The sequence below is a fragment of the Miscanthus floridulus genome, chromosome 2, assembly GCF_019320115.1.
Source record: "Miscanthus floridulus cultivar M001 chromosome 2, ASM1932011v1, whole genome shotgun sequence".
NCBI classification, from domain to species: Eukaryota; Viridiplantae; Streptophyta; class Magnoliopsida; order Poales; family Poaceae; genus Miscanthus; species Miscanthus floridulus.
In genome coordinates, this window is record NC_089581.1 from 29,453,381 (window position 1) to 29,525,469 (window position 72,089).

Consider the following 72,089-nt stretch of genomic DNA (forward strand, 5'->3'; position numbering starts at 1 on the left):
AGAAAACAAACAGCGAGCCTAGAGGCTCATTGAACAATTTGCCTTGACGAAAGCACAACGAGAATACGCAAAAATCAAGCCGCGCAAATGATGCAATCAGATCGCCCCGTCAGCAAGCGCACCAAGAAAAACCAAAAGCCAAAAGACAATTAAACCGAACAAAGGACTTGCCGTACCACAAAAGCATAGATCCGTATTGAAGTGCAACACCAAACTCGTGCAGTAAATGTAGCAACCTACCACAACAACCAAAATTAACAATCCCAAGCTCTCAAAACCCTATAAATGAGATGCTCGGGGCTCCACAGATACCAGATCAAGTTTTCAACTTTAAGCCAAAACACTAGGATAGCCACCAACAGCCCTCAGAGCGGGTGCAAGAGCGCATCAGGGGCTTCACACATGGGGATAGCAAGTGGACTCGAGAGTGCATTGGGGGTCTCAGCTTTCGCCGGTAGAGCGAGGACACTCGCATGGGATAAAAGGTTGTATAGGCACAAGGAAATCAATAGCGAAGTGTAGATGTCGCGAGAAAATACATAAAGCCCAAGCCACATAATGTCCAAAAGTTGTAAGCGCTCAGTTATTGCTACACGTAGAGTTGGAGGATGGCTCAACAGGATGAGGATGTGTCACCATGACAAGCAGGCATGGAGGGATGTCGCAAGAAAAAACATATCATCCCTTCATTAGGCGAAATCACACCACAAAACTCGGCGCCTCCAAGAGTCTGCATCCTTGCAGCAGCTGTGAGCTAGGAATAGCGACACCACAGCGCCGCACATCAATTTAGCTAATTCACCTAGCAATTTTGCTAATTTGCTCGAGCGAATCAATCAAACAAGCAAGATGTTGAGAACCAAGAAGCAGAAGGAAAGATACTGATTGTGCATATCTGCCAACACACTCGGCACCAACCGTAAATATAAAAAACCTTTTTGATATTTCAAATATGGAAGAAGCAATAATTTAGTAACGGCTTAGGAAACCCTCGCCCTGTAAGGTTGGGGGGACATAGTCTTTTCGCTAAGAAACGCGTCGAGGGGCTGGCATAGAAGTCTCTCGCGCGCTCACCTATTCGCCTATCCCCTCGCCTTAAAAGGTTGGGGGGACAACATGTTTTTTGCTTTCAAACGCACCGAGGGGCTGGCACAGAAGTCTCTCATGCACTCGCCTATTCGCCTATCCCCTCGCCCCAAAAGCTTGGGGGATGGTATGTTTTTGCTTTCAAACGCGCCGAGGGGTTGGCACAGACTTCTCTCGTGCACTCGCCTATTCGCCTAATCCCCTCACCTCGTAAGGTTGGGGGGGGCAATGTCTTTTCTCCTAGAAGCACACCAAGGGTTAGGCACAGAAGTATCTCACGCGCTCGCCTATTTGCCTATCTCCTCACACTAAAAGGTTGGGGGGACGACGTGTTTTTTTGCTTTCAAACGCACCGAGGGTGTTGACAGTAGTTATCATCCATCATAAACCATCAACTTAACTTGATTAAATGTATAAACAAGATCATCAACATAGATTTAGGGGTTTAAACTGATAATTTCTATAAGTTTTTGTGAATCTGTGTTTTCGGCAGGGTTTATCCAGAAAACTGTCAAGAGGTTTCGAATCGTCAAATAAAAACACGCTTATCCGCAGCAAAAACTGCCCCATAAGGTTCTAGAAGACTCGGAAAGACACCACACCGAAACGGAGGCCGAGGCGCTGACATGTGGGGCCGACCGGCCCTACCTGTAAGTCAGCCGGCCCCCTGTCCCCACCTGGTAGTCCCTCCTTCGTACGTTGGTTCTCCACCGCCTTAAGGATTGCATCTACACCGTTCTTTTAAGTCGGTTTGATTCGAGGGCTTAGGATTGACGCTCTGGCCTATATAACCAGCCCCTGCCCCCCCTCTAGAGCTTGCTACCATAAGTTAAGATCAGACCAAAAATTAGGGTTTTTAGAGAGAAAAGAATAGAGCTCCAATTCTTTAAGTTTCTAGTATAGGCTAGCTAGCAAGGTTCAAGTAGAGTGTGGGCTATTGCTTAGGATTCCAGATCAGCCATCTAGAGACTGGTATAGCCATTGTATCTCTAAATTTATGACTTTGTGCTACTTCAATATTATGTTGCTATTTATTATGTTCCTAGTTTACTCTAGTTATATGCTTGATATAGTTATGATTGATGATGAATTTATGCATATGTTCGCAAAGCTCTTAGCTCAGTACTCGAGTGAGTTAAGTGGTCAACACTATATAAGCATGGCGCTTAGATATTGTTTGCCTGCGGATGCATTCTGCACTCGGGGTCATGTGGTAGATCGTGGATGTGACACTCCGGTTGAGTCATTTGTAGTCCACTCCCCGTTTGTAGAGCAAGTAGAACGCCGTTGTAAAGGGAGACAAGCTCTATTCTTGATCTTCCTTAGTAATGTTCCTTATACATAGATCTAAAGTTAGTTATACTATAGATGAGAGTGTATATACCTGGGTGTACAAAAGGCTTAGTAAATAAGGAATGACTTAGGAATCTTTTGCTCTTAACGAATCTCCTGCTTAGCCGTACTACATTTTATGAGTCTCTATTTCTATCTCTGGAATACCATTATTACCTTACACTTATTATTTATTTATCATTTGACTTACTCCTATCGTAGCATAAGAGTGGTTTATCATAAGTATATATATTTGTCAATATCTCTATACCAACACAACTCCATAGCCCCTCCCTATGGATAAAATATAAATAATGATACCTGGCATACTCTTAGGTGAAATGCTACTATAGTATATTATCTGTGCGCTTACGGATACTTTATAGTATATATATATATAATTTTCATCTAAGTTTTCAAGTGTCATTTATAATTACCAACAACGTATTTCTGGCATCATGTTAGGGATGACAACTTAGTAAAGAGTGATGCTAAGAAATGTCAACAGAGGGTCTGGCACAGAAGTCTCTCGCGTACTCGCCTATTCGCCTAATCCCCTCGCCCCATAAGGTTGGGGGTGGGGGACGACGTCTTTTCGCCTAGAAACGTGCTGAGGGGCTGGCACAGAAGTCATACACGCTCGCCTATTCGCCTATCCCCACGCCCTAAAAGGTTTGGGGGACAGCGTGCTTTTTGCTTTCAAATTCGATGAGGGGCTAGCAAAGAAGTCACTCGAGCGTCCATCATTTTGCCATCCCCTCGTCCTAAAAGGTTAGGGGGACGGCGTGTTTTTGGCTTTCAAATTTGCTGAGGGGCTAGTAAGGAAGTCACTCGAGCGCTCGTCGCTTTGCCCACCCCATCGCCCTAAAAAGTCGGAGGGACGACGTGCCTTTCGCTTAGAGGTAGGATGAAGGGTTCACAGTAAATCACACGCAAGGCCAGAAGCGGTCCTCCTACAAAACAACCAGGCAGCAAAACGCACGAAAGTCAAATCATCACCAGAACGCTCGGAAGAATTTCCACAACAAGCGCGAATGCACCACCACAAATAAAACATCATCCGAACAACAATCTAAACGTTGCCCCTAGCAGGGCGAAAAAAGAAATTATATCTACGATTCTCCAAATCCAACGTCATCTCCTCGGCTGGCTCCTCTCTGGGGTCCTTCAAACCAGATGACGATGCCACTCCACGGTTTCGCCGGGACTGTTCACGACGGGCCCTTTGATCATAAAAAACGGCCGGATCAAAATCCAAATGGAAAAACCTATTAAAGGCCGCTTCCTTCCTAAGCATTAGACAAAATCGCGACCTCAAGAAGCCAGCCATGCTAAAAGTCAGAAATTTTTCCCGATGCGGAAACCACGAAGCACCCCATCATAAAAATCGCCGCAGCGAATCATTAACGTATAAACATCCAATAGCGGCGCAGGCCCCGCATCAGGAACTTGCGCACCGAAACCAACATAGTTTAAAAACATGTACATACAACTGTCATCCTCCTACCAAACCAAAACAATGACTCCTAATTTTCTACCCCTTCTTGGTTGACGTGTTCGCCCGGAGTGCCGATAGCCTCTTCGCCGGGAGTACCGGCAGTTTCCTCGCCGGGTGTACCAGTCGCCCCAGCATCGGGAGTAGATGAGGCATTCGCTCCGCTCGAGCCGCTCCCCGCTGCTCCTTCCTTAGCATTCCAGGCAGCAATAAACTTCTTCACTTTCGCCATGATGGCAGCACATTCCTCCGGAGTATGCAGAACATTCCGACGATTAAGAACATTTTCGCAATACATTACGAAGAAACAACGTCTTCGACAAAGAAACCCACCTTGCCGCGGGTCATGGCGGCTCTGAGAAGAGCAAGGTCCCTTCCGCCCGGACGCCAAAAACCATCAAAGAATCGCTTGGCGGCCTCATGGGCGGAGTCCGGAGCATTCTAATAAGAAAGGGGATCCTTGATCTCAACCCCTCCGACATGGTCACAGCCGCACTCCGTCAGAGCCTAAGCGAAGGCATGGAGAGATATCATGGATGCATACTCCCTGCCGACGGCCATGTGATCGCTTAGAGTGGCCAGCTCATCAGCCAGCCACCCCATGAAATTAACGATGGGTGCGTCGCGAGGTAGCTCCGTCTCGTCGTCAACACTCTGGATCATCTCCTTGTAAATTGTGGCCACCTTCTGAGCATCGGCCACAATTTTTCTTCGCTCCTCTTGCTTTCGATGGCGGTAAGCGTCAAAATCTTCACGCATCTTTTCAATCTGCTCTTTAGTAGTCTTACGCGTGGCCTCGGTCTCCTCGGCTTGCTTCTTCGCCGTCTCCAGCTCTCACTCAAGGGCTCGAATTCGGTCATCTTTATTCGCTAGCTCCCTTTGAAGACCCAGACGATATGACTACCCTTGTTGTTTGAGCCCCCGAGCTAGGAGCATGTCCTGCGGCACAACAGACGAAACATCAAGCAACCATCCAAAGAAATTAAGCAAAAAGAACAGGCGAAAGCACAAAAAGCGTAAGAGCATCTCCAAGAGTTCCATGCTTTTTTCTCCTAAAAACTTGTAGTTTGGAAACTCCTAAAAAGATTTGGAGAGGAAAAAAGAAGGTCATCTCCAAGAGTTTCTAATAAATGGTATCTAAAAAATCAAATTTAAGGCCCACATGAATTATGTTGCGGCTTTTTTTTCTTTTCCATCACGGGAAACTACAGGACGCGCCCCTCGTGTGCTCCGACTCCGACATGGCCGGCTTGTCACCATCGACGCCGTCGACATATCCGCTGGACGCCAGGATACTTCATGGACTATGGCAAACCGCTCGTGAAGAGTGAGCTCAAACTCTCCCTAAATCCTCCTCCTTGCGCCGAACTCCCACCGGAGCCTCCTCCGATGGCTCGTCATCCTGCGCCTCGGCCGTCTCCCTGTCCTTTCTCGGGCTCAACAGCGTGATAGCCATCTACCACTCGAGACACGATCCCCGGTCCATACTATTTGTAACCGTCTCTTTCTTCTGCGTCGTCTTTGTCTTCCACTTGCTTCTTGTGTTCGAGAGACTGCCCCCGGAATCGCCCAGGAGGTTGCAGGTGAAGGCGGCAGTATGGGCCCTCACCACCACCCTGAGTCCCTGACAGTCATGTTTTCCGGCAGAGTTGCCCCGTTGATGCCCGCGCCTGTCGCCGCCGTCGTGTGGTCGATGACCGCGGTGACCATCCTTGCGGGCTTCTACTTGTTCTTCGTATGCCCGGACGCCGCCTCCACCACCGCCGACGAGAAGGCGGCCTGCAAGGTTGGCGAAGGCCCGTAGATAGTTTCTGTGTGGACTCCCTCGGAGATTAAGGATACGCGCGAGGCTGCGGTGCGTAAAATTACGCGGATGAGGAGAATTTTTTCCAACTCCTAAAATATTAGGAGATTGTATTAGGAGTTGTTGGAGATGGATTTTTTATGAATTTTTTTAAAAACTTAGGATTAGGAGGAGGTTTAGAAAACTCTTGAGATGCTCTAAGAACTTACACTAACGGCGTGAAAGCTTACAGCTTCGTCAAGAGACGAATCATATTGTTTTAGGAGGTCCCTCTCCACCGCCGGAGCAGTGAAGGAACCGGCACAGGCGTCGACGAAGTCTACCGCGACCTTGCCGGGCAGCAGGCTAAAGAACGAGCAATGCGATAAGTTTCTTCTTTCGCATAGCTGATTTCGCCAGACGAGCTCGACCCCGAGTACACCCACATCTCGCCATAGTCCTCAGGCCACGAGCGAAGCCGCAATTCCCCATGACCGAACAGCTGCCCACGAACTAAGCTGTCACTTAACTGAATAGACTCCGCATAGAATCAGGACTTACCCTGCTGTTGGGGGGCGGAAATGTCAGGGGCGGTGGAAACAAGACGGGAAGGAAGGGTCGTTTCCCCAGTAGACTGTTTCGGCCTCTTCTTCCCAGCATCCACAGGCGGGTCGACAGCCCTGCGGGAGTTTGTATTATGTTTCCTCCCAAAAAGATCACCCACCGGCATTGCATCAGCCACGCCGAAGGTGTCCGCTACATCGGCAACTTTCCCCCTGCTGCCCATCTCGCCGGAACTACTAGTGGCCTGCAGCACCAAAAAGGTAAACCAAGCATATCAACAAACGAAATGTAAAGTACTGCCAGCCCAAAACCCAAATGAAAAGAGAGATATCAAGAAAAGGCTAATCTACCATCTCGGTCCAGACTTGATCGAAATGCCGAGTCTGTCCAAGTACCACCTTTTTGCTATTTCCCACCATGCCCGCCATCTCCCTCCCAATCCGAACATCGGCAGGCTCAGCAGAACCTCGACCCTGCCCACAGCATTTTCTCTTACACGACTCCAACACAGCAGTGTTCGTTCCCCACCCTGCAGTTTTCTTGCTCCTTCCACCCCTTCGACCCCGAGCCCCACGACCATCCGAGGCGTCCTCTTCAACGGGTAGCCTCATCGAAGGGCCTTCTCGATTGGCATAACAAAGGCCTATGCCGTCGAATACCTGATTCAAGCACCTCTTTCCGCCCAAACATTGGCACCTTCCCTTGTGTTCCTTATCTCCATAAAATCCAATAATCTGTTTAGCCTCGTGCTCTATCTCCTACAACTAAAAAAGAACAAAGTGTGGATACTTTTTGGTGCGACAATTTAACTTCGCCTCGTCGTCTTGCCCTCCCCCGTGCGACAAAATTTCGCGTCGTCGCTCTGCCCGTCTATGTGAATTTTTATTTTTGCCTCCCCCTCGCCCCCAACGCCGCCTCCCACCCCCACGAGTCCCCCACTCCCTCGACGCCTCCTCTCGCACGCGCGCGACTCCTCCTCCTCGATGTCTCCCCCACGGACGAGGCACCAGCCCACCAGGCGAGGGAGCCGCCCATCAGGCGAGGGCGCTGGCCAAGGACGCCAGGCCACCTGCCTCCGACACGACAATAAAGGCCTCCCGCTGCCGGCCACTAGGGCGCAGGGCCGCGCGCGCTCTCTCTCGTGGCGACCGCAGCCCTACGCTAGGTGCCCAAGTTTTCGCCTTCGCCGGTGATGAGCATCCAACATGTACGCCCATCCCTTCCCTGCTCTCTCTTCTGTGTGAAGCCGAGGACCCAAACCCTAACCTAAGCTATTTGGTGTACTTAGATCTGATCTAATATCAAGTCTACGAAATTCGATTTTCTACAAAAGTTATCAAGTGTGCATATGTCCACCGTGTCCTTTTACCGGATCCGGCCCTATTGTTGGTCTTGGTTTTGTTGATTTGCTCTGTAGTGATGGAGGGTTTAGGGATGAACTACCTTGCGAATCCAACAGAAGCAATTGGATAGTTTGGTAGATCTACTAGCAGAGGCAAGCAGGTACTGTTGCTATGCACCTTTCGCTCAGTTTATAATAGCAAAATTGCTGGTAATTTTGTCTTGTCATGATTGACATAATGATTTGTACCTATACCTCCAGCTAAACTATGTACTGACTACTGAATTAGTTCTGGCATCTCAATAATATCTACAGTTTAATTATTCGTCCATAGAAACAGACCATGTTTTCTATATATTATGATTTGTGAATATATAAATTGTTTAATTATTTGTTCATCCATGACTCAAGGTCCTATGTCTTCTTTGAATATGATGAAATGCCTAACACATGCCATTTTTATATTACTTGTCTTATAGAATAGCAAATAAAGAATCTTGTGCACGTGCTCAAGGGACTATCTCTGGTTGTCTTCATCCTCTCTCAAACACGATTCAAGTACCTGACAATTATGTTGGTATTAAATAACATATGATCTACTCAGCATGTATAATTGGTGTTTGTTGTTTTTTCCTTTGCAGGAAGGAGCGGTTCCTCTCGCTCGTGGTGCTGGTGCCACATAGGAGGTGTCCTTGGAACCCCTCACCCCAGCGTCGCTGTTTCAGCCTACCACACAGTTCCAGTAACTGCAGCACCCACACTTTCATGACGATCAGCATGGTCCGTTCGAAACCCGCCTGTCCGTGCGCACACTAGCTAGGTGAGAAGTTGTTCTGAGTCGTGAGTTATCATTTGGATGAATTACATGATGTGCTTCTTATTACGTAGCATATGTATCTCTTTGAATTTCTAGAGTGTGCACGTGATTGCAAACTTAAATGCAATACTTGGCGTGATTTGGCTATATGTGCCGAAATCCAATAGAATTAAGGTATCTTTCAATTTTGAACCACAGATGGTTGCATATGATCTCTTAGAGGGGAGGGAAGCTTATGTAGTACTGGATGGGAGTGTTCGTTGAAATCCCCCTTAATTTCACATTACAAAGATAAGACAAGTGGACATGAACAAAAACTTAGGCAGGGGAAATTCAATTTCTGCAAGCTGGAGCAATTGCATTTGCTACTGTTTCTCTATGACACATGTCCATATTTCTATTTCTTCCAGCCTTCTAGATGTCCTCTCTTATGCTGAAGATAACAACAATAGGTATATATTAAGGAAACCAGTCCATCATATTATTTCTTGTTGGACTGCATGTTTTTTTTGTTGACATGAACAACATTGGAATTTACAAGGAGTCAAGTGCAATAGTATGTTTGTTTATATTACCTCTACCATGATGTCAGCATGCCATTGATTATTATCCTTGTTCTATGCTCCTCAAAGCGAAGTGATTTATTATAATACAACTTGCAGCCTGATTGGTACGGTATTCACCTTCTTATTAGGCTCTGGAAGAGCGAGGTCGAGAAAAATATCTCTTTGTTGAGAGTGTTGATCTTTAGTGATGGAGAAGTAGAACCAAATCAAGAGTAGGTCATCCAGAATCTGCCTTCCTTGGGTTGGGGAGTACGTTAGCTCTCCTTTAATCTTCTTCATGGGCGTGGGTGTACCCAGTGCAGAGAACTCCCGCTCTGTGCGGGGTCTAGGGAAGGGTGTCATTGGCAAGCTTTACCCCCGCCTATGCAATGAGAGGAGACTCTGACTCGAACCCGGGACCTTCCGGTCACAGGCGGTAAGACTTCTTCGTGACCTTTTAAAATTTAATGATGTGTTTAACTGTTTTTTTATCGTGTGTAGGCCTGATTATTACCTCTGTGGTTACAGGTAAGGAAAGATCTAGTTCACTGCTAGTGCATTTTGCTTAGGCAGAAGGCTGATGAAACATACTGTTGCATGTAGTATATTGAAAATCATCAAGAGCTTTTAGATTTCCTTGCTGGTTGGTAAGGCTTCTGGGTCCACGTTCGAGGACTTTATTTTGTTCGGATATCTTCTTTTTAATTTTTGCCTACAATCTCTATAAAGACCAGTAATTGAATAGTTGCCACCATCGAAGGATTGAATTTCGTAGCAGAGTCACCATGAGTGTCATTTTCTCAGGTGTCCCTTGCACTAGAACCCCTACAAGAACACTTCGAACACTAGGCTATGTCATTACTCTCATGTTCTCATTACAATGAGTAAAAAAATCAGTACTAATATGGGATACAGTGTAAAACCAATTTTGTTGTTAAGAGTTAGTAACAATGATTTGTTTTTATTTTTTTTCTTAGCAGGAGCAAGCAATGCTTATGTGGCAAATGCAATGTTTGTTTTCAGGTTCGTCTTGAAATCTTTTGGCCATGTAGATTTCTTTTCCAGTGAGCTTTTGTCAGAACAATAAATTTTGTTAGATCAGTCTGTCAGTTGTGTCCTGCTTGTCGCTATTCAGTGTAAAGTTTCTATTAACAGTGAGTTTTTTTCCGGAAATAGATTAGCAAATATACTACAGGATTCTAATGCAGAGATCCTTGTTTTCCTCTGGTAGGTAGGACGTTTCAACTACATTCGCTTCTCTACAAAGTATGGTCTTACATGTAAATTCAGTTGTATGTCAATATCTTTCAATTTATAAAGTGTTTGAGCTGTTGGTTGAAAATTCTTTGGCGTCAAAGCCAAATGTTTGGTTGACAAGATTTGATTTGCTCATATAGATTAGTTATCGTGTCGAGACATTATTGGAATCTTTTTTAGATTATTATTGTTGGAACGGATGAATCAATTTTTGTCACCATCACTATTTATGTGTAAATGTTGTTTTTTAACTTTAGGCAGCGAGGGGACTATCATTTCAACAACCTCTTAGCTTGGATTGTTCTGAAGATTAAAGAGGATGTAAGGCACTCAATTCTATACCATCTCTTTGATTGCCTCCCTAAATTCGAGTTGGTTTTAACTAATTCAAAAACTATGAATACTGCATATTGTTTTGCCATATTTCATCTAAAAAAACAAAATAATTAAAACTAACAGAGAATTTCCAGTTAAAATTTTTTTAGAGATGTTTTGTTTTTAGAATGAGCAAATCCGAAAAGGTGGAATCAGGCTATCAGAGACTATATGTTAACTAAGATGGTTTTTTCCTTGGGTTGCCCAGAATTGTTGCAATTTTACAGGATGAATCAATGGTTGCCATTCATACAGTGATGCTTGATGCTTAGCACAACCAGCTGCCAAAGCAACTATGAAAAAAATAATCGAATGTAGAATAAGTTCTTGTGCTCAATAAATTTTGCTGCTTGCTGGTAGATCAGTAACGGCCACATGTGAATATGCTAGGATGGATGTTTGGTTTGGATGGCACGATGATGACTTCGCCGACATTTGCGATATTCTTGACAGTAGTGCTCCAGTACTGCTTAAACTACTAATGTCCTAAAGCCAACCATCGAAATATATTGGCATTGACTCTCAAAGGTAAGTTGTGGTTCAAGTTCAGTTTTCTCCACTAATATATGTCTGAAGCAACCATGCTTGGTAAATATTTTTCAGTTTTCCTCTGATCTGAATATGAACTAAACATAGCGTTTATTGTACAACTGCCTTATAGTTTGCCTTTTTATTTACATATTATATAATAATAATAATAATAATATTGCTCTGTTTCTTCTAATGCCCAATTCTTTGTAGAATCTAATTACTTTGATCTCCGGCATCCTGAAGATAGGGAGCTGCTTGTTGATCCTAAGTTGATGTTCGTTGGGAACAAACTAGGAAGGTCCACAAGGGGAAGTAACGATACTTTTGAGGCATGCATACTCGCACCTAATTTTTCACATGTATGTGGCTACCTTATTGGACTGAATTTCAAGTATCTGCATTAGTTGTTGTTTTAGTTTATTTTCATTTGTCTTTTAGTATGTTTAAGTCATATTCAGTAGTCCTGTATTTCTTGTATCTCTGAATATGTATGGTGATCAAATTGTAGCGATAGGTTCTTAACCGTGGAAAAACTACTGAAGAAAAAGCAACACTTGAAGCCTATTTCAGTGGAGAAGTAAATATAATGTGTAAAGTGAAACATGAGAATCTTGTCATGGTACTTCCTGGTCTGAATGACATGTTTGTGTGACTACATAGATTGTCATTTTTTGGGACCTTCTCACAACTATTTATGCACTCATGCAGTTCATCGGAGCTGGGAAGGGATCATTGATAGTGATTGTTATTGAGCTACTACCAGGAATGTCACTGAAAACTTATCTGAACAGCATTTGGCCTAGCCAACTAGATACATACATCACACACTGCAATTAACTGTGCAATGGACTATTTACATGCCAGTGGCATAATATATAGAAACTTGAAACCTAGTAAGGATGCTCTTCTGGCATTGTACACTATGAACCTGTGATCCTTTAGCACGGATAAGTTTCTTTTATGTTGGCAAAATAGAAGTTACATTGTATAGCATGCTGATATTTTGTTCCCATTTTCTTTAGTATTATTGAATCATTTTGATAGTTGGATTTGTTCCCAGTTTCAAATGCGTATTGACAGTTGAGTGGTGGAGATGGACCTGAGTACAAGGCACAACTTAAGCTAAGAACTAGACATGCAAAATAGACTCCACGAGTCGGCACATGCACACTCATAAAACTAGAAGTACGCTGTGGCGAGGGACGGCGAAATCTGATAGCTAGAGGGTACATGGTGGCTGGTATCTTTTTAATCTTTCAACAAACTACAGATTAATTTTGTCAAAAAGAAATTTAGAGGTTAGAATATATATTTTTTGGAATTGTAAATAGTAGGGATGCAATATAATCGGTTGTGCGATCCGTGTGTTTTTAGTATAAAAGTTTTGTTGTCCCGTAGCAACGCACGGGCACGCTACCTAGTGTAATTCATAAAGCTGAAATCTGTCGAAAAAGCATCCGAGGGAGCAATGTCAAGGATCGGGCAAACATATCCATCCCTTTGCTCAAACTCAGAGAACCGTGTCTCGTTGCTCAAAGGAGGGCTGTCGCAGGCAATCCACTCCTCAACCAAGTCCTAGTTAATTTGCCAATGAGAGGTCAAGCCGAAAGCATCTGCAGCCACGACATTAGCTTTGCCGCCTGTCTGGAACTCCGCTAGACGAAGGCCTTCCATTGGAACCATATGAGAAACCATAATATGTGCTTTTGGGAGGTCGTTTGACATAGCCTCAACGATGTCCTCGTCAGAGCACACACGATGATAGAACCAATAGTTCGTCCATCGTGGCCACTTGTTGCGATAGGCCGAAACTATGCTCACTGTGCTTTGGGTCTTCTTCGACCCAAAATTATAAGACCCATAATGGGCAATCATCTCGGACTTCGTCGTTTTGTCTTTTATCACCTTTTTGTGCATCCGAGTCTCATAATACCGAGCGAAGGTATCAACACTCAGAGTGCACCCGACCATTTTAAGAGCTATAGCGAAAACCCCCAGTCAGGCGAAGGCGTTCGGCGTCAACTGATGGATCTGCAGCCTGAAACGTTGCAATATCTCGCCAACAAAATCCTCGCAAGGGAATCGTAGCCCAGCCTCAAAGAAATCGTGAAACACAACGGCTTCGTACGCCTCCGGACTAGGCACCTCCTCTTTCCTGGGAGCTCGACACAAACTGCGAAACGAAGCCTTGAGCAGCCCGCGCTCCACGTATTCATCAAGTGTTTCATCCGTCACCCGAGATCGGCCTAGCCGGTAGGTGGTGGGCATGGGCTTCGGTTGTCCTAGTGCACCAGATGGTGCAGGACCAGGGGTCTCAGCCTCTTCGCCCTCCTCCAAGATTTCCACATCCGTGCTGGTACCATCGGCTGCCTGATTGGGTGAAAGACCATCATCGCCCACAGCGGCACCCAATGCCAAACCAACACTCCCCTCGCTCAGTAGATCAACCACCACTTTCTTCCCTCGACCAAGCGAACTAGTGCGCGATTCAGAGCTAGAACCGCCAGATGAGCTCACGCTGGACAAGTTGTCGCCCGACGTCGACTCACTTTACATCTATCCAAATGCAGTACAAACAAAAAGGTCCAAGCGAAAATAGTAAAGAAGCAAAAGAAGAAAAAAAGAAAATAATAAGCCGCACAAGCATGTCCGAAATGAGATAAATAAAAAGAAGAAATAGAACTCAACTGTGCAAACCGTGCGAAGAGTGGAGCCCTGAAGGGTGCAAATAGGAGCCCAACCCAAACTAGGTGAAAGACGAAGGCCGAAGGGGTGTCTTCCGCTAGAAACCGGAGAAGGAAGGGAGCGCATGGCTCCTACCAGCGGGGGGGGAGGGGGGGAGGAGGGGCTTATATAGGCACCAACAGGCGGCTCGCGCCTCGAGGGAGCGTCACAATGGTTTGCATAACCATCGCAATGCTTCATTTCCCGCGAAACGTAACCATGGCACGCAAACCAAAAAACAGAAACAGTTAACTGCAAAAAAACAAATAAAAAAATGGGAAATAAAAAATAAACAATCAGCCAATCAAAAATCAAAACAAGTCAAATTCAAACCAGGATGACTTCTTGGTCCCACCAAATTTGTCATCCGCGCAAAAGGCGGAGGCTTTTCGAGCAATGTAAGGGGCTAATGTTGGGGGCAGCCCCACTCTGCGGGCATCCCTAGGCTCTGACGCCGTCCCCCAACGTGCAGCCAGCATTTCGCTACGGCGAAATGACAAGAAGTGGGCCGACAGGGAGGACCCGGGGGCGGCGACCATGTTTTCCTCGGACGGTCCGGCCGCCCCCCGTTCGCCCAGAGCCACCATCACTTTGCCGCGATGAAATGTCATCGCAAGTCAGTTACGAGGTCTGCCCACTTCTTTAGGTCAAAAGGGGCAAATGAGCGGGGCATCATTTCGCCATGGCAAATAGTGGTCCAAGGAATGCCGCCATAGGAACCACCACAACGCGCCAAGCTGCGCACGTGCTTTTGGCCCGATGAATAGTTGTTTCAACTCGGCGAGAGTTGCTCAGCGAAGAGTTGGCGGAGGTGACAAAGTGGTCTGGACCATTCGCCCAGGTGGATAGTTAACGCTAGTCCAAATGGCTGATCTTGCAGGTTTTCACTTGGAGAGGAGTTCGTCGGGTGACAAGACGCCGACAGCGCCAGTCCGTCGGGCCTGCTCAATCGGCGGAGCGGCGGCCCGGTGCGGGACCAGGCGGCAACCTGAGGGACGGCGTTTTCCAGGGCGAGCAACATCCCCAAAAGGCCGAACAAGTCCAGGGTAGGCAAGAATATACCCCGAATATGTAGTGGTTGTAGGGGTATTATTGTCCATAAAAAGCCTACGGGCGTGTATAAATAGCCCCCGAGGCTGGGGATTGTAAAGAGGAGAGACTAATGAAATAATAGATGAACTATTTGCGTTTCGCTCACTTGACTTCGTTCCGCTATTCGTCCTACTGATTCGCTCACGTGACGACCCGGTGTTCAAAGACTAAGGCCCATAACAACACTATGATTCTAATGTCACCCCTTTTTGGAAATGGGTTATCTGGGAGGCTAAGGCTGCTAAGATAGGTTACAAGTGGATAGTAGGAGACGATAGGAAATTATGTTTTGGGGAAGATTTTTTGGTTTGGTAACTCTAGTCTAGCCATCCAGTTATGGCCTATCTACATTGTTGCTAATGAAGTTAACAAAACCATCTCTAAACTTTGGGATGGGGAGACTCTAAAGCTGACGTTTAGGAGGTCTTTCTCCCCTAAAATGGTGAATCTCTGGTTTGATTTAGAAGCTATAGCGGAATCTATTTCCTTTCATGAAGAATGTGATACCATGTGTTGGGAATAAGAATCTAGAGGTTCTTGCTCTGTCCAATCTTGCTATGCCATAGTTTCCTATAGAGGCATTATATATATACCCCTGTGTACACAGTTCCTATGTGGAAGATCTGTATACCTCCTAGGGTGCGCATTTTTCTTTGGCTCGTAGGTAATAATCGTCTTCTAACTAGAGACAATTTAGCAAAGAGAAGATTGGTAAATGACAGTTCTTTGTTTTGGTCTGAAGCGGAAATAATACATCATATCTTCTTTGATTGCTGTGTAGCCTCTAATATTTGGAAAGTTATATCTCATGTTTGAGCTGTGATTGGAGCAAACTATGAATCTGTGGTAAAATGGTGGATTTGTGGCAAGAAACATTTCCTTAGAAATGTTTTTTGTGCAACCTTGCTTTGGGTCTTATGGAAAATTCAAAGTACTTTATATTTTTAGGGAGAATATTGGAGGGCTCCTTAGGTTGGTGCTTTCAGCTACAACAAGAACACTAAGAAGATGGCACCCCCTTCTTCAAGCAACATGAATGGGAAGAGCTGGAGTTGCACATTAGTGTAGTGGAGTCAAGAACAAGAGAACTATTGAGGATAACTTGGGAGGTGTCACAACGCGTAACAAGCTCAATGGGGACTAAATACCTAACAACGTACTGAGCTGCACTTCCAATAGCTGCAACAAGATCTGAAGAGGGGCTTAAACCTTTATTTATATATAGCTTTTCAGGTGGTTAGTAGTTTAGATCTAGACTCTTTTGGCAGGCGCCCTCGAATACGCTGTATTGAATCTTGTTTGGGCTTCATTTCGTGAGGAATAAAGACGAGGAAAACTATTCACTAAAAATATATAGAGAAACTCTATAAGAGAACATTTTATGGTGATTATATGTTTAGGGTATCGGTGAACCTTCGGTCAGGGTGTCTTTCTGCCCAGACGCTCCTTGACGGGTCTATGTGCTACCGCTACCGGCCCAATAGGGCTGCCTGCTATCTACGTCTCCTCATCTCTCTCAAAAATATCTTCCCACTCCGCTCGCTCATCGCGTGCTTTCACCGCACCGTGCGACCATCCGCTCGCCCCAATCCGCATCGCCACCGTAGCCATCTCCTCGCGTGTGCCCCCATCCTATGCAGCGTCGTGCCACTCTTCCCCGCGGCCATAGCCATCTCCCCCCGTGCACACCCATCATGCATCATGCCGCCCACTCTTCCTCGCTGTCCCACTCTACCTCTCTGCCGCGACCATCCACCGCTGCGCCCCACTGCGCGCTCACCTGTCATGGGCACGACGTGCACCGCGCCGCCACCACCCTGATGCCACCAGGTGAAGGTCGTCGCCGGCCGGGACATCGTCTCCTGCGGTTCGCCGAAGACACCACGACAGGAAGAAGCACATGTTGCAAGCGTATGTTTTAAGTGTTTCAGATGTTTCAGAGGTATGTTGCAAATGTTACAAATGGATGTTGCAAAAGTAGATCGGGATGTTGCACATGTTGCAATGGTTATACACGTATATTACAAGCGTTATTCAAAATGTTTCATTTGTTTTTGAAACATATGTTGCAAGTGTTTTATCTGGATGTTGCATATGTTTCACACAGATGTTTCAAATATTGTTCGAAATGTTTCATCCATTTCAGACGCTTGTTGCAAGTGTTTTTATCTGTATGTTGCATATGTTTTACACAGATGTTGCACGAGTTTGTTCTAAATGTTTCATCTGTTCCAGACGTATGTTGCAACAAGTTTTTTTTTTCATATTTCAAGCGTTGAATGGGACGGCCAGAGTCACACGGCGCACATCCGTGGGCAGGGGTGTGAGCGCGATACAGAGCAGGCGCCGGTGGTCCCCACGTGCATGATATGGAGCAGGGCGAGGCGGTCCCCACTGCACGCGGGAAGCGGAGCGGAAACGTGCAGTCCCTGTGTGCAAGCTGGTGGTGCAGGCAGGGCGAGGCATATGAGCGATGCGGGCGTGTGAAACGAGGGAGCGTTGCGATTTGAAAATTTCAAGTGTTAAACTGCAACGACACTTGAGTTTTTATATATTAGTATAGTATAGAAACTAGACCATATTTGAAACGGACGTATGAAATTAAAATATTAACTGTATATATGCTAGCCAACGGCCAAATAGATTATGATTATGAAGTGCTACACCATCCACCATCTTTCTTTAGCTCCAGCACCTGCTAGGAAAAGCCGTAGAATTTACTGTATTTGGGAAGAGCACGGCCAATAGATTGTGATATCTCCGCAGATGTCCCGTAAGTTGTATTTTTTTTCTAGAAACAAAAACTTGTGCCTCATCGCTCATTAAGTCATTATGCGCAGGTGCAACTTCTACCAAGCATGATCAGTCGCTGCCATGGCTTAATTTGGGTGATGGAGTCGTATTAACTGTGATGCTGCCTCCCAACAACATTGTCACTGTCTTGTCACTGAAATTAAACGGGTGCAGCAAACTGCAAACGAGTGCCTCCGATCCATATATACGCACACGCGTCAGCCCACATTCCCGCAGTCCGCAGAGCCAACAAGGCAAACTACACGGGAGATCTCCGCACACGCCAGCTAGTAGCAGCTGGTAATGGCGGCGCAGGAGGAGGCGAAGGCGGCGGCGACACGGCGTCGGAGGAGGGGCCACCCACTGCTGCGGGGGTCCAGGCGCGAGAGGTACACGCACGGGCTGCACCCGGCGCAGATGGAGGCGCTCCGAGCCATGTGCGGCGCGCTCATCCCGTCCCTGCCGGTGACCGAACGGCTCCACGGCGACAGCGATGACGGCGGCCGCAAGGACCTCGAGCGGTTCTACCTCGCCTCTGCAGCCGACGGTACCATCCCCGAAGAGGTGAGCTACCAGCTCACATCGGCGCCGATCGAATCTATCGCCGATGATCCATGCGTGGCTGCGTTGTGGTCCCTTCATCTATCTTTCATTCGCAAATCATTCAAATCCTGCACGAGTGAGGGAGAGGCCACGTGACCTCTTGTCGTATCGTACCCTGCCCTTTTGTCGTCGCTCCCCGGCTCCCCGCAGTCGCCATGGCTGTTTGGTTGCTTATTTATTTCTTTGCTTTTTGACGAAATGAAATCAAAGGTCGCGGAGCTGGTCACTCGATGCGTTTGGGAGGCGGTGGTGCTGGTGAACGTCGTGCTCTGGATCCTGAGCACCAAGGTGGGCACGCTGGCTCTCTGTGGGCGACTGCATCTCCGGCAAGTTCCCCTACGTCCGCAAGTTCGCCGACATTCCAGTGGAGCGGCGAGAGGAAGCGTTGTCGCAGTGGAGCAAGGCGCGGTGTCTGTTCCCCCTCAAAATCACCTTCGTCATCATCAAGATCCTCTCGCACTACGCATTCTTCACGACGGTATGTTCAGCTTGCCTGGTCCCATGCATTTTCTGCCTTGTATATATAATAATGCTTGAGAAGGTTTGTATATAATCCTTACCAACACATGCACATATATTTACCCTTTGAGCACACCCAGAATATAGACCTGACAGATCTTGAGAGGTATGTCGTTGTCAACGATACTGTATCATAGTAGTATTTACATTTGTGTCCCTCTGTTTCCTCTAGTTTTTTTTACAACAAATAATAATCAACAGAGTAAAAAGATGATTATTATTTTTTATACCAAATTTACTTGGCGGTTAGAATATTTTCTAATTTACTTGGTGGTTGAATTTTTTTTCTTGTCGCTTTGGCAAATTACTCGTGGTCTTAGTTTCCTTGGCAGCCAGCCTCTAAAGAAATCATCCTTGAGTGCCAAAACCGTGAAGGAAATCAATTTCCCTTATCCTCTATCCTTGACGTAATTTGCTTAACGGTTTATAGTTAAGTATTATTTCCTTGGTGACTTTTGACACTCAAGATAATTTAGGATTTTGATAGTGTTTGAGGTAAGATGACTGTAAAGCCCTTGGAGGTTCCAAATAGTCAGAAGGACACCCTCAGTAGTTGAGTCAATTTGCTAGCTCATATCAATTTTAAAAAATAAAAATAGAAGAGCCTAACATATTAGTATAGAAAAACGTATAAGCATAAACACATGAAACATAGAAAAATGTTCGAACTTACCTCTTTATGAGGAGCTACCTAGTTGGTTTTTGTAATTCTCTCTCTTTTTTTCACGGAATAAAATATGCTATGAGCTAGCAATTTTAACTATACTGTAGGAGCTGTCTTAAGGTGATGTTAACCCGGAACAAAAATCTACGTACGAATCATATTATATATCAAATCGCCACTTGGAAACAATAAACAATAGCACAGCATGGAAAGTTTTTACGGAGGGTACTAGAGCTGAGAGAGGGCCTTCTAGAAATCTGTGCGAGCCTAGCAAGTTCGGAGTCGCCGGTGCTTTCTTCTCTTTCCTTCCTGGCCAATCAAATCTCAGCTATGCTGAACGATTTAAAAATCATTAGGGACGCCCTAAGTACCGCCTTATAAATGCACCAAAACACATCTGTAAAGTTTCGCCATTGAGAACCGGAAACAGTTGGTGAAATTGAGGGATTAAATGTAGGCCAGCTCGGTGAGAGGGACGTTTACTGACTTGTGGAGTGGCTGGGATTCATGCGACGGCACTCGGGGTGTGTTCGGCTGGTCCGGTTGTGGAGGAATTTGGATGGTTTGGAAGAATTTTGTAGGAATTTATGAGAGGAAAATACTGTTTCGGATGAAAAAAGAAGCGGATTAAGCCGAGTTTAAGCCTGAAAAGCTACATTCATGTTTGATACGTTGCTGCGGATCGTGCTCAGCTCCCACTTGTTTGGGTTGGTCATGCCTACACATATCCTAAGGACTTGTTTAAATGTTATCGGATTCACCTCAATCCATATGTGTTGGTTGGATTGATGCGAATTCGACTACGTACAGATAAAACCTAAACGTGATTCTGGAATCCTAGGATTAGGAGTGTACCTTGGAATAATGGCCCAACGAAACTTTGGTGGTGCATGAAGGCCTTAAGCTTGGTGCATGCTACGGAAATGTTTGGTAGCTGGGCATTGTCCTGCAATTGCCTTACGGCCAGACGAGACAAGCCATTCGGCCTGTTTGCTCAGGTTTATTTGGTTGATAAGCTATGACTGAAAGTACCGTTGACTGATTTGGTGTGAGAGAAAAATATTGTTCGTTAATTAAAAAAGTACGATTTATAAGCCAAACAAGTCCAAATGAACAGGGTGATTGTTTGTGTTTGCCAGTTACCACACAGGACAAATCCAACTATTTATCCTAGTACTACCATAGTTGTGTCCCTTTTACTACAATAAGAATTATTGTGCCCTTTAAAATATAACTGTTATTTACAACTGAACACAGTAACAACCCGTGTGCTGTGGATTTATCAAAGAATACTTGTTATAACAAGTATTTGACTGCAAAGAAGTCAGTGACAGGAGGCATCATCAGAAGTTTTCAGATATATTTAATTTACTAAATACCGAATTAATTAAAATAATGGCGTGCCTCTCCTAGGTGCTATTAATTTCAAGCCAAGCAAGAGACCTATCGCCTTCCATAGAAACGCTTTTTACCTCGCACGTCATGCAAGCGTCCATGGCTTAACAAATTCTTTTTTTTTTTTGACGTTGAGCATTCATCTTCCCCGTGCACGGTCTTCTAGCAGCTTAATATGGAGATGCATCTTTGTAACGAGTATGAAAACGGTACGGATATTTTCCGACCGTATTCGAAACCGAATCCGTTTGGAGGGGTTGAGATCTGTCCGTATCCGAGTCCGGATATCCAACATCCGATACCGTATCCGTATCCGAATACTCAAATCGCATATTTATGATGTCGATATCCAATCGTATCATATCCGACATAGTTGACACTATCCGTATTCAAATCCGAATCCGGACAGAAATATGAAAACAAATGTAATATCGGTGATATCCGTCCGTATCCGATCCGTTTTCATCACGAGTAACGAGCATGTCTACCTCCTTAACTGTAGCATACACGGATTTCCAAAGAGAATTTTTGATCTTTTTGCCGTTCCGTGATAGTCCTAGAATACCTCAGCTATCACGGGCGTCTATATTACAGATGATTACAGAGTCATACAACCTCAAAGTGCACAAATAATATATTACAATAATTTAGATACAGCTAGCAACAAGCTGAACACCGTTATTCTTTCGTGGAAGCGAAGCTTGGCGATCTCCTATCCAGAGGCATCTTTGAGTGTAGAACGAAACCAACTACTACTCTCAGCATCACTGCAAGTCAAGAAATCTGCACACCGCTAGATGTGTGCAGGCCATGGTCAGCACCGATGAACTTTACTGGAAAATAGAAAATAAAGGGATCTGGCTATCCTAATAGTTTGGCTACGGTTTGCATCCTTAGCGTGTGCAGAAAGCATCAAAAGTAGTGTATAAACTTCTCTAATCCCACACCACAATCTCATTCTCACAATCCACTCATCATCGTCACGTCATCACTCCTCATCATCATAAGTCATCACTCATCATCCCTCACAACACCCTCAATCTCTTAGTCTAGTCGATGAGGCAACCTCCGCACGCCCTGTCTAATCGGCCTCAAGCCGTACCTTAGCTTCAAGGGGAGAAAAATAAAGCATAAGAGAAGCTAGTGAGCTGAACCTTGCACATAGGTAAGTGGTCATATCCGAGACCGCGGCTATACGTATAGATTTTCCCCCACATGAACACCGTCGACGTATCACCGTCAAACGATGAACACCGCCACCGCAAACTAGGCCGACTAACGCCAGTTCTACCCACCAGCTGGGGTGAAGATATATAGACGACACTATATAAGCTGGGATCGTATCGTTGAGGTAGCACGGAGTAACCTCCGCCCTCCTAACACTAATTGCACAGGGCCACAGACCGCGTGCCTACTATCTCCCACAGAGACTGATGGTCGCCTGCACTAGTTTGGGCAACGGACCGCACCCAAGTAAGCATGTGGTGTGCACAAAAATAACCCGTGATTTATGGCTGCAACCTACTCAGTCCTTAATTTGGCCAGAGTGAGCACCTTCCATGAATCCGTGTGCCCTCAGAGCACTAGATTCACCCCACAGAGGTGATCTATCCATCCCCAAACTCCTCATCCCAAAGTCCCTCGAGGACCGTCGTCCCTTTAGGACCTGTGTTCCCACCACAGGAACCACACTAGGTGCACTCCGTACACCTCGACAATCCTATCACTCTGGCCAGTATCTCTAAGAATCAGGTCAAGGGCAAGGAAGACCTCCAGAACTCCTCACATCACCACCACCCACTCGAGATTCACCGCTCCCGTCGTGTATCAAACCACACCACATGGGGGTGCCTCGCGGCGAAACCCCATCCACCATCCACATCATCCAAACATCCATCACACATCACATACACAAGGAATATATGTAATTATGATGGAGTAAAATGCAAGCAAGCAGACAGGCATATGTTAGTGCGAGCGTGGAGCTGGGTAATCAGGGTTAAGTGGTTTCAATCATGACAAGCAAGGCTCAGGCAATAGCATGCATCACATATTCTAGCAAGGAACAAATGTAAAGCGCTAGCAGATATACTTTGCAATGCCTAATAGGATTCTCTAAGTAAAAGGTGCTGCCATGACACCTGCGATGTCGAGGTAGTAGTAGTACAAGTCTCCGTCACTCGATGTAGTCGATCGGTGCGGACCTCCACTTCTAGGGTCAGCTCCACTTCATGGGTCCTCCTCCAGAGCTGACACACGTCCAATCGATAATCCTATAAGCTACAGATTATCACAAAAAGCCAAAAGAATGAAGAAGAACCAAATTCACTCATACATTGTTGTGGGCTTATGGCTTGACCGAAGCTTTGGTCACTTCAGGGGTTCGATGGGAGGCTAGGGAACATGGTAGGTGCAAGGTGTCTTCGAGTATAGGCTAGGTGCCATGGTGAGACTAGGTTCGACATGGGCACATGGTTGACAGGGCCCTTATGTTGGCGTCCGGTTCTCATGGCTACAGGGGTTGGGCTGTCGAAGTTATGTCAAGCTAGGGTTCAGGTAAAAGCGAGGCGGACAAGTGGAGGTCTGTCTATGCCAATGGTTGGGATTAGGTTGGTCCTCGCATTACCACACTCGAAAGCCGAGGTGGTTGCTCGAGCTATAGGTCAGGGCTCTACTCAGTCATGCTATGGCCGAGTCATGGTGGTGCATGTGTAGGTTGGTGGCAGGGCATCATGTGCCCAATTGCCATGTCGGCTGGTTAGTCGAGATCATAAGTGAGTACTCGGCTGCCGCACAACAAGGGCGTAGGCCTCGGTTGATAGGCAGCTAAGGGGGGTGCTAGGGCTAGGCGGGCGTGCTGGCAACTATGCTTTGCAATGGCAAAGCCCTTTGGCTCATCTCCGACACGCGGGGCTATCGAGACATGTGGGATCGGTGTTGGCACAGCAATGCTACGGGTTTGGCAGCCGTGCGTGCGTTGCGACGGTGCTAAGGTGCGCTAGAGGCTTTTCACGAATAGGGCTAGGTCCTAGGGATGCGTCTAGGCAGGACAGGGTTCATGGGGCCAGCTGAGGCTTGCTTTGGCCATCTGTAGCCAGCAGCAGCCTACTGTGGCTAGCTACTAGCGTGCTACGGCCAACTGCGGCTAGCCAGGGGCGGCTGCAGCCCGCCAGCAGCGGTTATTGCCGGCCATAGACTAGCTGTAGGCGGACAGAGGTGGCTGCACAGTCTAGTGAGGCAGCTAGGGCATGGTGGTGGTTGGCCATGGCACGGATCCGGTGAAGATAGGGCTCAAGGCGTCGGCTTTGGGATGTAGGAGATAGATCCAATGGTGAAGACGTGGTCTTGGGCGCAACAGGAGTCACTTGAAGCTCCGAGCATCAAAGAAGGTGGCTAGGGCGAGGCAGGGCACTTGGGGTCAAGGTGAGGACATCGGCATTCGTTGGGGCACGTCGAGGTCGGCTTTGTGCTCGTGCAATGACATGGGATGCTCACAACGCGCGCATTCGCGGCTAGGCGAAGGTGCGCGGCTAGGCGAGGCGGTGGCTAGGAGCCGTGAACAACAAGGCGGGAAAAAGGTGGGGCCTTTGGCACGTGTAAGGTCAGGGCGGTCTATGTGCATGCGCGCTCATGCCGTGGCTCATCCAAGGGCGTGGCGTGGAGCGCACACGTGATGGTGGTGTCTTGGCCGAGCGAGGTTCAAACCATGGCGGACACCAGTGTGGTGGCTGCGCTCGACCGTGCTCGTGTGCGTGCAATGCTCAGGTGCCTGGTCACGACTGTGAGTAGTCTACGACGGCAGTGGTGTGTCGAGGCTCATGCAGCGGCGTGCGAAAGCACGGCTGCGCGTCACCACGTCCAAGTGCGCGTGCGTGATGGCGCTCTGGCTATTCGGCGATCGTGTGGGCTATGGCGAGGGCACGGGCTCCAGTTCTTGGCGAGGTCACGGCTCAGACGGTTGTGGTGGTTCTGACGTCCATGAACGGCGCAGTCATGTCCAAGCTGCGGCTTCACGGACCTAGGTCGAGGGTGTTCGTGACCGCGTTGTCGTGTGCGCGGTCGTGGCCATGAAGGGCTGCGATGGACCAATGGGTGGCAAGTGTGCGTGTGCCTTGGTGCTCCGATGATGGCTTCGGCCATGGGCATGGTGCAGCGTGCACGCGCGTCGATGATGTCCGACGGAACAAGCGACGCGAGCTCACGATGACCGCGTCCGCGTTCATCAAAAAGAGGAGGTGTGGCGGCACGAAGGCCGAGCAGGCAGTCAAGAAAAACAACAGCGAGTAGGCGCCTAACAGGGACGTGCAGCTCACGCGTGTGTGCTACTACGCTCGCGGCTTCGGCGATGGGAAAAGGTGCAATTTTTGGGCCGCGCCGACGCGATGGTACCAGCGCGGCGCGTCCGTGACATGGGCGTGGCCTGCGCAAGCGCGCAAGTGCTAGGGCGGTGCCATGAGCTTCGGTCCGGGTGTTCGTTGGAAGCTCAGAAAGAGCTCTGCGGTGAGTCTTGCCACGGCAAGCACGAGCGCTAAACCGTGCACGCACCGGTGGTGAGGGTTTCTGGGCCATGTCCGCGGCGTTCTGCGGCCAACGGCTAAGGGCTGTAGATGGTGACCATGAAGGCGAGGCTAGGGCTCGAGCATGTGCGAGGTCACGGTCATGGTGAGGTCGCGGTGGCGTCGTGTCTCCATGATGGACTCACGCGACGACTAGCGGTTGAGACATCTCGGCCGCATGAGGCTCGACGCGACGAGCATGGGTGGTCGTGCCCGTGCGTACCAGTGTGACATGTGGCAGGGGCTCCCACTGGCCATGACTGATGAAACCAGGGCAAGGCGAAGGGCGGCGAGTAGAGCAGAGCCGAGACCACGGCGTGTGTGGTGGCGCCGGGTCTCGGGCGTGTGCAAGATTCAAGTGGAGTTAAGACACACCCTTATGCCTCCCAAGTTGGAAGCCGAGGGCCGACTTAGCATAGGTTAAACAGGAGTGGTCTAGGTATCATGGTCGGCTCTGAGAGTTCGATGATGACCATGGCTAGGCCGTGGCGTTCTCAGTGCACTCGGGTTCGTGGTGGCCGCAAGAGTGCAAGGCTAGGTCTCGCACAAGTGGTAGTGGGTGGCGTTGGTGCCTAAATGGTTGTGCCGCAAGGTCATGCTAAGGTGCTCGACCGTGCAGTGAGAACAGGCTCATGCCGATGCCAACCGAGCGTGAGGCTATCTCCAACAACAACACCCAAAATACAAGACCCATTCGTCCTTTGGGTAGCGCTACAGGCAAAAGGTTCAATACCTATTCGGCATCTTCTTCAACGAAAGACTCAAAAGAGAATCCTTTCTGCAAATATGTTTCCAAGAGAGAGAATGTCCATATTTGGGTTGTGCCTCTCAGGTAATCCAAAATAGGTCTCTCGTATAGGTAATATGTTGGAGGTTGATTTTGGATCTTTTACTATCTATTTTGGATTTGGGTGTCCATACGAGTTTTTTGTTGGAGACGATCTGAGTGCCACAATTGGACATAGCAAGTGTGTGCGTACGTGCGACGTACCTACGAGCATCGGTAACGCGCGGCTGACGAGGTCCCTGCAGAAAATCCACGACACGAAGACTAGACACATGGAGGGGTCATCGGCCTTGGGCCGGCAGCAGGCAAGTGTTGGAAAGGTCTGTCTTTTGTTGTCTCATCGAGGGCTTACGGACGGCAGGTCGCTTGACACGGGTTGGGCTCGATGCCGGCAACGTAGCTACGTTGTTGTGACCGCTCGCCGGGGGTTCGGTTCAAGGCTCGCCATAGGTGAAGTAGAGGATGGTCACGGCGTCTAGGTTCCACGGCTCCAGCACGACGGAGTGGTATGCATGGCTATGGCCTCGGACTCGTAGCGGGAAACGGTCAGGTTCACCGATCAAAAGCAGGGAACGAGCTTGGCTAGGAGGAGGCTTACCCTTGCTGCGATGATGGCCGGGGCAAGGTCGCGGCTCGTCGGGGTTGGTGAGGCAGGGCTGCTAGTTGAGCATCGGCTGGAGCGGAGTGGGAAGGCAGCCTAGTGCTCATGGTTATGGACGGTGGGGCTGCTGTGCTCCACCGAGCACATCATGGTGTGGTCGTCGAAGGCTCGTGGTACAGCTCGACATCGTGCTCGTGGTTAAGCTCGAAGTAGAGGGCGTCGGTGTGGTCGGGTTGAAGTAGGGGCGTCGAGGCGTCGCTGACGAGGTCCACCCTGACGGCGAGGCGAGGCTCCTACGTCACGACGTCGTGCTATGGGGAAGAAACAGAGCAGCGCAGGAGCCGTCGTCTCGAGGTCGTGTCCGTGGTAGTCGACGGAGTTCTAGCTTGGTGGCCTGGCGCCCGACGAGGACAAGGCACGGTGAGCTGGTGGAGGCACGGAGACGATGAGGTAGAGGTGGCGCAAAGGGGATCGACATCTGTGGCTAGGGACACGGGCTCGAGGTAGCGGCCGTGGCGAGCGTGCGGCCGGCAGTGGTGGGGCCGTGGCATGCGGCGGCGGCCCAGCGTGGCTACGCAGTATCGCAAGTGGTGCAGGGAGAGGGAAGGGGAAGGCGGCGGCTACAGGGAGTCCAAGAGTCCAGGCGGCTGTAGCTCCGTTTTATAGGGTGCCGGGCTAAGGTTTGGGCGGCCGTCTCGGCATTCGTGCCGTCTGATGTGATGGTCGGGACACGCGTCGATGGATCCTGGTTGCAGTGTATGGACACCGAGGCAGGTTGGGACAACAGGCGGCGGCGGCGGCTCCTGGGAGCATCTCCATGCGGCTCTAGGGTTTGGGTGCAGGTGCGGCCGTGGCTTGGGCCTGCTAGGCCGCGGCTTGAGCCTTTAGCGTGGGATGGGCCAGGGAAAGGGCAGGGCGAGATGGGCCGAGATATGGGCCTGCGACGGTGGGGCTTCGCGCTGGGCCAAAGGGCAGGGCGTGGGGCGCGAGTGGGCTAGAGGGAAAGGAGGCCGAGTGGCTCAGGAGGGGAGGCGGGGTTGGGCTTGCTGGGGCTGTTGTTGGGAAGGGAAAGGATTTTCCTATTTTGCTATTTCTCTATTTCTTGCCAAGGGAAAAGGTCCACACAACTTGCTAACTTAATCCCTACAATCAAACAATAACTCCCAAAGAAGATCCGACTCAAGGCACCCAATATGCAACTAATTTATACGAGTGCATCAAGTTATATTGCAAAGTCTCTTTGAAGCGAGGGGGAAATAGAGTTAGGGTTTTTATTTTAGATATAAGTCGAAATCATGTCAGAGTTGACATGTTGAATCCAATGTTTATTTGACTTTGAAATATTTTGTTTTGAAAGTACCTCTTGTCATGTTGTTGACTTGGTCAACACCATGATAAGTGGCTTGTTGCAAAAATGATTTTTAAATTGGGGTTTTTGAAGTTCGGTCAGGAAGGGAAAAGTTTGACTAGGTTTGACCTAGCGACTATATGCTACACATTGCAAGAAATTTTTTTAAAAAGGTCATGTTTTTGGGTTGCACAAAAATTCGGGTTGTTACATTGACAATGTGCATTCCTTGCTTGTGAGATTGGAGCCGTTCATAGCTTCACCCTTGGTTGAACACCATCTTCTTGATCAGATTCTTTGCTTCATTCACATTCAAACACGAATAAATTAAAGCTCCACCACCACCACCAGCATCAATGTGATCAGGGGCCATATTGGTGAGCCCATGGTAGAAGTTCTAAATAAAGAGCTAGTCCTCCATTATTCCATGATGAAGACACACCAGAATGTATTCTTGTAGGTGTTCCTATGCCTCAAGGATGGACTCATCGACCTATTGTTGGAAACTCGATATTCTATTATGGAGGGCATTATCTTACCTATTGGGAAGAAGTTAATGAGGAATGCATTGGAACACTTCTCCCAAATATTCATGGCTTCATGGTTTGTGTAGAACCACTGCTTCACCTTCCCGAGCAGTGAGAACTGAAGAGGTGAAGCTGGATGGCCTCTTGAGTGACTCCTTTGATGGTAAACATGTTGTAGGTGCGCATTGGCATCCTCGTGAGATTTCCCGTAGAAGGGACTGCTTGTACCATTGTAATAGATGCTGGCTTGAGCTCGAAGTTCACATATCCATTGATGATATTTGGGCCAGTGGACACGTTGGTAGCAGATGGAGCCGAGAACTCGATGGTCTTGTTAACCATGACAGAGTTGAGTGGTGATAAGCCATCCACAAAAAGGCTAGATCGATTGTTGAGAGGGTATGCTGAGGAGGGACGAGTCAATATCAAACCCTTCTTAGTAATGCCTCAGGGTTTTCTTGTAAGTTTGTGGGCAAGTCGAAACTAGCCATACACTACCTTGCTCCACAAAGGAAGAAAGAGTAAACACAAGCTATCTAAAGAACAGAGCAAATATACCAGACTCCTGAAGACTAATTCTAGATCCTGAGCAGAGCTCGACTCAACTCCAAGTCCCACTAACTAGCCTAACGACTAAGCTACTAAAGAGAATGGTAATACTTCTTCTTGGTTGTTGTTTAGAATATGGCGCCAACACACCATTTATAGTATATAGGAGTAGGGGGTATTTGTAGGTGAAGGAGAGTCAATGGAGCAAACAAGTGGGGTTGGGCAAGCCCATATAGGGTCAGCCTACCCTTGATCTTACATCGCCTTCAATCCTACGCTCCTAGTTGCTCCTTAGTGGTGGTTGACTGGTACCCAAGGTCATTAACCACCATTGCCTGGTACAAACACACCATGGTAGGCCCTCCAATCCAAGTGAAGATCCATCTCAGCTCTTGGATCAAAACTGACACCAAACCAACATGTGGGATGGATCTAAACTGTGTTTGTTGACCACTCCCGCTGATTGGTGACGTGGAGGGGATAGGGCCAGGTCGGGCGACCCCAGGCTCCTCCATTACTTCAATTGCTTCAGGTGATCTTCTTTTGTTTTTTTCTTAGTTGCCCATGCACACATATAACTCCAAAACAAAGTGGAACCACATTATTTAGAAATGAAATACTACTATGTATTCATTATACCTTCACTTTATTGATATGTTGATGGTCGGATTGATCATTTAGTGACCATATCTATGTTATAGTATAATTATAACCAATCTGTTTGTTTAATAAAGAACTACTACTACACATGTAATTCTATGATAGAGGAAATTTGCGAGTAGCGAAGGAAGTTAGTACATACTAAGGTGTGGCCATAATCTTCTTGGTTTTTTTTTATTTCTTATTAGAGCCATTTGGATCCTTTCATTTTGGAGGAATTGAAATTTACTTAATGGATTAGGCTATTTGCTTGGAATTTGACATCACATATTTTTTTCAAGTTCACATTATCTCAAATTCATAGGGTGAAAGATAAAAATTAATTCTATAGATCACCATGCTATGTTTCTACTCTCCAACTTATAGCACGCTCTTCAACTTGCTTTCCTATAATAGAAATACAACATATAAGTATCTCCATTGTATGCCTAACAATAATACACAAATATATTTCATATACAACCATGTTAGCTTAATTAATCTATGCCTAAATTATAATTATTAGAATGGATTCAATTCCAAGAATCCAAACTGGCCTAGTGTTTTCTAGGCTGATATAATAATTCTCTTGAGGTTAGCACTAATTAGTCTATCCTAGATTCACTTCAAGCACCACCTTCAATCTTGAGCTCCGTCAGTCAGATGTAAATGACCATTTTTGCCATCATTGTATTGTAGTTAAAGGTTATGCTTAGGACATAAGTCTTCAATTTTACTAGAAGCATTTTAATTACAAAGAACACAAAATCTGCACCTTAACATGCGGGCCTGTTCGCTTGAACTTATCTGCCGGCTTATCAGCTAGAATCTACAGTATTTTTCTCTCACAACAAAACAGCTTCAGCCGGCTTATCAGCCGGCTTTAATACTAGCCGAACAGGTAGCAATTAATAAGATCAAAACTGGGAGTCAAAACTTAGATTGACAACATCGCGAGACATTGTCTACAATAAGACCATCATAGTTTGAGTTAAGGTTTCAACCATATACATATTAATAAAGCACATGAAGTGTCATGAGGAAGAAAACTACAGACTTGAACCGAACAAACATTTAGAGTAACTGATAATTTTATCATAATTGGATAGATAATTATATCGGTATTGCATTATAAAATGGACAAAGGAAACAGACATATATACATGAGTAAGTTTGATTAGTTATAGATACTAACAACATCTCCAATAGTTTCTAAAATAATCACTTGGTAAACTAATGAGTTTTCCAAGTGACTAAAACAAATTGGGAGCATATTTGTTGGTTTCCTCCAACAATTTCTAAAATCTCGCTCCTAAAAGATAAAAATGTAATTTCACATCAGTGATCCCGAACTATTTCTATATCACTTCACCCACTTTTATATATTTTATTTCTATCTTGTACATTTATATCAGGAACGCTGTCGTAATTCTTATTTTTTTCCACATCCTTCCACTAGATTGGCGCGATTAATATGCACATGTATTTATCTGCGTGACGGGATCATTTTTTTGAAGTGTTAAAAGATTCGGAGGTAGGGTTGAGAGTTGTTGAAGATGTATTTTTTTTTAATCTTGCCAAAGGTCATGGATTGAGAGTGATTGTTTTGGGAACTCTTGTTGATGCTCTAAACATAAACATTTAATTAATATATCTATGTCTCCTAAGGTTCTAGGCTTCTAGCCACTACGTAAACATGGTTAGATAAATCTGTATGAAAAATCTTAGAACAGCAAGTATTTGGAACCGTAACATGTGGATGTGGTGGTACATGGCTGTAAGTAAAATTGGAATATGTTGGTTGTCACGTTACCTCCTTATATATTATATATACATGACCCTGACTTAAAGATGTAACATTTTTCGATTAATAGTCATAGACTCATAGTGAAATGCGTATCCTTTTCCCAACGTGCAGATAAATGAGAACTCCGACGACAACCCAAGCTGGAAAGCAATAGGATACAGTGTACCACACGTGGAAGAAACACGGGAAGATCAAACGGAAGCAGCACCGTCGCCGCGGCCTCTGCACAATGGCATCGTGGAGACCAAGGCGCTGGACGACACTGCACTACTGACGTCACTCATGGACAGAGGGCTCGAGGTGAAAACGGACGCGCCTGCTAGCGCGTACCACACGGTGCAATGCGACGTCGTCATCGTCGGCTCAGGCTGCGGGGGCGGTGTGGCCGCAGCGGTGCTCGCGTCCGCGGGGCACAAGGTCGTCGTCATCGAGAAGGGGGACTATTTCACAGCCGAGGACTACAGCTCCGTCGAGGGCCCGTCCATGGAGCGGCTCTATGAGAAGGGAGGCATCTTCTGTACGACCAACGTGACGACCATCTTGTTCACGGGCACGACTGTCGGCGGCGGTTCGGCGATTAACTGGTCGGCAAGCTTCCGCACGCCGGAGGAGGTCAGACAGGAGTGGGCGCGCGAGCACGGCCTCCCCGTGTTCGCGAGCCCTGGTTACGTGCAGGCGATGGACGCAGTGTGCGCCCGGCTCGCGGTGACCGACGGGTGCCGGGACGAGGGGCTCCAGAACAAGGTTGTGCGCCGTGGCTGCGAGGCGCTCGGGCTACGTGCCGACGCCGTGCCGCGCAACTCGTCGGAGGACCATTTCTGCGGTAGCTGCTACATCGGCTGCCCCACCGGCGAAAAGCGCGGCACTGACACGACGTGGCTGGTCGACGCTGTGGCGCGCGGCGCGGTCATACTGACAGGATGCAAGGCCGAGCGCTTCATACTTGAGAGTAACTCCGGCAGGAAGGGCCGGACCCGGAGCAGGAAGTGCGTGGGCGTGGTGGCGAGGTGCATGAGCGATGGCATCACCAAGAAGCTGCGCGTCGAGGCAAAGGTTTCGATCGCGGCGTGCGGGGCGCTCATGACGCCACCGCTGCTGCGAAACAGCGGGCTCAAGAACAGGCACATCAGCCGCAACCTGCACCTGCATCCGGTGTCCATGGCGTGGGGCTACTTCCCGGAGAACAAACAGCAGCCGCAGCTTATTACCGGCAAGTGCTTCGAGGGCGGCATCATCACCAGCATGCACCGTGTCACCGAACGCACCATCATTGAGACGCCGGTGCTAGGGCCAGGTTGCTTCGCCTCACTGATGCCATGGGAGTCGGGACGCGACATGAAGGAACGCATGCGCCGGTACGCGCGCACCGCGCACGCGTTCGCGCTGGTCCGTGACCGCGGCGCGGGGACCGTGGATGGCGAGGGCCGCGTGTGCTACACGCCGAACCGGGCCGACGTCGAAGAGCTCCGCAACGGCCTGCGCCGAGCGCTGCGTATCCTGGTGGCCGCGGGCGCGGCCGAGGTCGGCACCCACCGCAGCGACGGGTTCCGGCTTCGGTGCAACGGCGGCGTGCGAGATGACGAGCTGGAGGCGTTCCTTGACGAGGTGACCGTCGCGGAAGGTCCCATGCGCCCTGGGCCGGATAAGTGGGCGCTCCATTGCTCGGCGCACCAGATGGGCAGCTGCCGGATGGGGTCCAGCCCGAAGGACGGCGCCGTGGATGGTCGCGGCGAGAGCTGGGAGGCCGAGGGGCTGTACGTGTGCGACGGCAGCCTGCTGCCCACGGCGGTGGGCGTCAACCCCATGATCACCATACAGTCCATCGCGTACTGCCTGAGAAAGGGCATCGGCGAGACCCTGGCGCACGGCAAGGCCAAGGGACAGTAGGCTATAGCCGAGACGCGCCTGGCGATGCGCCAATGCTTGTCAGCGTGTGTTGAACATGATGTCTGTGCGCTTGTTAATCAAGTGTATGGTGAGCGCGTCGTCTATATATATATTCCTCCATTGCGCAGATGGTTCTTGTTGGATATTGTCCGTTATGTATGAGCAGGATTGTCGATGCCTTCATGTTTTTTCTTTTGGCACATTGATGCCTTCATGGTTGTGCCTTGTAAACTCGGTGCATTGGAATGTACGGCTCAAGCCTCTAGCCAGATTGTTGCATTTTTCTTTGATTTTTTTCTCGATTGGACTTCGGATCCTTTCGCGTCTGAATTTAAGTTCAGCCTGCAGCAGTGGTTATCCAATGTACGGCTCAGGCTTCTAACCAGATTGTTGCATTTTTCTTGAAAATTTTCTGGTTTGGATCCCTCCGCGTCTGAATTTAGCTGAAGCGTGCAACAATTGTTTTTACTCGCTCTGTCTCAAAAAAAAAAACCCTGATGTTTTTATTTTGTCCTAAGTTAAATTATCTTAGGTTCCACTAAATATATCCAGAACTGCTCCGGTGCACCTCTTTTAGTAAATTGTAATCTTAAAGCAAAGCTCTATTTAATTAATTATTGTATACTAGATATATGCCCGTGCGTTGCACGACGACCACAAATTTTAGCCCACATAGCGTGGATTGCAACTTATACGAACATATTAATTAAGAAATGTACTAATTTAATTACATTAAAAACATAAAGCCTGTTTCATAATCTTTATCACCTATATCATATAGATCCAGTTTATAGAAGCCTAACAAAATTGATTTTACCTTTTTTAATACTTTTGTAATTAATGATCTTTATCACCTATGACCTATATTTATATTTCATCAGGCAATGAATCCTCTTCCTCAGTATCCATTAACTCACTGCATGATTTTAGATGATATACATGATACGCTTTGCTGATAATTTTTTTAAAAAACCTGATTAGCAATTGAAATTGAACCCAATGGAAAAAGGTATTACCCTGGGAGTAGACATGGTAATGGTGGAAGTCTAAATCCAAACTAAAGAAATCTAAGGCAGGAGAGTTCTCACGTATTACGTATTGGTGTAAAGTATGTTTATTTTTTTCCATAGTACTTGACGTTAGTGGTGTAAAGTGTATTGGTGACGTTTCTATTTCACGAAGGCGACCCGAACTCTAGGGGTGTTTTTCCGTGCATGTTTGCATGTGGTCATGCAGAGTTTAGAATATGCCCGTGCATTGTAACGGGAGAATAAAGTACTGAAAAGTAGGGGTTATGCACCGGGGCTTCCTTTGGTAGGAACCAGACATCGAAAAGTTAGTGAAGGCTTCAAGAACACTGATGATGAGGACATCCTCCTCATACTTCTCGGCCACCTCCACGTATTCCGGGTCTGCCTCTGGCACGTTCTCGGTCATCGCTGAACCTATATTCATGCAACATATGCAAGGATGATTTAACACACCTATAGACAAAGCATAACCTAACAAGATTCAAAACATCTATGGATAGATCACATTTTTATGAAGCTAACAAAATCGGTTTGACATTTTTTCTATTTTTTCTATGATTTTTAGCGAATTTTGCAATATCTTTGATTTATAGAAAAAGAGAAAAACGAAAGAAAAGAAAAAAAGGCTTGCATGGTCTTGGTCTAGCCCACAACAAAGCCGGTCCAACTACAAGGATTCAGTCCAGGTTAAAAAGAAAGCCCACCAGAAAGCCCACTCGGATCTGGACATTTTGCATCAGGAACCCTGATCTATTTCAAAAATTATAAAGGCCCTCCCACCTTTTCTCTCTCGCGTCTTTACATCTGGAACCCCGTATTTCTTTCTATTCTCTTACCCACTCCTAATCTAATCTCTATTCACAACGTTAAATTAAGGAACACTGGTGTTTTTTTACCGTGGGGCGGGGCAGAGGCGGGGGAGCAGACGATAGCTATAGGGATTTTTAGGTGTATAGATTTAGGTTTCATAGGGCCCACGTCCTATCGTGACGCTTAATAGGGAGGTAAATTAGGCAACTTAAAAGCTATTTCTAAACTATAGCCTCTAAAACAACCTAGTCAAAACCTATGCAATAAATAAACTATTTATATGTGCAACTAACGTTTTACTATCTGTGTTGCTATATGTCGGTGTTTTATGAACCAATGAGTGAATTTATAAGTGTCACGCTGCTCTAGGAAGACGATGGTATCACTCAAAGACCCAAGGAAATTATACTGTTTCAAGCCAGAGCCCTACGTGTAGTCTCACAGAGGGTAGCGAGTTCGTGTTCCTCGATTCAAAGTGCTCTAAGGTCTTACAATGGGGTGTGTAAGCTAAGGGATTCGAGGTAGGAGGAGTGAGGAGAACGAAAGCCCGAATGGAGACTCAAGATTTCGTCCCCTGTGAAGGTGAGCCTGGCCGCCCTTACATAGAGTTCGGGAGCTAGGTTACAGTAGAGAGACAGTTCTCCCAATCCAAGCGGTCGAGAGCCCAAGGGAGGGATAACCGAGGAAACTTGGCCAGCAATCCATCCTGTCTTGTCTTGGCATCATCGCACGCACAAACATGGTCATGGTCATGGTTGTCGTGATCTTGTTCCTCATCCCGTGGTGTGGCATGACGTGGTGCTACAGTGCCGGTCGTGACGACACTATTGGCATGGCGGTGGGTCACCAACTGTTCTATGCGGTGTGGTCTCACCGTGGCCTTTGTCATCGTCTCCTTTGCTTCTGGTGGCATCGGCGTCAATGAGGGAGCAGCCGGCTGCTCCTCAGGTCATTAATCGCCTTCCTAGGTCATGGTGCTATAGGCCTTGACCCTTAGTTGTCTGGTCGAGGTCCTCGATGGCCTGGTTGGTCTTGTGAAGCAAAGACCAGGGTCATGCGACCCATCCCATAGTGGGTGGGGTCGTACGCCCATCTTGCTTGTCTGACTTTGGATGGTGCAGTGCCGTACCAGTCGTCACTGGACCGAGGTGTTGCCTTGTTTGTGCAGGGGCACACAGGGATGGTGTCTGCCTCAAGATGGTCGTCCTCTCTGTCCTGGTGGAGTGAGCAAAGCGTGGGTGTCTCGATCTGTCAGGGTAGGTGTACTTGATGGTGTCCAGCCTCTCCCTATGCTTTCCAAGGGATCGAGACGGGGAACGTCGAGCGCGACTGCGTAGCATGCAGTGGAAGGAGAAGGGTGAGGTCATGGTGGACCGCTTGTCTTGGTGTTCGGTCTAGGAACTTCGTGGCTTAAGTTGGGCCGTGGTTGCTTGGATTTGGCTGGTTGGGCCGCCCAAGCGGCTATCTATTCAGTGCCTTGAGATACCCAGGGTATCTTGACCCAACACTATCTCTACCGCAAAAGAGTAATATAGGTTCCAAACCTATCAATTAGCCTATCAACTAAGTTAGGAAAACAAGCACACAACCAATATGTACAAAAATTAAGTGCAGAAGGTAAAGAGCGATAGAGATGCAAACTCTCGTCGACAACTCTGGTATTTTTACCGAGGTGTCAAGAAGCATGCAAGCTTCCCCTAGTCCTCGTTGGAGCCCCTCGCAAGGTTGCTCACAAGGGCCAAAGTTCTAGTCAGGTAACTCCATGGATAGCCCCGGGCCTCCCCAACACGCAAGTGGGACTCTAGAATAGCCTCTCCTAGACCGCTCCTCGCCGTCTTCACTGTCAAGCTTCTGGCCAAACCGCCACGGGCCTCATTCCCTCAAGTACACGGTGGCAGGCAAACAACAAACGTGGTTAATGTGGTCTCGCAAGAGTACCAGCCCCTCTGGTGTACAACAATGGTGCGTGCAAGCACCAAGCGATAAGAGGTATGCAAACCTCACTAAACACTAGGCCTAAACCTAGAGCAAGTGCATAAGCGGTGGTCTAACAAGTCTAAGCACTTCGCAAAGCACCTTTAACCAATTATAGATAAGAAAGAATCAAATTTTATGAAATCAAATAAATACTATTAGATTAATTATGAAATGTATCTTCATAATATATAGATTTGGAGTCATAAATGTGAATACCATTCACTAAAAACTTAATCAAAGGTGAATCAGTTTAACTGGCACGCAAACCATTGTTGCATTCTTTTTTTATAGAGGTCGTACTCAGCAGTCCAAAGTTGGCAGGTGTGTAGGAGGCACAAGGCTAGAAAAATTGATTTCATCTTGGACTCCTCGTTCTCCCAATGTGCACTTCATATGTTGCCCCAACTATTCCTCAGGCAAGGCAATAGATGCCTCTGCAAGAGGCTCTATGAGTCTGCGGCACTACAACCTTGTACTCTTCAAGGGCTTCCTCAACGCTCCACGACGTCTTGTAACCCTAGCATCCACGTATACACACATGGCATGTTTGTTTGCGTGGACCACGGCTAGTGATAGGCCCATAGCCTGCAGCTGATCTTGTTTATTTGTCTGGACCGCATACGAACCTAGCCAATGTTGATGGTCCTTAAACATCAATTTTGACCATCAACATTGCATCAAATTGGAAGGAAATCAACACCATAGTAGTGATTAATGTTTATAATTGACCAACTTCCACTTGTGCTTGGAGATCTTTGCCTATGCAGGAAAACACACAAAAACATCAAATATCAAACACTAGAAGCAAGTGGAGCAAGGTAGGGTCACCAAGGGCCACTTGGTGGGGTCGCTCGACCCCACCTGGCGTCAGCCAATGTGGCAACACTTGTGCCACCTCACCAATCCATGGGAGTGTCCAAGAAACACACTCTCAAGCTCTTCCCACCGTTGGTTTCAAGTCAGTGCAAGATCAAAGGCTAAAGAGGTGCATCACATGGATTGTAGACTCACCATGCTTATGTCGATGCTCAAATGAACAAAGCACCTTCATACCCACACTTTACTACACCTCAAGGGGCCCCACACCAAAGGAGGAGGGCCCACTCATCAGTGGGGGGTCGGCCGATGCGCTCCCACATCGCCCGATGACCCACTTCAACCAAACCGGCTCTCCTTTGGACACATGCAAGAAAACATAGTGTGGAGCAACATGGTGCATCAGTTTAAGGTAGTTTCATTGGTGGTTGATCCAAGGGTTGTGAGGTGCTCTTCCATGGATCGATGATGTGGCGATGGGGTATCCTCTACTCCTCCTAGCACTATAAATAGGACCCTCACCCCTCACTTGTAACACACACCAAAACATCAAAAGATGTAGCTATCTCTTTACTCTTTCAAGATGTATCTCTACTAGTAGTAGTGTTAGTTTTGGTGGGTGCTCTGGAGCAGTCTTCAGGAGTCTAGTATAGCTTTGTTTCTCTCATGTAAATACTTTATTTAGTTCATTATGTTACTTTCTATGCAAGTACTATTTCAAGTCTTTTACTTTATGTACTAGTCTTGTTCTCTAGTTATACTTTGGTTATGCTTATACTCCTGTGTTAACTGGGCTCTCAATAGTATGGGTTGTTCATCACTAGTTGATGCTCTAGTCTTAACTTGAGGCTAGGGTAGTGTCGGTGTTTTATCAACCAACGACTAAATTTATATGTATGTCATGTTGCTCTAGGAAGATGATGGTAGCATCCAAAGATACAAGGAATTATACTGGTTTAGGCCGGAGCCCTATGTCTAGTCTCAAAGAAAGTTTAAGTGCATGTTACTCGGTTGAATGCTTTGATGTTTTTACAATGGGGTGTGTAAGAAGAGGGAAAGAGGTGGGAGAGAGGTGAGGGACTACCTGAATGAAGTCTCGAGAGTCCGTCCATTTGGAAGAGAGACATACAGAGAGATAGGTTCTCCCGACCAAGTGATCATGAGCCTGAGGGAGGGGAAACTAGCAAACTTGGCTTGCAAGGAAGGCCATCTTGTCTTGGTGTTAGCGTACATCTGGGTATGGTTGTCGTCATGGTTTTGTGCCCACATCGCAGCATGGCGTAGCGTGATGCTACAATGCCGGTCGTGACAACAATGTTGGCAAGGTGGGGGTTCGTCAACTCTCCTGTGTGATGTGAGCTCACTGTGGCATTCATCATCGTCTCCTATTCTCTTAGTGGCATCGTGGCATGTTGGTATTTCTTAACGCATATAGAAATAATCCGCAAGCGCATGGATTTACCATTATAGCACTTCACCCGGAAGTATTCAGGGTGTCATATTTTCCCTAGGAAACGGAAGTACTCTTCTAGTTAGATCGTCCAAGGACAACACAAGGGTAGAGTTGGTAGAGGTTGAGATGGATTCCTATGCTTTTAGAGTCTACGGATAGATACACTTCACTTCTACTTGCTCACTTCGGGCACTGGAGCGCACCTAGTCTGCCAGGTGATACCGACCATTAGCTCTACGCTGAACCCAAATGTGGGGGATTACAAGGGACAGATAGGGCTATCACCACCTACTACCTACCCCTCAATCATGGGGAATGAGGCAAATAAAGGTAGCCTCTAGCCTAGGCACCACATATACACTATCAACTACTACTCTAGCGTCGTACATGGTTTTCCGTCTATATTAGGGGCCCTCTACTAGAGTATCCGCTACAAGAAAGGATGATGATCCCACAAGCAAATAAGAGTAAAGCTTAGCTATTCAAAAGACAATATCATAAGAATCACAAACACTCACTTAGCGGGAGAACCCATTGAGGTTGTTGATGGTAGTTAACATCAATCATAAACCGTTAATAGAACCTGCATATGTACTTAATTCCATCACCAAAGATAGGTTTAGGGGTTTACACTGACAAATTCCATGTGTTTTAGTGAATCTATGTTTTCAGCAGGGTTTATCCAAAAAAATGTCAAGGTGGACCCAATCACCAGATTAAATCATGTTTATCTGCAACGAAAATGACTTAGGAAGACTCCAGAACACTCCAAAAGGAAAACCACCATGACAGAGACCAAGATGCTGCCAAGTCAGGCCGGCCAACCCCACTTGCAAGCCACCCAGCTTGTGGGTCCAACTAGTCAGCCTCTGCTTCAATGTTGGTTCTCCACCGCCTCTATGGATCAATCATACACTATTGCTCAAGGTCGGTTCAATTAGAGGGCTCAAATTTGACGATGGACCCCTGGTTCTCCCTATATATATCACCACATACCCTCCCCCCCGGGTATCATCAATCCTCCATCATCAAGAGAGATCATCATTAGAAGAGAAGAACCTCAAAGCTCCACAAATATTTAGGCATAACTAGATAAGTTAGATCTTGAGAGAGGCAAACTTCACTTGGATTCCTGATCTTGTCAAGAGCGTGGTTTGATATAGCCTTTTGTATCCTCTCTTGTATGTTTCATTATTCATATGTTTGCTGCAATTGCTATGACATTGTTCTTAATATTATTCATGTTCTTAGTTATCATGATCATCGTTTGCTTTGATTATATACTTAGTATAGCAAGATTATCATTATGTTTATACATAAGTTCGCAAAGTGCTTGCTCTAAAGTACACAGGGTGAGTGGTCGACATTGTGTAAGCATGGTGCTTATATGTTGTTTTTCCTGCGGATGCACCCTATATTCTGGGCCATGTGGTAGATCACGAGTGTGACATTCTCGTTGAGTCCTTTGTAGTCCATTCCCCAAATGTAGGCCAAGTAGGATCTAGTTGCGAAGGAAGTCAGGCTCTGTTCTTGATCTTCCTTAGTAATATCCCTTATGTTTAGATATGAAGTTAATTCTTAGCCATGATTATTAAGTATAATTGCACTAATCAAAGTATGCCTTGACTTGTAATTAAGAATGACTTAGGAATTAGTTTCTCTATTGTATCTACTATCATAAGGAGTACTCTGAGTGTTCATTTATCATATATTATCATTCATTACATATATCCTATCTCTTGATTTACCCCTGCTCAGAGTAGAAGGTTGGGTGGTTTATTCGTCCATCATAAGTATAAGTATGAGTTATCAATAATTTCCCTTGCCAGTCCTTCCCTGAGGTAAAAATATAAATAACGATACCTAAAATACTCTCGGGTGAAATGCTGCAATGGTATATTATCTATGCGCTTGTAGAATTCCTCATACATATATATATTCTTTCTGAGTCAAATTAAAATACCAAAATACTTTTTAAGTGTCATTTTTATTAGTGATGCTAAGAAGTACCAACAAGCATTTCTGGCGTCGTTGCCGAGAAAGGTAGCTAGGCAATCAAAAGGAATATTGATAAACCTTTACTTATAGATGAGATCAGAAAACCATTTACCTCTACTCAAGCAGGCTTACCCTTGTTCTGTCTACTTCCATATCTTATGTAGGGTAATGTATGACTAGTTTTGACCTTCCGACAAACTACATTGAAGATCTAGAAGCACTATTCAGGAGGACTAAGGCCAAACTCAAGAAAGTTTCAGCTTTAGAATTAGAAGACAACCAGACAAGGCGTAGCTTAACACCAATTTTCGAAGCCATGGCCGACAAGACTCTCTGTGAAATCTCTGCTCCAACTACGGCCAACATCCATACTGGACCAACAATTAACATTGGAGACAATGCTTTTGAGCTCAAGCCAGCACTCATCAACATGGTGTAAGCTAGCCAGTTTTATGGAAAGGCACATGAAGATGTGAGTGCTCATCTCCAATACTTCCTAGAGATTTGTAGCACTTTCACCATCAAAGGAGTTACCAAAGACGCCATATTACTTCACCTCTTTCCATTCTCACTTTGGGGAAGGCAAAGAAATGGTTCTACGCCAACAAAGACAAGAATACTACATGGGAAAACTGCTCCACTGCCTTCCTAGCAATGTTCTTTCCATGGGCAAAACCAACGCTCTGCGTGGAAGAATTTAAAGTTTTCAGCACCAACATGATGAATCTGTCCTTGAAGCATGGGAACGCTTTCAAGACTACATATCAGAATGTCCTTATCATGGAATGGAGAATTGGCTACTCATACAGACTTTGTGTCATGGGTTGACAAACAACACTTGTGAGAATGTGGATGCTGCTGCTGGAGGTGCATTTTTATCACTCACAATCACACAAGCAACAACTCTCATAGATAAGATGGCCTCCAACCAAGGATGGAATGAAGGATGTCTTCAACCCCGAAGAGAGGTGGAGGTATGCATCAACTCAAGGAGGTAGACATGCTGTCTGCCAAGATGGATCTACTGATGAAAAGGGTTGAAGATCGAGCCAATGAAAAGCAAGAAGTCATGCACATTCATGATTCCCGTGTGACATGTGAAGAATGTGGAAACACTAGGCATTAAGGGAATAACTATTCTAAAAGCCATGAGGATGTGAACTCCATCAACAACAACAACTATCGTCCCCGGTAGAATTGCCAATGGCAAAAAGCGATGGGCTGATCCTCACCGCTGGGACACACAACAAGCTGAGAGAAACCACGTGGAGCGGATCCTGAGCTCTCCTCGGGCTTAGGGAAATACCAGACCGGATGGTCGTGACTTGGGGCATGCTAGTCAATTTGACCCTATAATTGACAAGGAGGACAGATTGATTAGTAATTTAAGGTGGAACATGTCGGTGTTGCTCTAGACAGTTCCAAATGTGCAGCTAAGTAGCCAATGTGATAAGGCTATCGACTAAAGAGTCGATATCCAGCATGTTCACGATGTAAAGCAATAATCATGTCAGCAATCATCAGATAGTCAAGTATATAGATCTTAGCAGCAGATGATCATGAGAGCATGTGAAGGTATGATGAGTAAGCATGAAAGCATCTATATCAAATGAGAAACATACTAGCTTTTGACCATAATAAGAACAAGTACAAACATATGAAGCCAATATATTCTCAATAAGCGGGCTATCGGCTAAAATAGCCGATTCTAGTGAAAGTAAGCTCATAACATGCAAACACTCAACCATTAAACATAGATAGATCCATAAACCTATCAGATCCAACCTATTGTCTCTAATAGTGGGGTTTGACCGGATCGATGGCAGACATAATAAAGATAACAGATTAAACCTTCAAAGAATATGAATTTATTCACACTTAACAGAATCGTGAAAGCATGTTACGATCATGAAAGTGTGGGTGATCGGCTAAATAGCCGATGCAAACATAGCATGCAGCCAGAGACTATGTTTGACCACAAGCGAAACTTATTAATTGATAATTTCTGATCTATAATGCTAACAGTGGGGGTCGACCGGATCGATGGCGGCCATAATAGCAGTTCTAGACTAGATTTCATCAACTAACAAGCTTACTTAGGGTCAACCACACCTTGACCACATGCTATGTTCGATCAAGATTGAGACAAAACAACTAATCTAGTCGAAACCATCGTCAAAGTGAGATGTGAATAGGATGAAGCGACAAGACGATAGCTTGAAGAGATATGAAGTCGATCCATTTCAATCTTAATCGAGTAAGGGATGATGTTGTTACAAATAGTGAGAATACTAATTATAACAAAATCGATAACTAGCAAATCTATTAAAACAGCAAGAAAACCCTACCAATCTTAATAGATTTAACTGATAACTAATCTGTATCAAAATTTGTACGAGATCGAGTTAGACCGATGCAACCTTACAAATTTTGATAAGAATTGAGGGGTAACTTATACCAGGAATTGTACGAGATCAAGCCGCATGGATGCAACCTTACAATTACTGATAAAAGTTGATAACAAACTTATACAAAGGTTGTAAGAGGTCAAACCTAATGAATGCAGACTTACAAACAAAGTATAAGTCATGACGGATACTCACAAACAAACAAGAGGTCGGACCTAACCGATGCAGCCCTACTTGCGCAAAGAACTCGCCGAGATCTACTCTACTCCTACTCCTGAGAGGTGGCGTAAGCCAAAAAGTAAAGGTACTTGTTTGATTGATCGATGAGAGATGTCTATTACAATAGCTGGGGTCTAATATTTATAACCGAGGCTTGAGTACGAGTCCTGGTCGAACAAAACTGGTTTCAAAATTCATAAAAGAAGACAAACATTCTAAATTAAGATAACTTGGACTCCAATCTTTCCCTTCTATGGAGTCCATCATGCTTTTTTGCTCCTGATCGCCAACATTTTCCATTGGCATATCCCATTCTTGAAATGTTGACATCATGGAATTCAGCCGATCTTGATGCCCTTTTGGCTAGCTAATCCCGAAGACACTTTGGTTTTCTTAACAAATGATGAAATCCAAGGGCGCTACATTGACCCAAATTTTGGTGTCAGCACATGCCCCCCAATTTTGGAATGAAATGGTTTTATCCCAAAATTCTCCCTTGAAGCCGTCGGCAATCTTTCATCAGAGATCAAGAGAACCATCCCAGGCCCATTAGCTTTGTTCTTATCATTTTTGCTCCTCCAACCTATCTATAGGTTTCATGGGATTACTATTCTCTTATTGCCATCCCATACTCCAAGGCTTCACGAGTGAACTATCGGTTCACGGGTGTTCGGCACTTAGTTCTTCTGATGGGCATAAATATCATACCGGTCTTACTGAAGGACCTCAGGTCTCTACCATGCTCCTCTCATCTTCATACCTCCGAAAACTTCTAGTTTTGTCGGATCCTCCATGGATCATTGCTCCATGAAGATCTTTCATGGTTAGAACAATTCTTGTGTTTAGGGCAATTGTGTTGTCCATTTTAGCGCCTTGTCAAGCAAGGGAATCAGCCTCCGTGGCTAGAAGAATTCTTATGATATCACCTAAGTCTTCTCACCTACGGTATCAGGCTATTCTAGTGTTTGCAAGGGCTCAAATGTGTGGACACCTTACCCTTGTTCGCTCTGCCTATGCCAAGAAGCTTGTGAAATAAATCAACGCTTTCTTCATAGGCCTATTATCTCTCCCTCCTGATGCTACTTCCATCTTTAGCCGATGTGATCTCTGTCCATGTTTTTTGGCTTTGCAGGGTCTGGACTCCCTTCAATCTAATAAAGTCTTCTTGGGTTGGTTAGTTGACATCAAGTGTAATCCTCTTTGTAACAAACCCCTGGGATCCAGGATGCTCATGACTATGGAAAGCAATAAATCCGTCGCATCCTTTATTTCCTCATGAGCTGTTTCCTCAATCCCCGGTGTGATGATTTGTTTCCATAACCAAATCTAATCGCATGTCCCCAAGGAGTTCTACCGCTGCGTCTGCCCGGGCTATAAATATGGGCCATGGTTGTGACCGAGAAACCAATCTGCCTTGTCCCAATCGCTTGTGCCTCTGGTGCGAATCGCTTCCCTCATCTTTAGATCCAAAATTATCATCTCTTGCCAAAGAGATGGACAATGGCAAGCAACCTATCGATGAGATCCCTTATGAGCTCATGCCATCACATCAACGTTCTCGCCTCCAAGAGTAAGGACAAACATGATCTCATGGTTCCTGAGTGGATCGTCTTAACTTTTCATATGTGCAGGGCCCACTCAAATGGCGGTGTTCCTACTCATGCGATCATCGGCTCCAGTGACGCGAACATGGTGGCTCCAGTAAACTCCTCCCTAGAACCCTCTAGTTTCTACAATGGGGACGAAGCTAACCGCTTCATTCAGGAGAGAGATGAGGCCCATGCCTTGTATTCCAACACGGTTCACAATCTCAGATGAATGGACTTTCATCTAAACGTGATGCAGGACGCCCTCACCATCTCAGAGAATAGGGCCAACACTATCCAAATGACATTGGTAGAAGCTGAGGCTAGAATCATAGGTGAGATCCCTTATGGTAACTCTTATCTTCACAATCCTGATTTCATAGACTTCTAACTACTCTTCCTTTGAATCTATTAGCTTTGTCGTCGTAGCTGGGAAGTCTTCGGTTGTAGACTATGTTGCACAATCAGTCAACGCCTGGGGTAACGTACCGGTGGTTCGCCTACACGATGTTCCAAATTATGCTAGGTCTTCATGGTGTTCGTCATAGTGCTACTGCTGCTCTGGTTGTGGCGCAAGTTCGCTCTAGATATGAGCTTTCACTTCTTCCCCAAGGTTTTCCAGTGATCGATGGTCCTGAAGATCATGAGAACTTAGTTGAGGATTTCTCATACGCCGCGAATACCCAAGCTTTTTCTTCTTCAGCCGGAGACATTGTAAATAAAGTGTTTCTTTGCCTTTAGATTATAGCAGGAAACCAATGATTAAACTCCTTATGTTTGAACCGACTTTTCCTTTCTTGTTTCCTTGAGTATGGTAGATTTTGTTTTATTTTTGCTCTAAAGGCGATGCATGCCGCATCGACTTTTCCCTCTTGATATGAGTCGAAGTTGCTTTATTTTTGTTCTAAAGGCGATACCCTCTTATACTAGCTATAAAAGATGATGAAAATGTAGCCAGCTACCTCAGGCATTAACCCAAATACTGGGATAATATTTCTTAAAATGTTTTCCATTGAGTGCTCTATTGAAGCCTTCGCCTTCCAATGTTTCATAAAAGTAAGCATTGCCAGACACGCAGCTAGTGATACGATAAGGCCCCTCCCAATTAGGTGACCACTTGCCATACGCACTGTCTTTAGTCCTAATCAGCAAAAATTACCTTCCAAACCAATTGACCTTCATGGAACTGCTTAGATTTAACCTTCTTGTTATAATACTTGGTAATCCTTAATTTGTGAGCTTTGAGCCAAAGCGTGAAGCCGATGGCAATTTAAATCTTCTAGGTTATCCATCATCAGGACTTTGTAATCATCGGTTGTTAGGTTATCTTGAAATTCAATATGTCACATCCTAATCTCCCAAGGAAGAACGGTTGTATGGCCATAAACTAGCTCATAAGGAGGGCACTTAGTTGATCCATGATACACCATCCGATGAGCCCACTGTGACTCATTCAATGTTAAGTGTCATTTCCTTGGTCGATCGTTTATTTTCTTCTTGATCAGCTTGTTCAACGTTTGATTAGATGCCTCAGCTTCCCCATTGACCTAAGCATAGTAAGGAGAAGCATTTAATAGTTTAAATCCCATATTAGCAGCAAAATTCTCGAATTCCTTAGATATGAACATTGTCCCTTGATCAGTTGTGATAGTTTGGGGAACCCCAAATTGATAAATGAGATGTTCCTAGACAATGCCAATCATGTTCTGGGACGCCACTATCTTCAGCGGGATTGCTTCAACCCACTTGGTAAAATAATCTATCGCCACCACTATGAACTTATGACATTTGCTGAATGGCAGATAAATTTGGCCGATCAGATCGATCCCTCAACCTCTAAACGGCCATGGTTTGATTATAGGATTCATAACCGATGTTGGTGACCTTTGAACATTCCCGAATCTCTGGCAATCTTGACACCCCTTATAATATCCAAAACAGTCTTCCAACATTGTTGGCCAAAAGTAGCCTGATCTCCTGATAATCCATTTCATCTTATAAGCCAATTGATGTTCTCCACAAACTCCATGAACCTTTCCCATGAGAACTCTATCATCCTCTTGATTTAAGCACTTGATCAACACTCCATCGACTGTTTTATAATATAGTTGATCATCAAGCAAGACATATTTGATTGACTTATACCTGAGCTTTCTGGAGACTTTCTGCAATGGATTTCTAAGATAATCTATTATTTCACATCTCCAATCGTCGGCAATAATTTTGCTGCTAAAGACTTCTTGAATTTGCTGATAACCAGAAGCACTTTGAGCTAGTCGAATAGCTTCATGATTTTGAGCCCTTGGAATATGCTTTATGGTGACCATGGGGAACTCATCAATCAAGCCTTGATATTTCTCATAGTAATTCCTTAGGATATCATCGTTACACTCATACAGGCTGATTAATTAATTAATTATTAATTGAGAATCTCCAAATATCTCAATGGTATTGGCCTTTACTTCTTGAAGAAGTTGAAGTCCTTTAAGGATGACTTCATATTTAGCTTGATTACCGGTGGACATTGGTTTGATAGGATAAGTGAATTCAAAACTTGACCCTCAGGGTGAGATAATAACAATACGATACTGCCACCCTGTTTACACGATAAACCATCAAAGAACAAAGTCCAGGGCATTGGTTCCACATAACTGATATTGGGTCCATGATGATGAGTCACAAAGTCAGCCATTACTTGCCCTTTAACTGCTTTGGTCGATTCGTATCTCATATCAAATTTAGATAATGGCAGAATCCATTTTCCTATCCTCCCATTCAGAATTGGCATTGATAACATATGCTTGATCATATCAGCTTTAGACACCACAGTACATTCAGCCAATAACAAATAATGCCATAATTTAGTGCATGAGAAATATAGGCACAAGCATAACTTTTCGATAGGAGAATACCTTGTCTCTGGATCCAAAAGCCTTTTGCTTAGATAGAAGATAACTCATTCTTTTTCTTCAAATTCTTGCATCAAGGCTGACCCAATCGTATGGCTATCGGCCGGCACGTACAATTTAAAAGGTTTACCATGTTGTGGAGGGATTAATACTAGCGGAGACTTCATATATTCTCTAATTTCATCAAATGCCTTCTGTTGTATGTTGCCCCATCTAAATTCTTGATCAGCTTTTAACTTCAATAAAGGGGAGAATGGCAACATCCTCTCTGACAAATTTGAGATAAATCTTCTGATAAAATTAATCTTGCCGATCAAAGATTGCAGTTGGGTTTTATTTGTTGGCGGGACCGCTTTAGCCTTCATACTCTTTTGTCCAACTTTAATCCCCCTTTCATGGACCATGAAACCTAGGAACTCTCTAGTTGATACCCCGAAAGCACACTTGCTCGGGTTCATCTTCAAGCCATGCTTTCTTGTGTACTCCAAAGTCTCTCGTAGATCAGCTAGATGTTCTTTATAACTCCTGGACTTCACGACCACATCATCGATTTAAATTTCAACTATTCTGTCGATCAACATATGAAAGATATAATTCATGGCTTGCTAATAAGTTACACTAGCATTCTTTATGATGATTGTCATGACTACCCACTCATATAAACCAATGGCTCTAGGGCACCTAAAAGCAATCTTAGGAACATCTTCCTTAGCCATGAAGATTTGATTATAGCCTGCATTGCCATCCATAAAACTGATAACCCTGTGACACGAAGCTGCATCCACTAAAAGGTCAGCTATCGGCATTGGATAACCATTCATAGGTGTAGCTTTGTTCAAATCTCTAAAGTCAATGCAAACTCTTAGTTTTCCATTCATCTTGAGCATAGGGACTATGTTTGAAATCCATTCTACATAATGACACTGTCGAATAAACTTAGCCTCATAAAACCTTGTAATTTCCCTTTTAATATCTTTAAGTAATTTAGGTTTAAATCTCCTTAGGGCTTGTTTAAATGGTCAATATCAATCCTTAATAGGCAGCCAATGTTCTACAATTGATCGTCTAAGACCAGACATTTCATAATATTCCCATGCAAAACAATCTCGATAGTCCTTCAAAAGATTTATTAATTCTTATTTATACTCAGGATCTAATTTAGCACTTATATACGTTGGCCTAGGCCTATCGCCAGGTCCAATGTCAACCTCTACTAGTAAATCAGTCGATGTAAATTCTTGCCCTAACTTCCCCTCTTTATCATCAATTGGAGAATACATTAAGACGCATCTCCAGAGCCAACTGCTTGGATCGGCTGTTGATGCTCACCATCAATTTTCAAGATGTCTGCTTTTACAATTTCACTGTAGAGGCACTTGTATTTCCTCTGCTATTTTGAGGAGGATCTGAGTTCTGCATATCAAGTGAATACCATATTAATATTAACTGATGGCTTACCCTTATCGGTTGTTTGTTTGACATGCCATGCCCGAGGTCTGCTAGATTTTGGAGCTTCTAATTCTCTGTTCCTTAAGCATTAAACCCTTCTTTTCTGACTTCTTATCAGACCTACTAGACACCATTGACCTTGTTGCCAAACATACTCTTTTTCTCCTTTATCATGACCGGCCCAGTTTTGATCATGTTCACGTTTACCTACCGATTGTGAACTCCATTTTTTATACGCCAATCCACGTTGTTAGATTTTTAACTTAAATGCTCATGGATAGACTAGCGGTTGGCTTGAGATTGCCTGAACTCTGAATACTGATTACTGCACTCAGGGCAGTTACATCTTGTAGGCAATTTCAAACCTTCATTCTGACAGTGTCTGAAGAAAGGATAGTTCCAATGCAATTGATCTCTTTCATACCTTTCTTCTTCATATTGGTGTTCATATTCTTCTTCCTCAAGCCGACATTGGTAATCCTTCTCCATCTAACGTTGTCACTTGTTTAATAAAATCCTAGAAGTCACATGAGGACGCATAGCACCAGTTCTGGAAGTGTCACCTTGCTCATATCAGCTCTTTTGATGATCACGTTGCTATTTAGCCTTCTTGTACTCATTAGCCAATATCTGAACCTTGGGGTCAACTGATCCATCTTCTTTAGCCTTAGCTAATGTCAAGACCTTTGTTTTCCATATAGCCAACTGGAACTCTACCATATGCACCTCTGGAAATGGATGCTTATCTATGTCCATTATTGGTTTCTTAGCTAGCTCAAACTTGATATTCCCTTGCTCAATGGCCTTCTGAATATGCAGGCTGAAGATTCTGCACTCATTAGTGTTATGATTAGTAGCATTGTGAAATTTGTAGTATTTCTTCCCTTTAAGTTCTCCAGACGAAGGGATCACATGATTTGCAGATAACTTCAACTGCTTCTTCTCTAGTAGCAAATTAAAGATCTTATCGACCTTCTTGATGTCAAAGTCATAGGCATTTTCTATTTCCTTCACCCAGGAATAAGATACAGGAGTCTTGCCCCATGTCCATTCAATGGTTGCAACTTCTGGATCATAGCCCTCGGAGTCTACATCGAACTTCTCTTTGAGCATTGGGGACATCCCTTGAAGGGCCAATTCAGCTAATTGGCCATCAGACAGATTCAATCAGTAGCAATGGCTCCTTACTTCTCTGAATCTTTGAATGAACTCAGAGCCCGACTCATTATTTCTCTACCTCATGTTTGTCAAATCTGTGATCTTTTTCTCTCCTGTCCCATTATAGAAGTATGCATGAAACTTGCTCTCTAGATCGGCCCATCCAGTAATTGAGTTTGGCTCAAGTGATGAGAACCAACTAAAGGCCAGTCCAGATAGAGACAAGGGGAAGAATTGAACATTATGTGCTTCCTCAATAGATGTGTCTCCAAGCTGAATGAGATAGCGGCTGATATGCTCCATGGTTGACATCTCATCTACCCCAGTGAATTTGGAGAAATCAGGGACTCTATAGCATTGTGGAAGCTGCACAATATCATACCAGGCCAGATACGGACACTGGTAGGAGCCAATCTGATTCTTAGGCTTTATCCCAAACTGGCTCTACATTATAGCTATTATCCTATTGGCTAACTCATCTGCATTCATGCTAGCAACTTGTTGCCTTGGCTGTCCTTGGGCCTAAGTCTAAGAGCCTTGTACTTGAAGCTATTGACCCTAAGCCTAAGATTGCTGGAGTTGCTGTGCATTATAGTTATAAGCGTTCTGGTACCTAGGGTGTGGCAAAAGCTCATATGTGCTGGTATTAGAAACCAGATGATATCCTTTTGGGTAGTCGATCTGGGCATTGTGAGTTGCATACCCATACAATCGACTATTGTAATAATTTGGATCAACATTCTTTATGATCCATTGCACTGATGGAGCAACTCTATGGACCGACTGAGGCATCTGATAGGAAGTGTTGAATCTCCCCTGTGCTGGCCGTTGGACAACCTGTTGAGTAACTGGTGAGGTTGGCTTATGGACTAAATACACTTGGTTCTATCCAGTAGGAAGTTGAGTCATCTGTGCGACAGGGGCATTTGGTGAATGCTGAGCTGGTGGTTGCCCTCCCGTCATTTGACCGTACCCCCCTACTGTTCGTAGGGCTTGTCCTTGCCTCCCTGTTGTTGGCTGAGCTTGAGGATCTTGAGCTTATTCTCCTTGTATTGGTGGTTGCTGAAACTGTCCACCATTCGGCTGCTGACTAGAACTAGGCACACTGCTTCCAATAGCCACTGAAATATGATGGTACCACTTGATCAACTAGCACTCCATAGAAGACTTCTTTCATGATGCTTCCAATTGTATTTGCTAACACATGGTTGTGATTTGTAAAAGCTCCATGAACAGTCTTGTGAACCATGTGAGCTGCAATTATGGCTCTAGCCTCCTTGCTCGGATAGCTTTGTCCATGTAGGAGGACTCTTAGTAATGGAGTCTTCTAAAGAACTGAATCTCACGTCCTACTGTAAGACAACAGACACTTCTCTCGGAACTCCTTCACTGCCTTGTCAACGAGCACCCTTTGCTCGTCGAGCAAGTCTTCAAGGTTGACCTTGAGGATCATTTGGTAATCCATGTTGACGATTGTGGTCCCACTAGCGTGCTAGGAATGTGTCGACGGCGAAAAGCGATAGGCTGATCTCACCTCCAGGACACACAACAAGCCGAGAGAAACCACATGGAGCAGATCCCGAGCTCTCCCCGAGCTTAGGGAAATAGTGGACCGGATGGTCATTGTGGGGGTATTAACCCCTATACCCTTACGGCTAGGTTTGGGCCGGCCCACTAGAAGACGACGCGCGGCCCAGTCGATCTGCTCGGAGTCCCACGCAAGGAATCAAGGCAGACTTGGAGATCAAGCAAGATCCTGGTCGGTTAGAATAGGAATCCTTATCCGGCCACCTATGGCAATTGTAACGGGTTGGGATTAGTTTCTAGATATGTAACCCTGCCCCCCAGACTATATAAGGCGGGCAGGGGACCCCTCTCGAGGATCATCTCATTTACATACAGTAATACAATCAGACGCATGACGTAGGTATTACGCCTTCACGGCGGCCGAACCTGGATAAAACCTCGTGTCTGTCTTGCGTCACCATCTCGTTCGTAGCTTGCGCACCTGTCTGCCGATAATCTACTACCTTGGGCATACCCCTAGGTAGACTGCCAACCATATTTCGTCGACAGTGGCGTGCCAGGTAGGGGGTGTGTGTACTGCTCCCTAGACGAACAAGATGGTCATCATCCCCGATTCCATGGCTACGCCAAACGGCCTCACGTTCACCATCGGCTAGATCACCTGGACCACTGGCTCTGACAACTTCATCGCCATGACCACGGAGGAGGCGCAGATCCAATCTGCATCGACCACTACTTCACTAGCATCAGCTATGGCTCCGACCACGTTGGATCTGGCTCTGGCCACACCAGCATCGTCTTCAGCCATGCCGACAACCCGTCGTTCGCTTCCTCGCTACAAAGGGAGGTAGATCGACAACACCGACCTGCTCGACTCCATCAATCAGGTCGGCACCAAGCTTGCTGAAACCCTAGCTCTGGTAGATTCGATTCAAAATCAACCTACCAAGCAGGTAACCACTACCCACATCAGATCTACCCGACCAGCTCGGGCCAGTCATCCTGCACGACTCGGTACGGATCTCGTGGTCACGTCTACTCCTAAAGGGTGCTCCGTTCGTCGCTGACCAGCCCCCGCAATGGGTCTTTGGCTCTCCGAGTGCGAAGCCTTGATGGAGAATTACCAAGCTCAGCCCTACGGCATGCGAAACACTGCTTCCAACCACTCGTACAGGCTACCATTGAGGAGGTGCTCGAACAACAGCAGGCTCGTCGCATCGTCCAATCTCGAGACGCTGCACATGAGCTTCACCACATTCATGATCCGGATCATGCTCAAGATCTCCACCAACGATCGAGTCGACTGTCGTAGATCCTACACGGGGCTCTACTTCCGCAAGCCTGGCATCGGGCGTTACGTTGGTTCCACCGAAGATCCAATGATCTCAGGCTTATGTCGATCGACCACATGCAAGACCTGTGGCTGCACGAACGGTGCAGACAAAGTCGATCTAACTTAGACTCGTCTCATGCACGAGCGCCAGTCAACGAAAGGACTCAACGCCTCCGGACGATTTGCCACAGTCAGAGTAGCCGTTCAGCAGCGTGACCTGGCTGGCCGGATCATTCAAGCTCTAAGTCCATGGACTCCGTCGAGATTAATACTAGAAAAATATGAGTCATGGTGACATCAACAATGCGTGCTAGATCCAATCTAAAATTTGCATGAAGGAATACATATGCATCTACATCACCACACAAGCAAGCACACGAAGGCTACGTCCGATCTACACCTCCATGCAAATCATGCATATGCACGTATATCATCCGTGGAGCGATTTCCCAGCGGCTGGTCGGTCGGCGTCTCCGCTTGATCTCGCACAAAGCTAAGTCACGCTTTAATATTTTTCTAAATATTCTCCAATCTTTGTATATCGTCATAATGTTTCTCCGGGCTGTTTTCTCCATGTTTCCTCTCCAAACGATTTTCCAAACCCTCAAACAGTCCTGTTGATGCTCGGACGCCTCCAGAGACGGCCCTATCTCCGACTCCTCCCTACACGTGCTATGGGCTCCGCGCTCTGCGTTATGGGTGGTCGGCAGCGGCTCCTTGGTCACGCCTATTCCTCCTACACGTGCACGGGCTCTGCTCTCGATGTTATAGACTATGGGCTAGCTAGGGCTAGAGACTCAGCTACACACTAACTATTTGGGCGGTTTATATTAAACATAAATATATTTTCACGCCAACTGATCGCCGAACTGCATACGCCGTTTCATCACCATTGCTGATTTTTCTCCAGAGTTCATTTATTTTTACATCATGTACTACCCGTTCTACATGTTTGTATCGCAGGATCATCGTCCACCTGGTGCTTGGACTTCTCCACCGATCAACTGGTCGGACCGCTTGGTTCATGGACTCCGTCGTCGAACAGTTGATCGAACTGATCGCCAGCTACGCCGGTTACTCCTCGGCGCATGGATACTTCGTGCTCGAGGACTAAGTGGGCACACTTCACCGCACGGACGTCGTCATCTACATCGGTGCTCGGACCTCACCACTTACACCAGGGACTCCTTGGTGCTCGGACCTCACCGCCTACGCCGAGGACTCCTCGGTGCTCGGACATCGCCGCCTACGCCGGGGACTCCTCTGTGCTTGGTCATCGCCAGCGACGCCGGGGACTCCTCACTCCTCGGTGCTCGGTCATCGCCAGCGACGCCAGGGACTCCACGCTCCTCGGTGCTCGGACATTGCCAGCGATGCTGGGGACTCCTCGCTCCTTGGTGCTCGGTCATCGCCAGCGACGCTGGGGACTCCTCACTCCTCGGTGCTCGGTCATCGCCAGTGATGCCGGGGACTCCTCGCTCCTCGGTGCTCGGACATCACCAGGGACACCGGGGACTCCTCGCTCCTCGGTGCTCGGTCATCGCCAGCGACGCCGGGGACTCCACGCTCCTTGATGCTCGGACATCGCCAGTGATGCCGAGGACTCCTCGCTCCTCAGTGCTCGGTCATCGCCGGGGACTCCACGCTCCTCGGTGCTCGGACATCGCCAGCGATGCCGGGGACTCCACATTCCTCGGTGCTCGGACATCGCCAGCGACGCCGGGGACTCCTCGCTCCTCGGTGCTCGGTCATCACCAGCGACGCCGGGGACTCCTCGCTCCTCGGTGCTTGGTCATCGCTAGCGACGCAGGGGACTCCACGCTCTTCGGTGCTTGGACATCGCCACCGATGCCGGGGACTCCACGCTCCTCGGTGCTCGGACATCGCCAGCGACACCGAGGACTCCTCGCTCCTCGGTGCTCGGTCATCGCTAGCGACATCGGGGACTCCACGCTCCTCGGTGCTCGGACATCGCCAGCGACACCGGGGACTCCACGCTCCTCGGTGCTCGAACATCGCCAGCGACACTGGGGACTCCTCGCTCCTCGGTGCTCGGTCATCGCAAGCGATGCCGGGGACTCCTCGCTCCTCAGTGCTCGGACATCACTGGGGACTCCTCGCTCCTCGGTGCTCGGTCATCGCCAGCGACACCGGGGACTCCACGCTCCTCGGTGCTCGGACATCGCCAGCGACGCCGGGGACTCCTCGCTCCTCGGTGCTCGGTCATCGCCAGCGACACCGGGGACTCCTCGCTCCTCAGTGCTCGGACATCGCCGGGGACTCCTCGCTCCTCGGTGCTCGGTCATCGCCAGCGACACCGGGGACTCCATGCTCCTCGGTGCTCGGACATCGCCAGCGACGCCGGGGACTCCTCGCTCCTCGGTGCTCGGTCATCGCCAGTGACGCCAGGGACTCCTCATTCCTCGGTGCTCGGACATCACCAACGATGCCGGGGACTCCTCGCTCCTCGGTGCTCGGTCATCGCCAGCGACGCCGGGGACTCCTCGCTCCTTGGTGCTCGGACATCTTCAGCGACGCCGAGGACTCCTCGCTCCTCGGTGCTCGGTCATCGCCAGCGATGCCGGGGACTCCCTTGCTGCTAGGATCTTGCTACATCTCGTCGGTGTGCTATCAAGTTGTTCCATGTTGTTCGGATCAGGGTACTGATCTTGGCAGCACGTCTAGGGTCTTGATACGCGCATGTCAGACGACGTCGGCAAGCTTTCAGACTTCTTTGACCTTGCTACAAGATTCATTCTTCATCTTCCAGCAGGCTCGGGGACTAAGTAGGCACACTTCACCTTGAAGTGAATGTGCTTGTTCTCATCTTGAGGCTACGCCCGGGGACTGGCTGGCTGCTTGGCTAGTCTTCTACTTTATGACCCTGGCACCATGTGCCTACGTCACCTACTACCAGGCTCGGGGACTAAGTGGGCACACTTCACCTTGCGATGAATGTGCTTATTTTATCGACCCCTATGCTCTGACTGTTGGCCATAACTACTACTGTACAAGGGTCACTTACATTTCTTATCAGAAATACAAGTGGGCACACTTGATCAGGAAATAAATCTTTTTCTTTTTTCTTTAGAGCACCATGCATTCTTCGGACAACCGGAATCTTCAACTATAATCGTGGTCTACTACTCTCTGTGTTGACCAGAATACTGGCACATTTGCTTGGTCAATGTTTCAACCAGTTGGAGATGACATGAAGACAGACCGCATTAGCCGAAGAAGATCAAACGGCGTGTCGCAACATAATACATGGTGCTCGGGGACTAGCTGTGGGGGTATTAACCCCTATACCCTTACGGCTAGGTTTGGGCCGGCCCGGACTAGGGGGTCCAGCCCACTAGAAGACGATGCGCGGCCCAGCCAATCTGCTCGGAGTCCCGCGCAAGGAATCAAGGCAGACTTGGAGATCAAGCAAGATCCTGGTCGGTTAGAATAGGAATCCTTATCCGGCCACCTATGGCAATTGTAACTGGTTGGGATTAGTTTCCAGATCTGTAACCCTGCCCCCCAGACTATATAAGGCGGGCAGGGGACCCCTCTCGAGGATCATCTCATTTACATACAGCAATACAATTAGACGCAGGATGTACGTATTACGCCTTCATAGCGGCCGAACCTAGATAAAACCTCGTGTCTATCTTGCGTCACCATCTTGTTCGTAGCTTGCGCACCTGTCTACCAATAATCTACTACCTTGGGCATACCCCTAGGTAGACTGCCGACCATATTTCGTCGACAGTCATGACCTAGGGCATGCCAGTCAATTTGACCCTATAATTGCCATGGAGGATAGATTGATTAGTAATTTAAGGTGGAACATGCCGGTGTTGCTCTAGACAGTTCCAAATATGCGACTAAGTAGCCATTGAGATAAGACTATCGACTAAAGAGTCGATATCCAACATGTTCATGATGTAAAGCGAATAAAATAAGCATGTCAGCAATCATCAGATATTCAAGTATATAGATCTTAACAACTGATGATCAAAGAGCATGTAAAGTTATGATGAGTAAGCATGAAAGCATCCATATCAAATGAGAAACATACTAGCTTTTGACCAGAATAAGAACAAGTACAAACATATGAAGCCAATATATTCTTAATAAGCGGGCTATCGGCTAAAATAGCCGATTCCAGTGAAAGTAAGCTCATAACATGCAAACACTCAACCATTAAACATAGATAGATACATAAACCTATCAGATCCAACCTATTATCTCTAATAGTGGGGTTCAACCGGATCGATGGCATAAAGATTTTGATATTTACCTTGATGCCTACTAATCTTGTTTACCACTAGCTTTTGTGGGATTATTCTTGTCCTGTTGAGTGTGGAATAATCAGGCAACACCAACCATTCGACCTTCCAGCATTTCCATAATAAAAAGAAGGATCATCGAAGAGCTGATGGTGACTGGTCATCCATGAATCTTCAACACCTCCACCCTTCCATCTCAAAGGTATGTATGTCTACACATTCTAACCATGTGCAGATGGAGAGAAAGTCACCATCAAAAGGAGATAAAATCATCATATGTGATGGAACAAAGGCATTGCATCACTCACAACTTCATCTCAAGTTTTGGGTGATAGAAAAATCAATCAAGGTATGTGAGAACCTACCAACGTAGAATTATCTTTCCCTTCTACTCTGAACATTGCATGTTTAATTGAATCATCAAATGTCTAGTGCTTTCTTTGAGTAGCTCCTAGATTCTGAGCTGTACTCGGGCACTGTTCCTAGTCTAGGTAGTTGGCAAATTTCCTTTGTTATCTTTCTATTTGATGCTCTTAGTCTAGCTTTGTAGTAGACATATGTTAAACAGGACCAATGGATCCATATGTTGGCTATGCCATTCAGTATGATATCAGCTGATGGTTCGCGCTACGAGCAAAAGCTAAGGCCTAGACATCCATGCATCTCATTCATGTAGTTAGATTTACTTTCTTATTTCAAAACCATAGCATGTTGTTTGAAATCCACCCAATTGCTTTGCTTTAGGAGAAAAACATCCATGGTTCTCTAGTTCACCATGAATCCTCTTATCTCCCTTGAATGAATCTTAATATGCTTTCATGCTTCCTTTCCTTTATGCCAGTATGTTGTAGTTTGGAAGTTTTGATCATACATCTATAGCCTTTAAATTAAGCATGGTGCCTAGTTTAAGGTTTGTATGCGCTGATCATATTTCCATAGGCTTTTAAATTAAGCGTGGTGCTTAGGTTAAATAGCCTTCCTTAATCAAGTTAGACATGGAGTCTAGTTTGGTTATTGAACTAAAGCTACTTGTGTAGATGTTGGTTGTATATATGGACTAACCACTGCATGAAATTGTTAATTTGAGTGGGTAAATGTAATGACCCAAAATTGTTACAATTTTTCACAAGCAGCTCGAGCATCAAAATGCATCTTAAGATTCCAATAATAAAAAATCTTGCATGTTACTTGCAAATTTGCTGAGCATTATGTGCATTTTGAATTGAAATTAGAAATTGACTTGTGCCGGGACCAACCAAAACCGAGCACTGCTTGTTTTGGAGATAGTCCGTCCTCACCACAGGCCTATCCATCAGGACAATTCGCAGGCCTAGAATAATTTTAGCCAACTTGTGCACTGACGGAGTGTACGCCATCCCGACGGAGTGTATGTCAAAACTGTTGCACATTCAGCTAGTTTGTCGGACCGTCCGACGCCTCTGGCGGACTATCCGTCAAATTCGTCCGACACCTATAACATGCAAACCATGAGCTATCCACACCACACTCCACCCGGCCCCACCCGTCAGCACACACACACACACATCACCACCAGCAGGACCCTCTCCCTCTCCCACCCTCATTCTCATGTTCAGCAACAGAGAAGAGAGAAAAGAGAGGAAGGAAGGAGAGAAGAGGGGAAAGGAGAGGAAGAAGGAGGGGGAGAGGAAGGAGGAAGAGGATGCGCACCCCAGCAGCAATGCAGTGGCGATGAGCTCCTCCATGCCACCACCTCACCGGAGTTGGAGGAGACGGCCCCAAGCTTCATAATCTTCTTTCTCAAGCCATGGGGCAATCCCGGCGTCGATCTCCCACCACAAGGCATTTTGGTCCAAGCTGCTGTAGATGGATCTTCCCCAAGGCATGGTGAGAACCCCACAGAGTCCATTTTCATCTTCCCCGTCTCTCATGGCCATCCCCATGAGCTCCACCTCTCATCCATGGCCACCACCACCATGGATGGGGTCGAGCTAAACATACACCATGCATGACACATGCATCATTTGGAGAAGCTTTCCTACATCACTAGAAAGCCATAGAAACAAACTACACTCGATTTGGAGCCCGGATGCCCCAGGAATCATCTCCAATATTTCTGCACCCGAGTTGTTCGTCGTTTTACCGGATGGTCCGTCGTTTCATGGACTGTCCATCGGCGCCAGCGTTCATCCCAGCGAAACACTCCGGCGCACACGTTCATCCCCGGCGCACTGTCCGCTGATTCACAGCAGCACAGCCCAAACTTGTAAAATTCATAGAAGATGCATTTGACTCCAAAAATTGTGAAACAAGTTTTATTGTGTTCCTTAGAATATTGTCTATCATCTAAACCTGAATTTGACACCAAAATGAATACTTTAATTTTGACTTAAATTAATGCATTTTTAGTCTAATAAATAGACAACTTATTCTCTAGGTTTCCTAAATTGATGAAACTTGTTTTGTTAGCTTGCTTTGAGCATGTGGTGTTTATGAGACATGTTTTGTGCATCATCTAATTACATTCATGCACTTAAGCTTATCTTTTGCGTCTCACATACTATACTTTGGTGAAGTGTCCACGCTCACCACCGGAGCGTCTGCTGAATTATAGAGCTTGTCCCTTATGAAACCCAAAAACACCCAATTTCCATCGGAGTGTCTACGACCTATCACGGAGTGTCTGTTGATTTATAAACAAAGAACCTGAGAGTACCCAGTGGTCACCTTAACTTGGCAGAGGGTCTGCGACCTACATCGGAGGGTCTGACAAGTTTTGGGAGTGTCTGATGAATTATAACAGAGAACAATGAGGTTTCCCAAGAGCACAAACTTGGTACCGGACTGTCCGTCGCCCATGATAGAGCATCCGACAACCTAGGTCCACAGCACAATAAGGCTATGGTACACACACATGTTACACACACCTAGTACCATGCACCTAATAGTTAATCATACACATGTCAAAGCATATCATAGCACACATGGGCATCATATTTATTGTATTCATATGATAACATGCATACAAACATATATCATACATGTGCATACATATAGGTACTCGATATCGGAGAGACGTCAAGTGATGTTCCAAGCTAGGGGAACCTCGCTCTTCCAACAGGCAGGCACCCCACTACTATGAGCCCTATTTTGGATACTTACTATTTATTTCACTATGAGTTATGCATTTCATCTAAATATGATTAACCACGTAATATAGCTTCACTAATCTAGAACTACTCACTAAATAATTAGAGCCTTCACTTAACCAATGGGATGGGAGCTTTAATTGCTTATCTGCTTAGTTGCATTTAGAAGTTGAGTGTGAGAAGGGAACTCACTCTCGCGAGTGTAGGAGCTTCACTGGGATAATTAATCACTTAAAATTTGTGAGGGCATTAACTTGATTCATAGGTGTTCAAACATGACTAGGAACCCTTTCGGCAGGTCTTTCCCTATTCAAAAGAGAGTCCTTTTCAAAAATCAATTTGTTTCCAAAATAATTTGTGAACTATTTATCAAAAAAATGCTTGCAAAAAGGTTTTGTTTTATGAAAGTCTTGACCTCCTCTAGTTTCAAAAGGTGTTGCTTTAAAGAGGTTTTGGGAAAACCAAATTCGTTTGTGAAAGCTTTACCTTTCAAAGACAAAAATGATTTCAAACCAATTTGAGAACAAGCGTCAAAACCATTTTTGAACCCATTTTTCTGAAAATGTTTCATTTTACTAAACAAAGGTTTTCCAAAAGACTTTGATCTCCAAAACCTGCCTCAAGGGATCAACCCCAACTTGAAATATAATCATGATGATCTATTTGTTAATCTCTACTCTTGCGAGGGGTAAGGTCACTGTGAGTGTGGGATCTCAAGTGACGTAGCTCGTAGAGCAATTAAGGACTGTTCATTGGGATAGTGGTATGAGTAACCACCCGTACAGACCACATGTCAAATATGGGTGCGAGAAACCAAGTAACTAATCAAGACCGGTCTATCCATGAGACTGGCAAGAAGATGGCACCGGTTAGTTGGTGGTAGCACTAACCGGGCACCAGTTGAACCTTTCATGAGACATTCGAGTTGGATTAGGGAAAGGATGGAAATTGTGAGACAACCCTTACTCGGGCATGAGTATAGTGGTTTGTCCTGATTTCCGTGTGGATACAAGTTGTACACCTCTGCAGGGTTTTGAAAGCCTAAAGTCCCTCAGGACAGACCCAATGGTTGTTCTTACTTCTAGACCCATTTTAGTGTTGGTGATGAAACTTGATTAAGAGATGAATTATAATGTTGATCACTTTAATTATATTACTCATTACTGCTTGTTATTAACTAATAATTGCTAATTAATTTAATTATGAATCATGAGCATGTCATTCTTTTAATGAACCTTGTGCTTTTATGCAAATGTACAAATGCCTATTAATCCCCTTTGCATCCACCAAATATTTATATGTTAGAATTAAGTCCTGCGAGTACGCAATGTACTCACATTGCTGCCATTAAGTTATTTTGTAGGTATAGGACATTGGTGGCCATCTCACCCCATCATTGGTGGCACAATGGGTGAATGGCAGGAGTCATCCAAGCTATGGTAGTGACGCCCATGGGCAACACGATGACTCATTACTAGAGAGAGTGTATATCATAGCATAGTGGTGTTTGGTAAGATAGTGGTTGGTTCTCAATACATATAATTGAATCGAATCAACATCTTCTCTAATGTTGTATAATTAATTTGTTAAATTCAATAAGACTAGTAATATATGTTTTTCGCTGAATTGTTATGTGCTCCGATGATGAGATGTAATCTTGAATTATGGAGGCTATTGTGGTATGATACTCAACCGGGATCCTACGTCGTGGAGATGTGGATAGCATCTCCAGGGGAGTCACTAGTATTGGTTTGCTTAAATTGAGTTGGTCTTGTGGATGACACTCGATTTAGGTAAATTGACGTGGCAGGTCCCTGACAACGGGTATCAGAGCTCACAGTTGTCTATCATACACTTTAGCCACGCGTTCAAGGAACAACATAACATGGGAATATATGAGCATCAGAAACTTAACCAAAATATGAGGTCATAGGTAGTTAGATAGAAGGGAAACTAAAATATGAAATATTTCACCTAATACCTTACTAAAACTGTATCTTAGCTAATAGTTTCACTCTCTCCTTATGCTTAATTAATTTTGTTAAGTGATTCTCTAACTTGTCTTGTCTATCACCAGGAATGGAGTGGGTCAAATATGAGCTAAAACTAGGTGAAATCAACTATGTTTTGAGGGTTGAAATCAGTTAGAAACGAGTGAGAATGTGTAACACCCCGGTGTTACGATCTTATTTAGCACCGCGATTTAGGCCTAAGAAAATTTCCGTAACGAGTTTCTCGGGTTTTTAATTAAAAACGTACTTGGGGCGATGAGCGAATCCTGTGTGATTTAGTTTCGTGGACTCAAATAAACGCTCAAGATAAATTACGCAGTGCGTAGAAATGTTTAGAAATGTCTGATAACGATTCTAGCAAATAAATAGCGAATGGTGTGTTTAATTGATTAAACACGAAAAATAGTTTTATAAACAAAATAAAATATAGTTTGTATTTAGTACTTAATAAATTGAGAGCGCAAGTTTAATCGAGGAAAATGCAACTCTTGTTTTGGTAAGTAAAAGTATTCAATAGTGTATATATATATATATATATATATATATATATATATATATATATATATATGATAGCTCAAAAACCAAAGTTGGAATTTAAAAACTATCCAATTCGTTCGCGTTACGCCGCGTTGCTCTGCCGGCCACGCTGCGCTGTCGTGTCCATGCCCACCCGCTACGCACCACCGTCCAACTGCCGATTCTATCGCCTCACCTTGCATCGCATTGAATGCCTCTGCTGCCTTGCCTGCCTTGCGTGCTTCGGTTGCCTACCTATGCACTCTCCCTATCTCTGCTTCTTGTGGACGCCGCTCAGATCAGTGCCTTTAAGTTAACACGACCGTACCGTGCAGGTCGGTCCATCTCCTAACTGTTGCGGTCTACCTCCGTGTCTCGTCGCGCTTTTGTCCTGATCGCAACGCCATTGTCTGCCAGCGCGTCCCGCCAGGCTGACTCGTCCTAGCCATGCACTGCTCGGTGCTCTGATGCTGTGCTCGCTGCCTCGCTTGATGACCGACCACCGCGCTATGGCTCGCCTGCACCATCAAGTCCACGTCGCGCACGGCTCTGTGGCCCACTGCCCATGCTGCCCCGACCAGCCAGCAATAATAAAGAGAAAGCCATCTTTCACCGCTCCCCAGCGCCTTTCGATGCTAACCAAGCACTGACTGTTGTGCCGTCGCCCAGCCACCGCACGCGCAGGCGCGCCCGTGCCCGCGCACGGCTCCTAGCTCCACCTCCCCATGCCGCAGTCCCACTGCGTTGCCCCCCGCGCGCTGCTCATCTGCCCCGGCCGCGCCTTCCTCCTCGCATACACGCGCCGCCGCTGCACAGCCACCGTGCCGGGAGCGCCGCCCTCCCGTGCGCCATGCCCGCGCGCCCGTGCTCCACCGCCGGGTTGCCGTGCCGCGTCCGGCTGCATGCGCCCCTACCATGCCTGGCCCGAGACTCGTGCCGCTCCACCACAACACCCGCTGGGCCGCGCCTGCCATCGCTCTGCCTCCATCACAAGCGCGCCCGCACTCCCGTCGCTGGCCACGCGTGCGTGTGCGCACGTGAACCTCCATGGCTCTGCCCTGGTCCGTGCTGGCCGCGCCCTTGGCCTCGCTGCTGCCCGTGTTGCCATGGTCGGTCCGCTGCCACCGGGCCACCTTCGCCGGTGCGCCGCGCCTTGTCTGCCCGGTGCCGAGGAGTCCGCCCGCGCCAGTCACCGCGCCCCACAGCGGCACAGCCGCTCTCGTCGGCCGTCGCGACCACTGCAACTCCACCGCCGGCCAGAGCTCCTCAGCTCCTCTGCTCTGTGTCCTCTGTTTTTGAGGATGAAAGGAGGGTATAACTCCAAGCAAAAATTTCATACAGGGTTCTTTACGCAAATACGTGACCCGTTTAAATAGTGTCCGGGGATCCCGAGTTGAATAGAGGTAACAGTAGGGTCATTTTTGCAAAAACGCCAGCACACCCTAGGCTTGCCAGTTGGGCTGGCTGGCTGGGCCGTGGCTTGCGCACCTGGGCCGCTCGCGCCTGCGCCCCGCCGTGGGCTGGCGTGCTCGCGCCGGCCTCGGTCGGCTGCCGCTTGGGCCGTCGGGCGCCAGTTCATCAGGCTGTCCGCACAGCCTAAGGCCGCCTCCGCTAGGCCAGCCTTGTGCCGCACGCCTGGGCGGCGCCTAGCCAGCAGGCCGCGCACGCGCCTACGGGCGAGCCGGCTTGCCTGTCGTGGGCCGCAGTATTATTTTCTGTTTCTAGTGAACTAGAGTAGGTTTCCTAATATAAGTACTGAGCAGATTTTGTTATTTCAATATAAAATTTTGTAGGGGTCCAAAAATTGTGAAACTGGTTTTGTTAAGTTCCTTAAATCATGAGCTACCTGTTAGTAGATTTTGTTCACAAAGTTTGATAATATTTTTGGGAGCTATATAATTAATTTAAGATATTTAACATTATAAAAATGTAAACTTGTAGAAATTGTTATGGTAAATTGGTAATAGTGCTGGATCTGAAATTTGTACAGTAGGCTCCTAGCAATATTAGATACTCACTGTACTTTTTGTAGCTCCCGAATATTTAGTTTGCTAAATAGATAATGATGTTCTATTGCGAATAAATATTAAATGGATAAAATGGGATAAAGAAGTAACTCAGTTTTGTATAACTAAAACAATTATTGGGAAATGGCGTCTTATTCGCCAACCTGGATACGTAGATAAGCACGGTCGTCGTTAGAACTAGCTCGAGAAGCGTAAGTCGTATTTTACGAATCATGGTGGCAGTTGATTAATTACTTCTTGCATTGCATCGCATTGCACATCATATAGGTACGATGATGGATCAACGGATCAATTGAAGGATGGTTGGGAATCCAAAGATGGTGTAATGGTATTCTCTCCAGGAGATGATGCAATGGGCTTGTTATTCAGCTGATGGTGGATGATCTGAAGATGCAGATACTAACTTTTTAATATATCTTACCCAGGCAAGCCCCGGTGCATAACCCCTACTTTTCTATAGTTTAAATTATAATTGTGCATTAAGTTTTAAGGAGTTGAATGAAAACCACTTGCATGTATATATCTTTATCCTATGAGTCTTACTAGTATGACAGGATCGTGTAGAATGCTATGCTACAGGACTCCGGTAGAAGTCGAGTGATTGTATGTCACTCGCGAGAGATAGGAAATATATTATTGGATTATTATCACTTGGAATATATAAATGGTGGAAAGGAAAATGGTGACCGGGCAGGGATATGGTTTGGGTATTGGTGGGTGTAAGAAGTTCTGTCGCCGTGGACACGAGGCATAACTTGGTTACACTGTTTTCCCTATCTGGTCGGTTAAGGACCGATCATTGCATAAGCCATCGAGGCAAGTCACAGACTTATTATCCCGAGTACATACTTGGGTATGGGCGCTTATAAGACTTGTTGCTCTCTTGTCGTGGATCCGGCGCTTTCCAGACCGACTGGTTGGAGGCGGGGATGGTGGAGGTCCTTGCACCACACGGAGTCCGGGACATAGGATGTGGGGGCTTGGAGTCCAAGTTTGGACGGGGACCTGGACACCTGGGATAGGAGAGTGATGGGTTAGTCCTGCTTGTGCCTGGGGTGCAAGCAGGGCATGTGTTTTCGGGGTACCCAGCTGGGGGCATTGATTCGCGAATCATCGGGCAATCTGGTATGGCTTGTTTCATGCCTAGCACCATAGTAAAAACTGAAAGATGAAAGATGAGATGGAAAAAGGAAATATGATTGCTTACCACCTGCTTGAAAGTAGCACAGGTGCTTACATAGAATGGTTAGTTAATGAACCAATGCGGCTATTAATAAAAATCGAATATAAGGACACACGCTTAGTAATGCTTCCTGCAAATGCAATAAACCCACAAGCCAGATAGCCTTGCATATCCTTAGAGTCTTTTCTTTTCTCCTATCAGATAAGTCTTGTTGAGTACAATTGAGTACTTAGGGTTTTATTCCCCCTATTGCAGGTGACAGGTGGATGCTAAAGCTGACTCTTGTGTGCGGAATCCTCCTGGTGGGCTCAGAGAGGATTTCCTTTACGCCACGATCGTAGTTTTTATTTACAACTCTCACCAAATGTTTTTATAAATAAAAGTTTATAATCTGTTGTCATAGTTGTTATATATCAATAAATAGATATTTATTTCCGTTGTAATCCTGATCACATGTTTACATTCCGCTGTTACATTAAGTTATTCATAACTCTGATAATATAATTACATTCCGTTGTTATAGTAAATAAATATTATACTCTGATGTTGTACTAAAAGTGATGTAAGAAATGGTTAAGAATGTTGTAAGCCTTATTCTCTCATTTGTGATCCTGATGACAAAAATGTGGATTTTCAGGTTCTCCCCTGGGGTGTGCCCGATGAAACTGAGTAATTCAGTGTTCTCCCTCGAGTGCTTAGTATCTAATGGAAGACAAGCACTCCTGTGAGGCATTAGATTAGGCGGTTCTGCCACAGAATGAGAGCTAAATGGGAAATGTCTATAGCCCTATGTTTTATAAAATTTCAGATTCATGTTGTATGACTTGGGATTGCAAATGGGTGTTCGTAATCTGAGGTTTCAGCAAGCACTTTTACTTGTTATTTACCAAGACTTAGTATATAAGCTCTTGCTAAGATTTAAATTATATAATACCATGCTTTGTTACCCTTATGGTACTTAATGATAAGCTCACTTTCATATACCTTGCCATGCTTACAAATGACATGTTCCACATCTTGTATGTATATCTAGCTTCACTATTATACATAAACCATGACGTGCTGCCTTGTTGTACATATTAATATGCTCAATCTCATACATTATGCAATTTCATGCTTAAAAATTGTGTTATAATGACATGCTTCATATCATGAACATATAAATTGCCTTACTTGTTAGGAGCGAAACATGTCTTGTTTTAATATAGTACCATGTATAGGAGGTGAATACATTGGCAACAACGTATGGAACGTTGTTCATGTAGCGTCAATATATTATGAGCTAGCTTGCTTATTTGGTACAAGTGGTAATGTATGTAATTACATTTCTACAATATATTATGAGCTAGCTTGCTGAAATTTTGGGGAACTCATTTTCGTATACAATTGGTGATTACACTTAAGTGATGTCTCGTTACTTATCAAGTTTTACCATGAATCCCTTTGTGAAAAGTAGTTGAGTGAGGATGACGTGTAGTTGTGCATCCATGTTGCATACATATGTGTCGGATTATTTAGCTCCAGCAATGCCTAGCAACATGATCGTGTAGATGGATTTAGATGGTAGCACATGAGACACAAGGATTTATACTGGTTCAGGGCGCGGTGGCGAGCTAAACCCTAATCTAGTGGGTTGTAACACCCAAAAAAATTCTCTTTTTGGAAATAGATGAAAATTGAATTAATTATGCAATTTTGTGCTCATGAAAACATAGGAAAATAAAAAAAAATTCATTAAATTAAAATTCATCATAGGAGTTTAGCAACAATGTTGTGCATACATGCTGGTGCATTTGTATTTTTGTAATGTGTGGCTTTGTATAAAATTCAAAATAATTTAAATTGTTTTAAAAATAATGGATTTCAAATAGCATTGAAAAAAACTCTTCTTCTCTCTCTCTTGCCACAGGCCCGGCCTGCTTCCTTCCCGCTCTCGCACGGCCCATCTCCTTCTCTCTCCCCGCGTAGCCCAGCCGCAGCGGCCTAGCTGAAAACTACGGCCCACTTCTCTTCCCCGCCGCGGCCTGTTTTCAATTTCGCTCCCACACCCCGTCTCTTTCCACAGCCCAGCAGCGCCAGCACCTTGCTTCCCCACGGCCCAACTGGCGCGCTGTCCCATTCCACGCCAACGTCGCTCGCTTCCCCTTTCCTCTCTCTCTGCTAGACCGGGCCCAGCCGCCAGTTGTCTTCAACCTCTCGTCTACGCCCAGGAATCCACCATCGCCGAGGAGTTTGATGCCACCACGACACCGCCTTGCGTGCGCCTGAAGCCGACCGCCCCTTTATAATCCGAAGCCCTGTGCCACATCGCCCCCCCCCCCCACATAGCTCCAGAGCCATCCATATTGGCCGAGACGCCACGCCGCCACAACCCTAGGCGTCGCCGTCGATGCCATCCACCCCACCACATCCCACGTCGCCCTCTATCGCTCCACGCCTCGGAAAGCCACCTAGCCGACATCGCTGTTTCCTTCTCTATCTTCTGGTGTCGTTGGTTCGCCCTGCCATAGCCCTTAGGCCCTTCTTCAAGAGCTCTAGTGAACTTGCACGAATCCCAACCATGGCGTTGCCACCGGCAGTCTCTCCCCCGCCCAATATATTCTGCGCCATTAGAACTCGATCTGACGGCCAAGTTCGCACCGTACCGGTTCGGCCGGTCGTTTTGCAAAAGAGCCCTTGCAAGATTCTATGTTTTAACCCGTGGTCCAAGGCGTAATCTCAAGGATACGTTTTCTGTTTTTGAAAACTTATTTTCTTTCGGATTAGATTCAGAATACGATTTCTTCTTCAGAAAACATAGTTTAACCGGTTAGATCTAAAATACGCTTTCATCTATTTACAGTTTTGCCACTAATCTTGTTTTAGCCATAAACTCTCCGTTTTGACTCCGATTTAACCCGTTCAAGTTGCGTTAGGTTCATAATTGAGTAATCTACATGTTTATCTTACTGTTAAAAATATTTTTCAACTTTTGAAATTCAAGATTAGTTTTAAATCTATTATTTTATTAAAGGAAATCTTGTTTAATTCATAATTTTTCCGTTATAGCTTTGATTAGCGTGCTTTTCGCGTCGATGTGTTTGTAGCAATGTGTAGAACATTTTTAAAACATTTTTACTTGTTGTTTATTATGTTTGGTGTACTATTCTAATTTAGTTCTATTGTTTGCTTCGTGTATGATTGCATGGATGTTTGTGTGGTGCTTTATGAACATGTCCAGTCGGTGAGCTATACGTGGTGAATTAAGAAGCAGATCTTTGAAGGTTTGGACTAGAAGAAGATCAGACTTTAAGGCAAGTATAGCATGGGATCTTCCGTGTTGTCCTATACACAATGAATCATTTAATTCATACTGCATGTGTCTACCTTGACTACCACTAATGATTTCCTAGTACTTTGTTACTCTATACCTTGATTCCTATGGGTTATTGCATTGGGTAGTATGATGCTAGTGCCCAACCAAAGCCATGATCTTGTAACTTGTCTAATGGAATATGCAATAAACATTAAAAGATGCTTTTTAGCAACATGGAATAAGGGGGCTAGAGCATTGGGCTGTTATTATGGTGCTCTAGATTCCTCTCCCTAAGGACTTATCTATAAGCGAACATCTAGGACTTACAGTGTAGCTGTGAGGGCTACATAGCTCTGGCTTTAGCTCAGTATGAGGACGTTTTCTAGCTTGTTAGTGGTTACCTTTATTAGCGTAAGAATGGCTTGCCTAATCGGAGTATAGTGCGGCCTCTGTCCCCTTGTGTATATGCTACACGTCATTGTGCCATCGGGAAGGGGAGCTCTACATCTATTTGCCAAGTGAATCTAGCAGCCCTAACTTGTTAAACGAACCTTTGAAAGGCTTCATAGTGAACCCTATCGACCTTCCTTGGTAGTGGGTTAAGAGGCTCGCGACCTCGGGCGAAAGGGTAAATCACGACTCACAGTGAAAGTGTACAACCTCTATAGAGTGTAAAACTAGTATATCAGTCGTGCTCACGGTCACGAGCAGCCTTGGACCCTTACAGAATAGATGATAAACACTGATGATAAAGATGCTCACTAATGATTATTGTTTTTGCTATTCATTATTCATGTTTACCTGATCATGTGTTTACATGGGCTAGTGATAAACTTGTTGCTACTCAATTGCTAAAATTGTGACAATTAAAAGCTAATCATAGTTAAACCAGTGTCAGCCTTTTGAGCCTCATGAACCCCATGATATATTTGTTGAGTATGACATGTACTTATGCTTGCTTTACTTTTTAAATCTTTGGCTAAATCCCGGATGGGTACCAGATTGCTAGAGTTTGGAGGAATTAGGCTTGTGATCAACCAGTCAGTTGTCCTTGTGGAATTAGAGTCTTCACCTGAAGATCAAAGTTGTCTTTCTATTGTTTGTTGTTTAAGGTTATATCTCTTCTAATAATACGTTATATTAAGCATTGTCTTTTGATATTACCCTTATTTGTAGCTATATGTGAGATTTGACTTCCGGGGCTCACATATGGTGCGTATCTGGTTTTGTTCTTAAAACCGAGTGCTACAAAGTGGTATCAAAGCAATGTTGACTGTAGGACGCAAGCCTAGTAAAAATTGGTTGTTCTAAGGTTTAGAAGATGCTATAAAAACCCTTGCTCTATGAATCTTGATATTT

The 72,089-nt window shown here is 45.9% G+C and overlaps 2 non-coding genes and 2 pseudogenes across 2 annotated transcripts; 3 read left to right on the forward strand and 1 right to left on the reverse strand.

Moving 5' to 3' along the window:
* Positions 1-5,212: 5,212 nt before the first annotated feature.
* Positions 5,213-5,717, forward strand: LOC136538319 (uncharacterized; annotated as a pseudogene).
* Positions 5,718-17,987: 12,270 nt separating this feature from the next.
* LOC136520819 (long-chain-alcohol oxidase FAO1-like) lies at positions 17,988-33,783 on the forward strand (annotated as a pseudogene).
* LOC136540948 (small nucleolar RNA R71) lies at positions 28,632-28,738 on the forward strand. The gene has a single exon (XR_010780065.1). It is a non-coding gene; the product is annotated as a small nucleolar RNA R71 (small nucleolar RNA).
* Positions 33,784-42,383: 8,600 nt separating the features above from the next.
* LOC136540960 (small nucleolar RNA R71) lies at positions 42,384-42,490 on the reverse strand. Its single transcript, XR_010780077.1, has one exon. It is a non-coding gene; the product is annotated as a small nucleolar RNA R71 (small nucleolar RNA).
* Positions 42,491-72,089: the final 29,599 nt, after the last annotated feature.